General features: G+C 47.8%; 1 protein-coding gene across 1 annotated transcript; it reads right to left on the bottom strand.

Annotated features, from left to right (window-relative positions):
• Positions 1-27,642: 27,642 nt before the first annotated feature.
• Positions 27,643-40,494, bottom strand: EFNB1 (ephrin B1). The gene is made up of 5 exons (XM_043570212.1): positions 39,550-40,494; positions 30,779-31,056; positions 29,933-30,025; positions 29,608-29,736; positions 27,643-29,472 (listed from the first exon to the last, which is right to left on the bottom strand). The coding sequence occupies exons 1-5, from the start codon at positions 39,675-39,677 to the stop codon at positions 29,060-29,062; spliced, it is 1,041 nt and encodes a 346-aa protein (XP_043426147.1). The 5' UTR covers positions 39,678-40,494; the 3' UTR covers positions 27,643-29,059.
• Positions 40,495-71,794: the final 31,300 nt, after the last annotated feature.

Raw genomic sequence — 71,794 nt, 5'->3', positions numbered from 1 at the left:
AGAGTCCTTCCTTCCAGTTGACATCACCAGGTGCAGGTGAGGGTGAGGCAGAAGGAAAGGGAGATCATACGCCAGACATTCCTCACAGCAGCTGTGAGTGTTGGCACAGCCAGCCAGAGCCTTCCTGAGAAGGTGGATGGAGATTCAAAGTTGGAATCTCTGCATTCTACTGCCTCTCCTGTAATTCTCACCCTTTCTCTACCTACAAACCATCAGTCAGGGGCTAAGCTAAGGGAGTTGAGAGGAAGGGGTCCAGGTAGATGGTCTCACTGACTTCCCCACCCTCCATTCACACCACCCATAACTGCCATTCTGGAAGCCTAGGGCTGGTCTCTGGGCCCTAAGGGGCAACCTTCTTCCCATTGACCTTAGAGGTCATCACTGCCAGCTCCTGCTCACAGCCATCCATGTCTCTGGCATTTATGATTCCATCCAAAGCCATTCCTGTTTCCTGCCTGGACCACTTCTGTGCGTAATGAAAGCCATAAGCTCATTAAATTGGGGTGAGGAAGGACTTCCTTTTATTTGTCCTCAATTTACCTCCCTCAAGCTTCAAAGAAGCCTCCCACATCCAGAGCTAAAGCTCTAGTGGCCAAAGTAGAGACCCCTGTGTTCACAATGCTCACAGTTAGAATGCATAAGCTCAACTCATCTCTACAAAAGTTAGAGATCCAGGATTCTTGGGATGTCAGTGCTAGAAAGATGGTAACAGATCATCCAGTCCCCTCTCTACACTTTCCTCAACCCCCACCCACTATTCAGAAAAGAAGACTGAAGTTCAAAGAGGTTAGTAATCCTTTATATATGTATGCATTGATAGAGTGGACAGAGCTCTTTAGCACATGTTTCTTCATGGAACCCTCAGAATAATCCTGTAAGGGATACTTTTTATACCCAGCTGAGAGAAGAAGAGATTGGGGGTCATAACTGCCTAAGAATTTGTCCATGATCTCATAGCAAATATGTGGCAGAGGAGAGCTCTAGCCTAAGTCTTGTCTCAAAGGCACTTTCAGGCTTTGAAGCTAAAGACCTGGGATTAAATCCCCATTACACCACCTCCTAGTGGGTGGCCTAGAACTTTCAATGAGCCCCTTAAGCCCCCAGTTTCTTGCCCTGAAAGCTGGGGGTAACAATTACCACTCTCATGGTGTTGTCAGGATGAAGGAAGCTGATGCATTATAAAGTGCTTATTCATTCAGTCCACAAATATTTAGTGAGCATTTACTATGTGCCGGGTACTATTCTGGGCCACAAGAATACACCAACAAAGAAAAACATATTACAATGCTTGCCTTCATGAACTTACATTTCGATGTCATGTAGCAGCATGTAGATAAATAAATGAACAGGACTACTTCAGCGAGTGATGAGTGCTGGGAAGAAAATAAAATAGAGCATGCCTGGGGCAGGAGGTAGGAGGTAACTTGAGACCGAGGCACTGTTTGAGCTGAGACCTGAGGACAAGTGCTAGACAGAGGGGAGCATGTTCAAAGGCCCAAGGTAAAAACTCTGATCCCTTCCATGCCCTATCTCTTCCCCTGACCATTCCACTGGGCTCCAGACGACTTCCAACTTAACACTTCTACCTGTCTAATAAGATCTTGAAGTTAAGATAGCCAAGGTAAAATTTTTGAGTTTCCCCAAAAGCTTCCTTCCTCCCATGCTTCCCAGCTCCATACTTGGTATCACTATCTAGCCAGTTGCTCCAGCCCCAAACTCTTGAATCTTTTCTTTTAGTCACCTTCTATATCTGGTCCATGAACCAGTCTAGCCACCCTACCCCCAGAATATATCCTAATCCATCCACTATTCTGCACTACACCTTTCACAAGCCTGACTCAAGCCACCATCCCCACTCACCCCAATGGACCTCCTCTCACCTCCATGGTCTATTCTCAACATAGAAGCCAGAGTGAGTCTTTTAAAAATGCAAATTAGATAAAGCCACTCTCATGCTCACAACCCCCCATTGGCCTCTCAGATGGCTTAGAATAAATCCCCAAGTCCACCTCATGGTCTCCAGGGCCCTACCTTTTCTGGCCCTGCCTGGCCCTCCCACTCAGTCCTCACGATTTTTCTCCTTACTTGCTCACCTCCAATGCCACCAACCTCCTCCTCGCTGAGCCCTCCAATATGACAAAGCTCTTCAAATGTAGTGAGCATTCAGAAGATGTTAGGGGGTGGATAAAAAAGAAGACTAGAGGTGGACAGGGCAGGAAGGAAAGGGAGGGGGAGGAGGAACATTGGAAATTCAGATACAGTAGTTCCCTGAAGCCACAGCCTACAGCCTGGAGAAGCTCAGAGTCAGTCTCTTCTTCTGCACTCATCTCTCCTTACTGAGGCAGGAGTCTGGTGCATGACCTTCCTGGTCTGTCCTCACATGCCCTCTCTTCCTCTATCAGGGGAGACAATTGAGACCACAAGAATAGATGGGTTTCCCAAGGTAAGGTATTGGAAGAAGAAAAGGAATCCAAAGAAAAGGATGCAGAATCCTGAGGAGGACTATTAGAAAGAAAGGAGGATTTGGAGAGCACAATTCCCAAGAAACCCAGGAAGGGGCACTGCAAGGAGAGGCTGGACAATGGTGTCAAAACCAAATGGATGTTGTAAAGGCCAGGTGGAAGGAGGTGACTTTGAGCCGCACAGACACCACTGTCTTTTGCCTTAAGAGTAGAGTGGGAGGGAGGTCAAGCCAGGAGACAATGCATGTAGATGCTCAGCTGTGACCAGGTAGGTGAGCAGAAGGGTGGCAGCTCAAAGGGGTATATAGCATGGAGGAGAGGATTTTTTCGGATGGGAAAAACTGGAACGTATTTACAGGCTGAGGGCAGGGAACCAGCAGAGGGGAGAAAATGACTGAATCATGGTCCCCTAAGGGATGAGCTAGTTGGACTTCAGAGGAGAAGGGCCACTCTTTCCTTTGAGGAGGGTAGGGGTAAGGAACAGAAGAGGGCAGTTGAGAAGAAGACAAAGGGGAAAGAGGATTCAAGCCCATGACCGTCAGCCTCCTGCTATATCCCTTCATTTCCCTGTTCTGCAATGCTTCACCCACCAAGGACAATGCCAGCAGCTGTCCTTCAGCTCTTGCCTTCACATTTAAAAGATAACTGGGGGGGGGGGGCGGGCAGGAAAGAGCAATGAAATGGGGTATTGCAACCACTCCTTTGATCTGCACTGGGGCCTATGGGAGCCTCCCAACACTGGGCTCAGGTGAAGAGGACAAGTGGATCTTATACCTGGTATGGCCTCTCTCCCTGGCTCCCTTGCCAGATTTCCTCAAGACCCAGACCAGCACCCTCAACAACCAATTCCCAGGCCCACCACCTTAACTCACACTCCTGTTGCAATGTGCAGGGGGAGTTAAGGATGGCTCTGCGACTGGGAACACCATCAGGGATGCTACCACCAGTCCCAGATCAATGGCCTCATGCTGCTCTAGGCTCACAGGCTCTTTGTCAGAACTTCTGTATACATGATCACCCACAGCTAATGCCCCCAAAGACCTTATGAGGTAGATAGTTTTATTATGCCTTATTTAGAGTTGAGGAAACTAAGCTAATCAATTGCCTAAGACCAGCCAGAACCATTGGCCAAGGGAAAAATTCCCCAGGAATTGTCAGTGCTAGAACTTATAGCATATGTCTAAAGGCAAGAACAGTAACTGAAGCAGGAAAAGCCCTCTGAGCACATCATAGGGCATACAGTCCCATTACAAATGGGAAAACAAAGAACCTTTCAGGGTCAATGACAAGGTCACATGGTGAACGAAAGAGAGGTTCTGTGTCTTCTGGCTTCTTCTTGTCAAGCTACCAGAGTGAACTGCCAATACAATGGTTGGCAACCTGCCTGACAGAGCCACGGAAGTGACAAAATATGTAAAGTCATGGAGAAGAATAGCTAAGAACATACTAGGTTTGGTGGTCTTGGGGGGGCAGCAACATATCTGCCTGTTCAATGTCCCAATAAAATCCCTGGCACAAGAATCAAGGCTCAGCAAATATGAGTTGAGTACATGGATGGAATAATGACTAGGTGGACACATGTTTGGAGTAAACCCAGAGAAAGGTCCATGCAGGATACCCAACACTGGTCCCAAGTCCTCTCCCAGATCCAGGACTTCACTCCTTTACCCCACTACCCTGGGGACCTGACTCCTACTGGGACAGAGTAGAGTGGAGAGGAAGCTCTTCCAAAGTTGTCCTGGGTCTTTCATTGAAAGCTGGACCCCAAAATCCATAGAGGCACCATCAATAAGCCTCTCATTCTCCTCCCCAACCATCACTCCAGGAATGTCTCCTGAATCCCCTCTTAACCATGCTGATGAAGCAAAAGCCCCATTCTTGTACACACACACACACACACACACACACACTAGTGCCCGAGTAAGTTGGTAACTCTCATGAAGGTAACTCCTTCTCGGTTCCCAGGGCCCACTGGAAACAGTTTTGTGGCTAGCTTGGCACATCTGGCCTGCCTATCTTCCAGGCCCCAAAGCCTGCTCAGCTCTCTGGGACCTACCCTCCTTTCCATGCTTCCCATTTCCCTCTTACCCAGCTTAGCTGTCATACTTGCCCTCTGGGATGTACTCAGGGAAGGTCTTGTTTTTGTTCAGAAGCAGGGAGCAGTAGGAACAAGTACTCTCACACATGGGCACCATCCCACATCCTTGCTTACACACACACACACACACACACACACCTTAGTTACAGACATTCTTGCATATGCCATGCACACATACATGCTACTATACATTCACATGCCACTATACACACTGGCACATGTAGACACTCATGGACACACAGACACTTGTACCAGAGATAGACCCAATTGGACCTAAGTACATATCTATCCTGCCAGGGCCAGTCTGTGAGTTCTCTTCCTGGGCAGACCTGTCTTTATTGAGGTGGGACTGATAAGAAAAGGTGGAGGCTAAGTGGGACAGTGAATGTGATTGTGTCTCTTGTGTTTGGAAATGGTTCTAGGGTCCAAAGAACCCGAGCCAGGGTTTGGATCTAATTCCCCTAGGCCCCTCATGCCCCAACGTCTCTGTTGTACTTCTTCCCAAAACTTGGCCCTCTTCTGCCCAGTGACCAGCTTGGTGCTCTAGCCTGGCCCTGCCCTGCTCAGTCCTCTGGGTGCAAAATATGTGGCCAGGGCTCAAGTAACAGGTCTCCTCTTGCCCAAACTGGGAAGCTGCTCAGTTGTGGAAGAGGGCCCCCCACCCCCACCAGAGGTTATTTAGCGTGGCCACTACTCTGATGGAGTACAGCCCAGGTCCTCTGAAGCCTCCCCAAAAAGAAGGCAGGAGCCTCCCTCAAAAAGCAAGCCATATTTCCTAGTATTGACAGGCCTGGTGTGGATCCTGCTAAGAGGAAATGAGAAAAGAAGAGGACACTGGGGCCATCAGAGCTGTGGGTAAAGGGGAGGCAGCACTTCCTGGCCACTGCTCTGCTGAGCCCCATCAGGGATTCCCCAATCCCTTCACTGCCCACTGTCCCCACCTCCACTTGTCTGCACCATCCTTCTCCTGATTCTCTCATGAAAAATGGATAGAGCTTTTATTAAACTGTTTTCTCTTCAAAAGAGCTTTCAATTTTTAATGCTTGGCTGGAGTTGGAGAGACAGACTGGCCCAGACAGACTGTGAGGAGGGCACAAAAGAGGTCTTCCCTGGACTGGGGGAGGGGACATGGAGAAGGAGGGGGGACTCTAGGTCTGCCTGAGGGTTAAAGAAGAGGGAGGCAAGAGAAGAGATACCTGCCAAAAGAGGTCGTTAGTCTTCAGAGTGGAAATACTTTCCTGTCTTGAATGTTACTGTCCTATTCCAACCTAGTCTCAATTTACTATGTGTCCCCTTATACTAATCACTTCACTCCTCTGGTGACAGACACCTGAGTACCCCATCTCCTTTTTCGGCTCTCTTGGTAGATGAAGCTCCTGTGGAAAGAGGAGGTATGAGAAGATCCCAGTTATTAGCTGATAGAATAAGCCTCCATGAGGACACGACTGCACAGGACAGGAACCCACATCCCAATCCCAAAGTACCCATCACAGTGTTTGGTAAATGGTTTGGGTCTGCGTTTTGAATATGTGCTTTCAATTTCTTATTGTGGGATTTATGTTTGCTAATTACAAAAGTAATACTTGAATTTCCTAATTGTAGGAAATGTAGAAAACACAGGAAAACCCATAAAAAAAGGAAGAAATCTGCTTTGAATCTATAAAGGCTATGGGGTTGATTTGACCTCAATTTGTCCACATGCATCTCTTCTCTGAATTCTGAAGCCAGAGGATCTACTTCAAGATGGATATTGCCATGTAAGTGTATAGAAAAAGGAGGCATGAGGCCCAGCTAAATTAAATTCAAGCATGGACCCAGTGGTGTTCTAGGCACCTCCAAGGAGAACAAGATGAGGACCTTTGTTCCAGCCTATCTGGTCTGGATCCAAGTGAAATGATGGAAAAAGAAAGTTGGTTCTAAATGATAAACTAGAGAAAAATACATACTCCTAACTGATAGATTTTCCAGTTATTGGCCATTTTGACATATGTGAGATGTTTCCACAAATGTTTTTGACAATTTTAAGCATTTTTCGTGTATTGTTCATGTCGAAGGGAGGAACTTGTTTATTTGTGGGGTGTTATTTCTAATTCATTTAAACTATTCTTCCTGGTCAGCTGCATTGAAGGGTATTTGTTTCATTTTGGTGGAAGGATCAACACATGCAGGGCCAGTGGGGCAACCACTCTGAGCCTAGACTCCACAGTTCTGCTACCCAGGAAAGGGGCCCCAATCAGTTTTTCAGACAGAGCCGGTGTTGGAACCACCAATGCTGAGACAATGTGGACCACCACTGAGGCAGCAGCACATGGGCTGCAACGAACCATACACCCTGATCCTTTTCACTGGCTTCAGATGCTTCCCTCACCTCACACCCCACCTGGTGTGCTGTGTGTGTGAACAATACGCCTGCTGGCATTTTCCTTGCCAATACTTTCAAGCACCATTACACCAACAAAGCTCAGCCTAAGTCTGTCCCTGTCCCAGAAACCATACAGCACTTCAATCCCGACAGCAAGCAGCATTCCTAGTGGGAGCAAACGATTACCATGGCACAGTTGAAAAGATGCTAAGGAAAAGTTGCTTACGTTGAAAAGGGGTGTATGTTGAAACTGGTGGGAGCATAGGTTAAACATAAAGAACATGAGCATCACTGTCAAGGAAAAAATTAATTCGAAAAACTTAAAGGCAAATCACTTGAAAAGCAGATTGCATCCTGGCTTGCACGGATTTATGGAAACTGGAAGTAGCAGATGGAAACATTTCAGTTTCAACTTACTTGCTTTTGGGGCAGTTTATTTAGAACCAGAGGTAAGATTTCAAAGTTTTTGAAAATATTGTTGAACAACCAGAGCAGAAAGAGTGAGTTGAAAATTAATCTGCAAATTATTCTCCCCCAAAAATAAAAAAAAATTGGAAAATCCAGAAAACAGGCAAACATGTTCAAAGTGCCTGAACATTATGATTACGTGCAAAACCATTGCTTGGAAATATTTATTTTCAACCAATTTATAATTAAAAAAAAATATTTTTAATGTTTGTTTATTTTTGAGAGGGAGAGAGACAAAGAGACAGAGCATGAGCTGGGGAGGGGCAGAGAGAGAGGGAGATGCAGAATCAGGAGCAGGATCCAGGCTCTGAGTTGTCAGCACAGAGCCCAATGCTGGGCTCTAACCCACGCACCGTGAGATCATGACCTGTGTTGAAGTCAGAGGCTTAACCAACTGAGCCATCCAGGCACCCCATCAGTATAATTTAACTAGTTTGCTGTTGCCACTGACTTTTCAAGTTTGTTTCCTTTTTTCTTAATGTTTATTTATTTTTGAGAGCAGGGAAGGGCAGAGAGCGAGGGAGACAGAATCCAAAGCAGGCTCCAGGCTCTGAGCTGTCAGCACAGAGCCCGATGCAGGGCTCGAACCCAAGAACCTCAAGATCATGACCTGAGCTGAAGTCGGATGCTTAACTGACTGAGCCACCCAGGTGCCCCTCACAAGTTTGTTTCTGATATGCTACCAGATCCTCAAAAATCTCACTGTCTCCAGTCTTCAATGGGGCAGTATAGGGCTAATGAGCAGACACTACATCAGGAAGCAGACAGCACACTTCCTAGCTTCATATCCTGTGGTCGAACTGCTCCCCCTCTCTGAGCCACAGGTTCCTCTTCTGTGAAATAGGGAGAAATAACCCATCTGGGCCCATTTCCAGGGCTATTACAAGGGCCGCATGACCTAAGGAAATGTTAAGGAAAATGGGCACAGGAATCAGTCTGCTTGGCTCTGCCACCTAGAAGGAGTTTACTTAACCTTCCTGGGTCTTGTTTTCCCCATCTACAAAGTAGGGCCACACCTCCTTCAATGACATCTTGACATCCTACGTGTACAGTACGTGGCATATAGTAAATGTTCAATAAATGTCTGTTAGCTATATGTATGACAAAGTTCACTTTGAACGCTTATGAGGCATTGCCACTACTTTTACATCTGCCTCCCCAGACAGTGCAGGAGCAGGGGGTCAGCAGAGGCTAGACTTTGCCCATCCATGTGTGTCTTGCAGAATGGAGACAGAGTAGTCACCATGGCATGAAATTGTGTGTCCTTCTTCCCCATTTACCCTCTGGCTGACTGGATCTCTTAAAGAGATCCAAATGACTCCATGCAGTCCCATGAACAGAAAGAGAACTAGAAAAATCCTAATGAAAACATCTGAGCCACACTCTTCTGTCACCCTGCCTGCCCCTGCCCTGGCCTGAACCATGACCCCTGCAAGTGTGACAGATAGAGCTCTGGGTCAGACTGTGGGAGTCCAGTCCTCCAGTATCAGCCCTGCTTCTGACTTCCTGGAAGACTTCAAGCAATTGCTTGGCCCTCTCTAAGTCTCAGTGTCCTCAACTGAAACATGAAGGGGCTGAACCAAATCAGTGCTTCTCAACCTTTGGGTGGAGTCCACAGATCTTCCCTTTACAGGACAAAAATTCCAGCAGAACCAGCCCCTAAAATGATATGTTTGAACAATTACGGCTCTCAACCCGAGATCTGCACGTCCTTCATTTGAGAAATGTCTTCAGAATTGAACATAGGCTATGAAAATGTCTTCCAGTGTGAATTATAGCTGTTGTTATAAATGTAAGAAAAATCATGTTTAGATTACCATCAAAATAAGAACATAAAAGTTCAATTCTCAAAGAACTCGTGACCCCTGAGAATAGACCCCTCCCTACCCCCAAATCACACAAACCCCAGGCTGAGAATCACTGGGCCAGATGTTTGCCAACATGCCCTGGACCTACGCCTACTTTTATGGTCTCTTGGCTATGTATATACCTTAATTCCATGGACCCAGACATGCCCCTTCTCCCTGTCTCTTCTTGTTACCCCCAGCCCCTCTGGCAGACTAGATAGGCTTCTCACTTTCCTGCCAGCGCCCCCAGAGCAGCTGTGTGGTCATAATGGGAGATGGGCCTGGGCAGAAATCAGCTTGAGGCCCCACCTTTCACCCTCCACTGGGGCTGGGCCAACCCCAGTAAAGCTTCCGTATCCAGGGGAGGAAATGGAGAAGGAACTCTGAATCCAAACTTTATGCTGCCCCCAGATCCACTTTTAGGTATCTCCTAGAAAATAGCCACTGGGCCCCTGGAGCCCCTTTTACTTCTGTGGACACTGCTCTCCTTCTTTGCCAGGTGAACTAACCTGGGGAAGAGGGAACTTGTTCTACAGGTGCTGCTGAAAGGAGGGTGGTGGTGGTAGGTGGTCAGAAAGCCAAGACCGGCCATCTCTCTACTCTCTTTCCTTTGGAAAGCTTCTGTAGGCAGGAAGAGCCCTGGACCAATACAGGTGGCAAGGGTGGGAGGATCCAAGACAGGCACTGGGTGAATGGAGAAGACCGCCATGTTTAGCATCTGTCAAGGACTAGCCGCTCGCTGTATGACCTCACCTCCCTGGCAGTCAGTTTACTCATCTGGAAAGTGGGCAGGATCCCCATTGTTGAGAGGGTCAAAGGAGGCTATAAGTAAGAAGACCCTTTGGAAACTGTAAAGTGCTGTGCCCTAAGTGTGTGTGTACATGTACATAGATGCATGCATCCCAGCATGCTTTGGGATGCTCCCAGCGATATCTAATGCTTACCACTTGTGCTGCATCAGAATCACCTGGAGGGCTTGTTAAAATACAGATTTCTGGGTCCCACCCTGAGTCTCTGATTCAGTAGGACTGGGGTAGGGCCTAGGAATTTGCGTTTCTGGCAAGTTCCCAGGTGATGCTGATGCTGCTGGTCCTGGGACCACACACAGTTTGGAGAACCACATGCAAAGGGTTACACATCCACCATGGTATCTGTGCATGTTCTTGCTAAAGTGTGCTGCTCTTCTTAGAGGGATAAGGGTATCTGGACATGAAGTCACAGCTATTTTGAACCTCTGGTACCCAAACCCCGGTCTTAGATAGCTTGCTCTGGGCCCCAGACAGCCCCTGTGCAGAGCATGAAAGAGCAATTGGGAATTAGCCAAGAACCCCTCCCAGCTCACAACTGACCATACACAACCATCATGTGTGCACACATACAAGCACACACACACACACACACACACACACAGAAAATCATCATGCACACACATTCATCTCACATCTGTATAACCTAGTGGCTAAATACAAAGACTCATCAACAAAACTGCCAAAGTTGGCCAACTCCCTCACTTCCTAATGTGTTAGCTTAGACAAGTCACTTAACTGCTCTGAGCTCTAGCTTCCCCATCAATAAAAATAGGGTTAGTAATACTTCAAAAGGTGAGATCAGTGAAATCAAAAGATCAGTGAGATCATGACTGGAAATCTCTTGGAAGAATGCTAAATGTTAGCTATTATTATAATTTTTAGCAGTGGGCTCCAGGCCCCCAAAGGAAGCCTCAGTGGGGGGCGGGGGGAATAAAGCTAGGGCAGGCTATAACTATTAACAAATTCACTCAGGTCAAAGCAGCCTCCCAGCTCAACCATGACCCACTTGGGAGGCAGGACACCTAGACCCCAGTTCCAGGTGGGTCATTCCCTTGCCACCCCTGGACTCAGCATCTCCATCTATCCTATATGGGCTGAGCTGGATTATTTGTCAGGGCTTTCTTCCAGCTCTGCCACATGGTGGGTTCATGGCCAGTGGTGCATGGCAGAGGCAACAGCCATAATGCCACAGGCCCAGCCCATGGCCCAGTTTCATCCTTACTGGAGCTGGGGGAAACTGATCACCCTCTCTTGAATAAAAGGCTGTCAGCAACTCTCCCACTGCCATCTCTTCTACTGGCTCCTCAGGCGCAAAGAGCCTTGGGGCTGCCAGAGACCTGGAAAGGGATGCCAGAGAGAAGATTCGTAATAACCCCTTTACCTCTGTGCCCTGCCTGTCAGATTAGAAGGCACCATCGTGTCCATCATCTCACCACAGCCTCAGGAGGCAGGGTGCACAGCAGAAATGGAGGCTCAAAGAGGCAGTTTCCTGCCCAAGGAACTAGGACTTGAATCCAAGACTGTCAGATCCCAAGTATACTGGCCTGGGCTGTGAAAATCTGTAAGAATCAGACATGAGAAGAGTCTTTAATATTATTTCTGCTTGCTTCACATTTTTGGATTAAATGTCATCTTCCCAAAAAGGTTGTAAACCAGGGGCGCCTGGGTGGCTCAGTTAGTTAAACGTCTCACTTCGTCTCAGGTCATGGTCTCATGGTTCCTGAGTTCAAGCCCCGCATCGGGCTCTGTGCTGACAGCTCAGAGCCTGGAGCCTGCTTTAGATTCTGTGTCTCCCTCTCCATCTGCTTCTCCCCTGCTCATGCTCTGTCTCCTTCTGTCTCAAAAATAAAAAAAATAATAAAATAAGCATTAAAAAAAACTTTGTAAGCCAGCCCCACCCTCATAATTTCAAGCCTCCTTATTGTGCTGTTTTCTCTTTTTCTATATAGCTCTTATCACCTTCTAACCTAATATGTAAATTACTTATTTATTATGCCTATTGTTTATTGTGTGTGTCCGTGGGCAAGGAGCTTTGTCCATGCTGTTTATTGGCACATCTCCAATGCCTACGACAGTGCCTGGTGCTTAATAGACACTCAATAGGTATTTGTTGAAGCAGTGACATATATGGTAGCAGCTCAGAACTGGGTGGTGAAAACTGCCTCTTAATTGGTTCCTTGTCTCCACACTCCACACTGCTCTATGTGGATGAATTTCCAAAATGCCAAGCTGATCAGGTCCCTGACCTGGCTTCAACATTTCCAGAACTCTCCATCTGTTGCATGATGAACTCCAAATGCCTTGGTCCTTCATGATTTGGCCTCCTTACCTTTCCAGCTTCATCTCTTAGGCCACCCAACACATCCCCTGCCTTTCAACCAGAGCAGATTATTTAAAGCTTCCCAACGTGCCCTGGTCTCCCCTGTCTTTGTGCTTTCATCCATGTGATTCTACCTGTCCTCTGGCACCTCTGCAACCTAGCAAACTGTTAATCATCCTCTATTCTTTGCTCAATCTCCCTCTTGGAAATATTTCCCAATGAGATGATAATTTAAAGCATTTCCTGATTCTCATTGACCTCCTGCTCCCAACCTCTGGCTGCCTCTGTGCTTCCCAGACACCCTGAAAAGGCCTGGGTTCTACCATCTGCATTGTGAGCTCTAGTCTTTTTTTAATTTTTTAAATGTCTATTTATTTTTGAGAGAGAGAGAGAGAGAGAGAGAGAGAGAGAGAGAGAGAAAGCATGAGTGGGGGAGGGGCAGAGAGAGAGGGAGACAGAGAATCTGAAGCAGGCTCCAGGCTCTGAGCTGTCAGTACAGAGCCCGACATGGGGTTCGAACTCACGGACCGCAAGATCATGACATGAGTCGAAGTCAGATGCTCAACCGACTGAGCCACCCAGGTGCCCCTGTGATCTCTAGTCTTCATGCATGTCTCACTCAGTGAATCAGGAGCCCCTTGAGAATGGGGACACACCATGTCTTAGTTATCTCTGTGTCCCTAGTGCCCAGCCACGTAGTAATTGCATGATGGATGAATGTATGAATGAATAGGGGTCCACAGGGGCATTAATGAACATCCACAACTATCTCAATTCCAAAAGCCCTAAGGGAGAGTGAACATTTCTTTATCATAGGATTGTTCAAGCTAATACATCAAGTTCTTTTGCCTTGGGCTAGAATTGTATCACCTCGATGAGGCAACTCTGGTTATCTTATGGAAAAACCAATCATATCTTTCATCTCACTGTTTGCCATGTATGCCTATCATGTCTGCCTATATCTATGTACCTAACCTGTCATCTGTATACATGCATTCCCTAGATACCTACCTGAGTAACTACCTTTCATTTATCAGAACGAGGATACAGCTCTGGACTCGGATGGCACAAGTTCCTACCCAGATTTACCAAGCCATATGACCTGGCATGAGTCATTTAGCTTTTCTGAGGCTCAGTTCTCTCATGTCTAAAAGTTGAATAATAATAATGGCCCCTTTCTCATATGGTTGTTGTGTGATTAAATAAGCTAATTCTTTGTGAGTACTGGTGACAATGCACATTCACTAAATGATGGTGGCTCTTACAACAGTCATTTATATCACAAGTTATTCATCAAAGGATTTGGGACAACTGAACAAATGCTATAAAATATAAAATGATAAAATATGTACTGGAGAGAAATCGAGATAAAATAAGGTTAGGAAAATAATAAATCCAGAAGTAAGATTCACACACACACACACACACACACACACACAATGCCTTCTCTGAAATTCTATGCAGATATTGGAGCCTGCATTTAGCTCTCAGCTCCTCTAGTAGTCTCATAAAAGAGGGAAACATCATCAATTATAAGCTTCATGGCATCTGTAACGTAAAAATAAACCAAGTATTCTAGAGAAGCATGGCTTTCCCTAGTCAGAAAAGAAATCACATCTTTTCCTTGGTCCTTCACAAAGAGGACCCTGGAAAAATAACCACACAATGTCTTTCAACATCCCTGCAGCCAGTGAGCTCCAAGCTGACTTTCTGACAGTGTGCCCTCTAGCCACCTAACTATGAGGACCCAAAGCAATTTTCTAAGAATAACAATAAATAATAACAGCCGCCATTTACTATGTGTCAGGCATTGGAGTCCCTTGAATAAACTCAGGAGGTGAACAATGTTATTATTCCCATTTTACAGATGAGGAAACTGAAAGGTGAAATCACTTGCTTGAGGACACACAGGCAGGAAGTGGTAGGGCTACATGCAAACCCAGATCGGTCTGTAACCAGAACCCAGATTCATAATCACTATACTCTCCTGCCTCTGAGAAGGCCACAGTGCTGTGCTCCAAATACCCAGCCCTCTGATGAGCTACCTTAAGCTCAGGATAAGACCCCAGGACAGAGGCTGTACATTCTGCTCTGCAGACTGTCCACCATAAATATTAGCTCTCTCAATGGAGCTGTTGATAAGGCTGGGGCATCAGGGGCTTCAAAGCTGGGTTATCTGGAGGAAGATCCTGGAGTGTCACAATTGTGAGTCGCTGATGCAGGGCAGAGCCGTACGCTTGGCTGGAGAGCTAGGCAGAGGGGAGGGCTTATGTGGATCAAAAGGGCCTAGGAGCGATTCTCACAGAGAGGCCTGGAGGGGTACCCATGTGCAAGGGCAGTGTTCTCCTGAAAACAGTTCTGAATCCCCTCCAATGTGCAAAGTTCTCTGCCATTGAGCCAGGCTTGCAGCCATTTCTGTCTGGAATGCTTTCAAAGCAGGCGTTACCAATTGCCACTGTGGCCATTTAAAAACTCAATAAAACACCCCTAGAACATCTAATTTAGGCAATATAGCTTCCTGGTGAACCCTCCAAGATGAATTAGTTGCAAATTGCACCCCCAGGTAACTAAATGATTTGACCTGCTGTATTAAATTGTTGGAGAGAAACCAACTGAATGCTGGGGGCTGTCTGCCAATGCTGATGATCTGGGTTTTCGGGTAGTTGATCTTAAGGTCTGCTTTCTGATAATAATTGGGCAGTAGAATCAATTGTCTGCTGCAGACAATCCTACAGCATGGCAATAAAGCTGTATCAACAGCAGAGAAAAAAATACTGATCTTTCTATTCTCATTTGCAGGGGGCCCAGCCAGGCCTCTGCTTTGCCCAGAAGTCACATGGAGTCATTCAAACTCAAGCTCAGAAGTGGGGTGTGTGGAAAAGGCAAAATCCATACACCTCTCAAATGTGGTATCTGATTTCCAGGAGACCTGCCTTCCCTGCTAACCCTGCATTATATGTTTTAAATGCAGAGTGTTTGCTAGACAAGATCTTTCAAAGCTTTAGTATTGAGGGCAGGGAGAAGAGAGGAATGAAGAGGAATAATTCCAAAAGATGATCCTAGGTGGTGAAACGGTTAAGAGCTACTGGCACTGAGTACCTTATATAGCTTCATGAAGGTGGTCACACGTGAAGTGTCCCTCTAAGTCTCTCCTGCCGACCACTCCCCCTCATCACACAAACCCTGCCTCTCCAGGTGCTTGCTTTGGAGATGGGTTCAGAATAAATACCTGAAAAGGCAGGGTTTGTGTTCATATATGCAGGATTCTTTTTTGATGGGGGTGGGGAAAGGGTCATTCCAAGTTGAAGAAACTAAGCCAGGGCTGGGGAGCAGGTAAGTGTCCTTGAAATTCTGAAAGCAGTCACTCAGTTCACAAGGTGATTTGTGGTGTGAGGAGAAGGACAGGTAAGAAAGCCTTGAGTGGCAGCTTAAAGAATTTAGACTTTATCCTATAGGTACTAGGGAGTCATAGACTGTTTTAGGGGCACAAAACAGCTGAGTGGTTAAGAGGCCAAACTCTGGAATCAAACAATGTGGATTCAAATGCTTGATCAGCAGGTTACTAGCAATGTGAACTTTGGGAAGTTGCATAATATTGCTGTGCCTCAGTGTATTCATCTGTGAAATGATAATGATAGCAGTGATCCCATGTAAAACTGTTGCAGAAACTTGATACACCATGACATGTGAAGTACTTAGAACAGTGCCTGGCACATAGTCACCACTCACTTGGTGTCAGTCTGTTTCATTATTAGCAGATGAGATGATAATATTGAGTGCTTCCTCTACTCCAGGCATGGATGTAAATGCTTTTACATCATGCTCTTGGTTCATTTCCACAGCCCCATGAGATAGGACTGGTTTTTATCCCCACCTCACAGAGGAGGAAGCTGAAGCATAGAGAAGGTAAGCAAATAACCTGGGTCTGGAGTTTAAGAAGGTCATCCTGGCCTCAGGGTGTAAATCATGAATTACAGGGGCAACTGGGCAGTAAAGTGGGACTGGGGAGGATGCAGAGGCAGGGGTTCAAGTGAGAGGCTGTGGGGCCAAGGCCATAAGAGCAGCAACAGAAAGAAAACATAGGGATGAGAGAGACCTGGGCCTCTGCTTCCAAGGCATAGATAAAGATCCCACAAGACCTGTGTGGACCTCTATAAATCTTGAGGTGATTGTGTCCCAGAGGCCTCATGGTTCCCTACAAAGCACAGTGGGTCTCAGACATCACCAAGGGGTAGGACACTAGGACTGAGCAGCCCCATGTTTTAGCCCTTTGGCCAGGATCATCCCAGACAAGAAATGGAGTCAGAAGTGCCATTGGAGCCAGGGGTCACTGACTGAGTCAAGTGTTAGCCATTCTCCTCATCTGGAGCCCTCAGTTTACCAGGCTATTAATTAGGTAGGTGATTCCAAGGTGTTTCTGAATAGTGTTGAGCGAAGGAGCACACAGAGGAGGTAAGATCAAGGTGAGAGGCAGAGGAAAGTGCCAGGTGGGAGAGTGAGGGATGGGAGGCACACTCCACTGCCTTTCCCTTCCTTAGCAAAGTCAAACCACTATCTGGCCATTAGGTACTGATAAAGTCTGTGTGTGCCCCACCACTGAGGGGGAAGGGACAACAGGGGAAAATTGTGCCCCTGACCCACAATGGCTTGTTTCTTCTCCTGGCTATTGAGAATCATGGTGGGAAAGGAGGGAGCAGTTGCCAAATGGATACACACCCTAAGGGAGAGCTGGATGAAAGCAAATTCTTTCTGACCTTCAGTGGTGACCACAACCCCTTGCCCTGTGTTCCTATCTCACTCCAAGGAAAGACTGCTGTCTTCCCAGGCTCCTTGGTGAAGTCTAACAAACACAAGCAGCTATACCTTGTCTGGGTGTCTGTCGGTCGGGTCAGAGGATGGTGGCATCTGTCAGTGTCTCACATGTAGCTGTGATGGTAAAGCTCTCTCTTTCTCTCGGAGCCATCCGCAGGATGGCAAATGGCAAATGGTTTTCACCTGTGTGTTGGAAGACCTGGGGCCAAGTCCCATATTTACCACCACCTTCCCACATGAATGAAGGTGAGTCTTTTCTCCTGTCTGGCCTGTGGAATTCAACTAAAAGGTCTCAGCTCATTCTTTCCTAACAATCCAACTATAATCCAATGGAAGCCTGGAGATCTGGTGTCATGGGCACTGACTCTGTGTCATATCAGTGGGTCCCATCTTAATCTAAGCATCCAGAGACTGAAATCATCCTTAGCAGATCAGGGTGGGGTGCAGGAAGAAAAGAAGCCTTGGAAGCAGAAAGCTCTGAGTTTAAAATCTCCGTTCTATCATGTAAAGCCTCTGTGATGTGGGCAAGTCCAGAAGCTTCTCAGATGTGCTATGTCCCTGTCAATAAACAGGGATAATATGACCCCCCTTTGTAGGAGATGGTAATGAGAATTTGATGAAATGATATATCCAGAGCACCCACAACCACTCAGAAATCACCCTCCCTGCTCAGCCCACCACACACCAGCATAAGATGCTCCCTGGACAAAGAGCCTAGCAAAGCAGAGGTAGATAATGACCAGGGGACTGACCAAGACTGGGAAGGTGACTTCTACCTCCACAGAGGGCAGAGGGCAAGGAAGGGAACTTGGGTGGAGGTGGAGAGGGGCAGAAAATGGCTGAGGAAGGGGAGGTGAAAGAAATGGGGAGGCTCTGAATGGGAAGGAAGGGAAAGGGGGACAGGATAAAGGAAGTTTATTATTCTTCCTGCAGACCAATCATGGGGCTCCTGGAGTGTTGAATTCCAGCTCCTGCAGCCAGATGTGACCTGTTCCTGTTATCATGGAATATTAATCAGAGGGGCCCTTGGGTAATTGGGGAGTTTTGATTAGAGAAATAGCCTTTACAATAATAAGCAGGCAGGAGCCTGGGGAAATCTACCCCCACTCCTGGTTACCCACCCTTAAGCTCCATACTTCTGAGGCTCAGGAACCTGGACTGAAGGGTTTGAGGAGTGTGGAGAGGGGGATGGTATCAAAGCTGGCATGAGGATCAGAGTTGGACCTGGGGGGCTGCTGCAAGGACAGATGGCTACAAATGGGACTAGAGACTGGGAGTTCCAATGGCCTGGTGCTGGCCTGGCTTCACTCACCTCCCCATCAATCATCACATTAGCTGTTCCAAGGCCTTCCCCCTTGCTGGGCCCCTCCCAGCCAGCCCTCTGCCTGCACCACTGCCTCAGGCTCTGGCCCTGCTGGGACCCCAGCTCTGTTGCAGGCTGCACATGGCCCCTGGGCTCTGTATATTTAGATGGTTAATGAATCTTCCTGTTTGGCTGGGGCCAGGCTAGAGCTTGAGATGGAGAGAATGAGGGCAAGAATGAGGAGAGTCAGCACAACTGCCCCAGCCTTGGAGACCCTCTGATCACAGGATACCAGACCCAAAGCATGGAAAGAGCCCAGGCAGTTCAGCTCAAGGAATCCAGAAGATCCCCAGCCCCCAGCCTCACCCCCAATTCCCCATGGCACCATAATTTAAGTACACAAGACCCAGGATGTAGGCCTAACCCTTGACTTGCCCCTTCCTTGGGCCTCAGCTGCATCTTCTCCATGTTGAGGGCATTGGACTAAATTTCTTTCATCAAACTCACTCAGCACCTACTGTGTGCCAAGCCCTGTACTGGGCCCTATAGATTCAGAGAGAAAAAATATATAGCATAACTTTCACCCTTGAAGACATCATGGTGTAATGACAGAAGCAGTCATGTAACTATCTCTCATTGAGATAGTAATCATCATAATAAAATGAATTGAGTGATTATGACATGCCAGGCCCTGTGCTGAGGGCCTTAAATGGCATCTCTTTAACAGCCCAACACTATTGATAGTATCAGAAGTCCCATTTTCCAGATGAGAAAACTGAATTATTGACAGGGGAAGAACTCAGTAACTGTGATCTAATGTGTCAGGGACACCCATAGAGCTCAGAAAAAGAACTGAGAAGGTTTCTTTTTGTAAAAACATTTATTTATTTATTTTGACAGAGAAAGGAGAGAAAGAATCTCAAGCAGACTTCATGCTTAGCACAGAGCCTGACGTGGGGCTCAATCTCATGATTGCGAGATCGTGACCTGAGCCGATGTGAAGAGTCAGATGCTTAACTCACTAAGCCACCCAGGCACCCCAAGAACTGAGAAGGTTTCTGAATGGAGAAGACAATTAATATATGCTACCTCAAAACATGTTCATTGTTACTGGAGGTGTGTGTGTGTGTGTGTGTGTGTGTGTGTGAGTGGATGGTGAAAACTTACCAGAGAAGGTGGCTTTTGAGGTTTCTCCCATTTTTCATTATTAGAAAAACACTAAAAATATGTACAAATGTGATGAAAATCCTTTACACAGGCCCTTAACCCACATTGGAATTGCTAAGTGAGAGGGTCTGCACCTCTTTTAGGCTTTTAATATGTATATTATTATCTAAGTGGCCTCAAGAAAGGCTGCAATGACTTAGACTTCACCAGCCTAATAAGTGTAGAAAGAAGCCGTTTAGTGTAGCTTCTTTCTTTTCAATGGTACCTGGAAGCCCCAGTGACACTGCTGAGGATCTCAACAAAATAGGCTCTGGATCTCAGGTTTTAGTTACCGGGCTTCTCCTCAACAGGCTAAAACATGCTTCTTGATTTCCCAGAAGCACTGAAGACAACTACCAGAGTGTTCCTGCTTCAGAACTGGACCTCTGGCTGCTGGAGCCTGGCTGGGGATGGGCACAGATGCTGGGTGGGATAGACACTTGCTTAGGCATTCATTCATCAGGTCTTTGCTCAGCACCAGGTTCACTGCCCCAAAGGAACACACATTCTGATGAGAGTTGGTGGCTCCTTACAACAAAGTTCAGTTGGTGCTTTTACCAAGCAGTTTTGCTCACATGGTTCCATTCCCAACAGATGAAGAAGAAACCCAAACCCCAAGAAATAAATTATTCAAGTGTTAGTGGCAGAGTCAGGCCCTGAATGCAGGCCTCCCGACCCTGAGTCCAAGCTCCTGTGGGGGCACAACAGACTAGGTGTTCCTACCTCTGGGCCTTTGGGAGCCAAGGCCAGGCCAGCCAAGCCCTCAGGCTGGGGCCTGGAGAGCTTGCAGCCTACCACCGCTGGACTCGTACTGGAATCATAGTGACCCAGGCTGAGGCTGAGGCCAGGGCTGGTGAGTCCCTGATTCATGTGGCCACACAGAGACCAGCCTAGAGCAGACATGGATGCCTACAGCTGGGTGAGAAGAACCAAAGGCTGCCTCAGGACTCAAAGGTTAGTAAGTAGCACTTATTGAGTAATTACCAGGGCACTGTTCTCAGGGCTTGTTATGTGTGTGTTCACTTAATCCTCACTGCAATCTCATGAATACGGTTGCTATGCTCAGCCCTATCTTATGGAGGAGAAAACAAAAGCACAGAGGGGTTTAAGTAACTTGCTAGAGAATTCATAGCTAGAGAGGGGTAGAGCTGGGGTGTAAACCCTGACAGCCTGACTCCAGGGCCTGGGCTCTTAATTACCACAGCAACCAGCCTCTGAAGCCACATGGCTGACATCGAGAGCACAGGCTACAGGGCCCAACTTCACTCTCTCCCCTTGCTGGCACTACCACCTCACCTCACTAGTGTGGCAAAGTACCTAAGCATTTAGGCTCTGGATTTGGGCTACTTAAGTTCAAATCCTTGCTCTACAACTGTGCTCATGGACAAGGTACTTTCCCTTTCTGAGTCTCTGTTTCTGTATTGGTAGAACAGGGCTAATCATAGTCCTGCCTCAGATAAGGCTCTCCTTGAGACCTCATTGAGACATGAGGTGTCAATGGAGTAATGCATGTGCAGTGTTGAGCAGTGTCTGACCCATAATAAGTACCCAATAAATGGTCACTGTTATTGTAGGGTAATGTAATAAGTCATTGACTCTCCAGATTGGCTGGACAGTAATGTAAGCAGGCAGGGTCAGGGACAGAGCCCTGGGATGACTGTCCTAGTCCATCCAAGCCCATTCAATTTGACAAACAGTTCAAGTTTATTGATATTGCCTCTGTGCTAAACTCGGTACTGGGCCTCACTCCAGGTGAGTTACAGAGATGAATTAAACAGTTTCTGCCCTCTGGAAGCTCACAATCTAGTGGAGGAAACAGGCCACATAGTGTGAGCAGAAGTACTGTGAGAACTGAGAAGGGAACTCTACCCTTGCCTGGATCTGTGGATCAGAAGTGTCCATGAAGGATTAATAGGAGTTTGCCAGGCCAAGGGCAAGGGGATGGGCATTTCTGGCTGATGGAAGGAAGTGCATCCAGAAAGGCTTAACGGTGCCTCTTGTGGTCAGGGACCAATGGGGAGGCTTGTGTTGTTGGGATGTAAGGTGAGCATGGTGTGGAGGGATGAGAGGTTCAAAGCTTAAAATATGGGTAGGGACCAGACCACCCAGGGCCCTGATAGCCATGCTAAGGAGCTGATGGATGATTGACAAATTTGAAAGGTAAACAGACTGACAGTATCAGGAGTGAGTTTGGGAAGGATCATTTTGGCTGCTGTTCTGCAAGAGATGGGGACAGGATGGAAGCCGGGAGACCAGTTAGGAGGCTATTGCCATAGTCCAGGCAGGAGATAAAGGCAGCTTGAATCAGAGTTGTGGCATTAGGGGTGGTTAGAAATGGTCAGAGTCAAGAGCTGTTTCAGGGGCAGAACTAAAGGATAACCCTGAAGTTTCTAGCTTAGACCCATCTGTGGCAAGACCGAGGCTGAGCTGGGAGCAGACACCTGTGCTCTGTAAACTAGTCTCTTTTTCCCCTTTGCTGTTTAGTTTTGTTTCCTTGTAAAGTTCATTTCAGAAAATTCTGATCTTGTTTCAGCTGAACTGAAAGGAAGGGAGATTTTTCCATACCCAACCTGGGGCCTGGGTTCCTGGGCTTCCCAGGGCCGAGGTTTTACCGGTGACAACTCCAGCAGAGTGATGATACACAAAGCTAGGAAGATCTGGTGAGGTTTGGCATGGCTTGGCAGGCCTGCTGGGCCGGGGGGGTGGGGGGGAATGGTGAGAGCAGTTCAGCCTAGATCGGGGGTCGGGGGGGTGGGGGTGACGGTTGTTGCACAGAGAGAGAAGTGAGCAAATCCTGCCTATCACTTGTTTCAAAGGAGAATGGCTCCCTTCCCTGGGCAATGCCTCTAAGTCATAGACACCTTTGGCCTTTTCTTCTGTGGATTCAACACTCCCAGGCCCCACTGAGAGCTGCCTCAGCTGAGTGTGCTAGAGGGAGGGATCCCAGAGTCCACAATAAACAACCCGTGGTGGGGGTGGGGCAGGGGGATTGGGAGCTGTGTGGTGGTTTGAAGCAGCAATGGGCTGGAAGTCAGAAGACCTGGGTGAAGGCCAGTCCTGGTGAACTTTCTATGTGACTGTGGGCAGTTCCTTCTTCCCCCTCTCTGGACCTCAGTTTTCCCATCCATCCAACAAGGAGGCTGGACTAGAAGGTCTCTAAAGGCCCTAACAACTTGAAAGATTCCATTCTCTTCTCTGAATCTGCCCAGGGGGAGGCCTTGGGGGCTGGGGCACCAACAGGGGCTGAGAATTCCATAGCAATTTGCATGTGAAAGCATGTTACTGCCATGGCTATTAGTGTGTGTAGGGGGGCTGAAGACAGGGCAAGGACAGCTAACTGTCAGGCTGTCCTGAAAGGCCCAGGCTGGCTGCCTGGGTGGGGGAGGGAGGGAGGAAGGTCCTGGAGGTGTGCACAGGAGGCTGTATGGCCTCACTAGGCTTCCAGGGAAGGGTGAACTGCATGACTTTTAAGCCTCCGCCCAATTGAGATGCCCAATTCTGGGTCCAGGCCATGAACTACACAAACTAGTAGGCCTGGACTCTACAGTTGTCCCTAAACTATTGTACTGAGTGACTTCAGAGCTGTGTGAGGTGCCACAGGAGAGGGGGGCCCTAGGGAATGGGGTGAACCATCAGTGCATTTTCGAGGTCTGCTCTGACTAGGCCTAAACTTCCCAGGGCCATGTTTTCCTCAGGGTTATAATGTGTCATTTTGGTAATTGCCTTGTGTCAACTTACATAGTTTGTCAATATAAATACTGTGTATATATAGATTTGTTCGGTTCACTCACATACACAAACGCCTGGGGATTCTGGGGGAACAAAGCAACAGTGTGCAAGAAAGAAGAGCACACAACCATGACCTGTGAGGTAAAGGAAATGGTTGTGATGCTTGGCTCTGCCAGCAAGCACTCCCTGTATGCCCTTGAGTAAGTCCCTTCTGGTGTCTGGGCCTCAGTTTCCCCATAAGTGGCTTGTTCTGGAAAGGAGCTCTCAGGACACTCCTAGCGTTACCATTTCCTGGCCTCTAACCTCTCAGATTCTACTGAACAGGCATGAGGGCAGCCAGGGAAACCACCAGCTAGTACCCCTTGAGAACAAACACTCTGCCCAGCAGAATTCAGCCAGTGTGAAGTCCCTGTGATGTCAGATGGATTCCAGGATCTCCTTGGCTTCTGGTAACCTGGAAGCAAAGAAGCCATCTGGAGCCTCTCTCTAGGGCCCTGGCCAGAGAAAACGGGAAGATTCTCTCTCGGAAGCCAGTGCCTCGTGTACTGCCTCTAGGAAGGATGGGAGAGACGAACCCATGGAGCCATAGGAGTAGGCAAGGACTAAGGACACACATCTCTTCTACTTTGGTTTTGGAAGTGTTTATCATGGATATATTTTGCCCAGCCCCCAGCCAGGGACCCAGGATTGGGGCTAGGGAAGGTAACTGGGGATTGGCGCCTCAGGAAAACTTCTGATGAGGATGTTCAGTAACTTTGCAAAAGGCCAGCTTTGGTCAGTGATGATGAGAAAGGCCGGGGCTTGAGGTCCCCAGGAAGCCCAGCTGAACTGCCCATTCCATGCCTCAGGAGGAAAACAACAGGTATTTGGTGCTTAAAATGTGCCAGGCCTTCAACATTTTATGGGGAAAAACTGGATGAATGAATGCATGAAAGGCTAACTTCAGAACCCAAGGTTTTAATCTGTGTATCTTCTATTCTGCCTCTCACATTCCCATGACCCATCATCACAGAAGCACAGTTAAGAGCTAAACAGGCACTTAAAGGCCTTTATAGAATGTGAGGTCCCTGGAAATAGGGACCTTATCTATTCTGTTCACCACTGCATCTCAGTGCCCAGACCACTAGCTGGCATATATTGGCTGCTCAGTAAATATTTTCTGAATGAATGAAGATATCTAGTTCTACTCCTCATTACCCTGACAGGGAAATTGAGGTCCAAAGAAGCAGGGACCTGCCTGCCTCTGGTCAAAAAGTTATGTTGGAGTTGGGACAGGCCCTTAGTCTCTAGCCTCTCAGCCTGGGGCTCTTTCCCCTGTATCAAAGGGCCCTGCAGCAAACTCCTCACACCCTTCCATATCCCTTCACACATTCCTTATTCCCCCCACTCCCCAGCTTTTCCTCTTTCCTTTCTCTTTGCCAGCTGGGTAATTAACTATTGGAAACAGAACATATAATTACTGTCTCCCCCATGCCCTTAAATTGCTTTCAGTTTGGGATCTGTGACCCCTGTCCTGGGTGGAGGTTGGTCTCCTCAGCAGCCTCCCAAAGGGGGAGCCAAGCTAACAAGCACCAGCTGGGGCCCCAGCCCCCCAGATCTAATGGCCAGCTGTACAGGAGACCGGCAGCAGATGGGCAAGGAGGGTCCCCAGGCCAGCTGGGGCTGACTCTGCTGGGGTGTCAGTGGGACTGTGACGTGCCTGGGCAGGACAGGCAGCTAGGCAGGCAAGGTGGATTTCTGAGACTGACTGATGCCAGGTGGCCAAAGCACCACCTAGGATGATCCCAGTGGGGCCTGGGTCTCTCCTTGGGTTCTTCACCTCCCTCCCCGACCCCCCCGACCCCCGCCAAGTCCCTGTCTCGAGTGTGCCAGGCCATCCGCATCCTCAGGGAGGCCTCCTATGAGCATCAAATGGACTGGTGCAATAAATCGTAAGAGCCCCAGGTCCCCAGCTCCACATGGCCTGTCCCTTTAGGGAAACTGAGGCCTGGCTAGCAGCTGCCCAGCCTGTCTCATTGGTGATCTGGGCTCAGCCTGCAGAGGAAGCCAGGCAGCCCCACCCTCACCTGGAAAGCATCCTCTATCCCTGACTCACCAGGAGCTTGGCCCAGCTGGGACAGGAATTAGAGCTGAGGGTGGGGCTGGTCTGGGGCCCTACCACAGGAGGCTCACACCTCCTGCCTCCACCTAGCTATGCTTGGTCTCTCTCTGACCCACACAGATGGGAAGGTAAGGGGGCAGGGAATGTCTCCTGTTCTTCAAGATCCCTAAGGAAGCATGCTTGCTCAGTCTCACCAGGGACAGCACAAGGAACAGGGGTGTGGGGAAAAGGAGAATCACCATCAAGAAACTTTTATTTGCTTGTGGTATAGAAAAAGGCCTGGGCTCCAATCCTAGTGCTCTGGATAACTTGATGTGTGTTCTTGGGTAAGTTACTGCCCCTCACAGGGTCTCAGTTTCCTCATCTCAAATATGAGGCCAAAATTCCTCACTGTCCACCCTCACAGGAAGTTTACGAGACTCAATGACATAGTGTGTGTAAGATAAGTGTTTGAAAAAAGTGGCAGGCACTGGCCAGGTAAAGGACACTCTGCCACAAGGAGCTACTGAGCACCACTGTGTGGCCAGCATGGCTTGGATACTGAGCTCACACCAGCACCAGTCACAGCACCCAGGCCAGGGCAAGTAAGAATAGGCAGTCACAAACCTGGGCTGTTGGAGACTGCCCCATACTTTCCTCTGCTCTCCCCCACAGATTTTTACTTCATACTCCCACAGCTACTCCCAAGGGGCTCCCAGGAACTCAACCCCCCACCGACAGGGTGAGGGTAGCTGATATCTTGGGCGGGGTGGAGGACCACCCAAGGACACTCAGTTATAGGAGTAAGGGACAGCTCACCCAACCCTGGTCAGGCTCCACCTCAGAGATATCAACCTGGCCTGAACCAGTCCTGGTTAAAGACCACCAAGCCAGGCTGAGGGCCCCACTCTGGGCAGTCACTCAAGTAGCAGAGGCCCCATCTGATCCAGGCACTTCCTTTGGTTAATGAGAAACCAAATAAACAGCCTCTGCCCCAGCTGGCTCCAGGAGCACCCCAGCCGGGCCCAGCCTCCCTTCCCTTCGCCCTACAGGTCCCGTGGCTCTCCTCCCCCTTGCTTCTCCATGTGCTTCCCAATTCCCTCATAGCCCTGCCTGCTCCTTGGCTGCTTCTCTGAGGCTTCTTGTTCTGGATCACTAACCAACCCCCCCGCCCCGCCTTCCTTCCTCTTTCTCCTTTCCTCTAGTGCCTTGTTACACATTTCTAGCTAGTGGGATCTCACATGGCCTCCACTTCTGACATCTGCCTTAGCCATCTCAACAGGGAATCCCCTCAGACTGGAGTGGGAAGGCCCCAGGCCCTGCCAGTATGCATCTCTGTTGCGGGACTGAGGCCAAACCCTCTTCAGGGCCCTTGCCACACTCCTGGACCACGAGCCTTCAGGGGAACTGAGTGCTCAGGGGTGCTCTAGCTCGAGGGCTTCAACTGCTAGCCAGAAGCTCCTAAGTATGCCATGGTGAGGGTTCTGGTGTGGCCCAGCTCTGGAGACAAGAGAGGAAGAATCTTCTGGCTACGAAGTGAACTGGGCAGCCTGAAACCTCAGTACCCAATGGGCCACAAGTGAGGGCCAGCTCTTAGGAAGTTATTTCTATCCACCTTTAGGTGTCTTGAGGCAGGGCAGGGCTGGGCCTGACAGCAGGTTCCAGATGTAGCTCCAGCCAGGTGGTGGCAGTACTTGCAGACACACCCAGGTCCCCATGGGAACACCTCCTCCCCCATCAATTCTCTCTAGCTGAGCCTAATGACAGACTGGGCAGATGCTCACGGCCTATGCCACAGAGGTGACAGGATAGACAGGGAGAAATTGTTACAGGCTCCAGCAGAACAAGAGGGCAGAGGATCCTGCGGGCAGAAGAGGAAAGGCACAGGACAATTGAAACATCTTGTTCCACTAGGAAAGCCACCCTCTTCTTATACCTGCCCAGATCTTCAGTGGTTTGGGCACAGGGAATCTCTCTGTCTCTCTCTGTCTCACACACACAGACAAACACACACACACTCACACACACACTCACATACTCACTCACACTTCATTCCACAACATCATGACACAATTTTACACCCAGTTCTCCATGTGGTTAATTTTTTTTTTAGTTCTCATTTTTTCTAAGAAAAAAGCAACAAGAAAATAATTCAGAGTTTATACAAAACATCTTTACATTATTTTTTCCAAAAAGACTAGTATTTACACAAATGGCAACAGAAACAAAAACAAAAAACCCTTCCAACTGCCACCTGGAAGGGGATGGCTGTTCCGCTCCCTCTCCCACCTGGCACTAGGGTGGGCAGCTGGCCAGGAGGCAGTGTGGAGGTGGATGGTGTAAGGCCCAGCTCCTTCCATGGCCACTCTGGGAGCACCTGCAAGGCGCACTCAAGTGGCAGTCTGTTAGCAGCCGTGCTGGCAAGGAGCCGGGGTCAAAGTGCACGGCATGCTGGCCCAGCCCTGGGCAGCCTCTTCCTCTTTCCAGGCCCCAGCCCAAGATTGGAGGGGCCAGTGGAAGCTGGGTTGAGGGGGGCACCCACTTGTGCTAGAGCCCAGAAAAGGAGCAGACCACCTGGCCTTATACCCGCTTAGGTCTCTGCCCTGGGCCTCTGTTTCCCCACCGGGCCAAAGGATGCCAAAGGTGAGGAGAGAACAGGGCGGGGAGGGGGAGGGGGAACTCCCAGATCTGCAGGGCAAATAGCCACCTGGGCACCTTACCTCCCTCCACCCCCATGAGGTCATCTGCCTGCAGCAGCTCTCCTGTTCCCCAGGCAACAGCCAATTAAGACGTTAATTACCGTGAGAGTGAGGGAGGCAGGAGATGCCCAAGAATCCCACAAGGAAGAGATTTTTTTTTTTTTTGGTGGAAGGGTGGCAGCCACTACCCCATTCCCAAGATCAGCTTTGTAGAAGGAGGGTCAGGAGGACAGAGTGAAACACTTGGCCCATTGGCACTCTCATCTTCCCTCATGGGCAAGAAGAGCTCTGGCCTGCCACCCCTCCCCAAAATACCAAGGAGTTTTTAAAAGAAATGCCATCCTATGCTTCCTGGCTGGCCACATCTTGCCCCAGTTCCCTTAAACTGAGCTGGGCCTGGCTCAGAAAGCCTAAGGAGGGACTGCATTTTCCATTTTTCCATTTTCTTTAAAAAACAGATGCAAATGAGTTGACAGCTAAAAAATGAACACAAAAAACATTAAAAACAGTGATGATAGCAGACAAACAGTCCTGGGAAGGGGGAAAGGGGGTGGGGGGCAGGGCCAGGGGGGCATCTTCCTGCCTGCTGTCCATCAGCATCCAACCCTGCCCTCCAAGAAGGGGTGCCCCTGCAGAGCCCAGAGGCCTGGCCAGAGGGGGAAGGCACAAGAGCATGGTGGCTGGGGGCAAAAGCACCCCCCTCCGAAGCCCAGGGGGCAGGGCAAAAGGGGGATTATAAAAGCCAAGAAACTACAAAACTAAATACAAAGGTGGGCACAGCTGGTAAGGGGAGGGAGTGTGGGGGAGAAAGGAGAGGTGCAGTCCTGGCTGACTGTCCCTCAGGCCCGAGGCTGCACTGGGCTCTCAGACCTTGTAGTAGATGTTCGCTGGGCTCTGGGGTGGCATCTCCTGGACGATGTAGACGGGGTGCCCGTAGTCCCCACTCACCTTCTCATAGTGGGGGCAGTAGTTGTTTTCTGTAGTCCGTAAGGGGATGATGATGTCGCTGGGCTCGGTGCCCGCCGTGCCACTGCCCCCCTTGGGACTGGCCAGGGTACTGAGTGAGAGGGCGGGTGCCCGCTGTTGGGTGTGCTTGCGATGCCGCTTGCGCAGCTTTAGTAGCAGAACTGTCAGGAAGATGATGATGAGCAGGAAGATGACGCAACCAGCACCAACAGCCGCAAACAATGCCACCTTGGAGTTGAAGAAGCTGTCAGGGTCTCCACTGCCACCTCCACTCGCACCTGGGCCACTCTTCTCTTCCTGGTTCACAGTCTCTGAGGAAGGAGAAGGGAGGGGAGAAATGGTCAGCCAGGGGTCCCAGGGCCCTGTTCTGCCTCGCTTCAGAGACAGGGCCTGAAAAGGTAGCTAAGCAATGGGTTCTGCCCTTTGGGAGACACCTATACACTCACCATGCTTGCCATCAGAGTCACCCAGGGAGCCCCGACCACTGGGGGCCTGTGTGGCCATCTTGATAGTGTTATCTGCCTCCTTGCTTGGCCGGCTGGTGGTCAGCTGCTCAGGTGTCACAGCATTGGGGTCTGGGAGTGTGGAGAGCACAGGTTGATGGGGGACCCCACTAGCATACATGCCTCCATCATCTAGCATGGGCTCATTTAGCATGGGCCAACAATGGCCTGTATATCAGACCTCAGATACTCTAACCCCATTGCCCCTCCCCTACTCCCAAACACATCCATACCCAGACAGAGACATCTGTTATGACTGGGCACTCACCTTGCCCAACCTTCATGACGATCTTCATGGTGCGTGTACGGCACACACCTCCCTCCCGGTTTTCCAGTCCCTCCAAACTCCCATTGGATGTAGCTGTAGCAAGAGGCCAGAGAAGTCAGGGGGAAAGGAAGGTCTACCCTCATTACCTAGAAATCCTAGTGCTATCTTAGCCCATGAGAACAGAACTGGGAATTGGGGAGTGGCAAGCAGTGAACCTTTCTACTTATCTCCCTCTCACTGGGAACAGAGTAGCTGGCCCAGCTCAGGCCACATCAGAAACTAGGCCTTCCCCCAAGGGTGCTGCTCCTTTAATATCACCAGGGCTTAGCCCTTCTTTCTCAGTATCTTCTCATTGTGTGATCTCACTCAGAGGCAAAACAGTCAGAACTGGAATCATGAGGGAGGGTTCTATACAGACTAGAAGGAATCCAGTCAGGTGAACTGGGTTAGAGTCCCAATCCTGCCCCTAACTCCATGAGTGATATCAGGGCAGGAAGCTCCTTCACTTCTTGGGGCCAGTTTCCCATGAAGAGAAAGTCGGGACAGCCAGCTGATCCCAAAGGGTTCTTCCAACTCTGTCACTCCCAAGATTATATCTTAGGTAGGCCAAAGAAATAAGAGAGAGCACCACAAAGTGGAGTCCTCTCCCAGCCAACTCCTAGAGCCAAGGTGAGCTGGCAGCCATCCTCTTGGTGAATGTTAGGGCCAGAATTCCAAGGCCAGGCTGGAAGGAGAGCATGCCAGTCTTCAGAGGGAACCCAGATCAAGGTGGCCTGTGTGCTATCTCACTGTACTACTTAGAAAGCTCCTAGATAAGAGAGAACCATATGACGGGAAGAGACTCACAGGTAATGTAGTAATCATGGTGCTTCTTAAACTCCAGGCCCATGTAGTTGGGGCTGAACTCCTGGAACTTAATGGTGAAGCGGATTTCCTGCTCTGGCCTATTGCAGGTGACCAGCACGTTGGGGTCAAGCACAGTGCTGCAAGCAGCTGCCTGCTCAGGCCGCACCAGGTACAGCTTGTAGTACTCATAGGGCCGCCCTGCTTCTGCTCGGGGGCAGATGATGTCCAGCTTGTCTCCAATCTTTGGGTAGATCACCAGGCCCTTCCCACTCAGGAATCTGCCCAGAAGGGAAGAGATGGTCAGCCTCAGGGTCAGGGGTCCCGGACCATCTCCAGAATCAAGGGCACAAACAATGAGGGGCCAGGCTGAGCCTACTGGGTGGAGATGGCAAGAATAGGCATTCTGTCCTCCCTCCATCCTTAGGCTGAGGGTGCAGAGAGAGAATCACACTGCCAGCAGGGTGTGGAAGGGGTGGCCCATGGGCAAGGCTGCCAGGCTTTGACTGCTTGGTAGGGTGGGGCACTGCGTAGCTGGGGGAGCCCTTTGTCCTAATGTGGCATTTCCACAGGGGGCTGATGTGGCCAATGGTGTGAGGCTTGGGCTGCCTGGAGGTGGCAGCCCTGTCCTCTTCCCGCCCCCATCACACACATTCCTTCAGAGCCACTGCTACCATCTCCCTACCACACATGCATGTGTGTGCACACAAACATGTTGTGCACATGCACGCGTACACATACACATACACACACACACATACACACAAACAAGCCCACACATGCCTTAGCCACCACCCCTGCAGCTCCCAGAAAACAACTGGGGGAGCTCAACCTATCTGGGACCCATACCTTCTCTGCCATCCTTGCTAATCTTGGGCATGAGGAGGAGATATGAATAGGCATCACCTGGAACCAAGGGTGATGGGCATAGTCTCTGGCCAGGAGCAATTCCACATAGCTCTCCCCACCTCCCACTCCTACAGCCCAGTGTCTTATAGGGGACTGATTCAACTCCTGTAATGCAAGAATGTGAGTCCCCAAACTTGACCAGTCTCAGTCCTAAAAGAACAGAGGGAGGGGAGACGGGGCCCAAGCAGGGACAACAGATTATATAAGATAGGGCCCCAGGAACTTCACACATCTGTGTTCTAATCTACCCATCTCACACTGCCTCTGTTCCAGATCCTGAGGGAGATGGACAAATGCCTTCTGAGCCAGGTTCCTCTTCTAATCCTGAAGGCCAGGCACAGGGAATAGCAGGGAGAGAGCAACTGCCCAGGGCCATCTATTCATATCAGTGTCCTTGCCTAAGCACACAGCAAAATGGTGGTGCTATCTTGGCCATTTCTGAGCCTGGGCAGGCTGGAGCTGGAAACAAGGCAATAGTATGTAGCAAGGAAGAAGCAGACAGACTTTGGAATCAGACAGACATGCCCCTTCCGAGCTCTGCAACCTTGGATGAGCTACCTGATCTCCCTGAGTTTCCATTTCCTCACTTATAAACTGGCAGAGGTAAGAACCCTACCCTCCTGGGATTGTGGAGGGGATGCAATGGTGCATGCAGAGTGCCTAGCACACAGTAGGCACTCAACGTGTTTGACTCCTGCTTAGAAACAGTCTAGTTTGCCAAGAGGCAGGAGGCCAGATTAACAGCAAGTACCTATGAGGCCAGTCTTGCGGTTTTTTCAGCAGGTGAGGGGAAATAGGAAGAGGAGTTATGGCTCCATCCTCAAGGATTTTACTGTCTGCTGTAGGTCAGAAAAGTAAAAATGGTCCATGCTTTGGCAATAGACGAGACAAGGCTATCTGCAGGTTATGTGGGAGGAGGGTGGTTCAAATGGCAAGAGCTGGAGGCAGGGAGAGGAAGGAGACAGTTCATCTGACAGGATGGTCTAAGATGGTTCCTCAGAAGGAGCAGAATGAAAGTGGGTCCTGGGTAAGGAATTAGAAGTTAACACAGAGAAAGAATGGACAAGAGTGGCTGGGACACAAACCCCAGGCCAGTGATTGGCCCCACAACTGGTAGAGAGAAGCAGAAGAGGAGGCCGATAAGCTCAGCTGGAACCAGGGTGAAAGGCCTTGAGGGTCACAACAAACAGTGTGGGGTTCCTCCCACTGGAGACAGACTTTCTAGTAAGGACAATGAAGGGTTGAAAGCAGTGCTTCAAGAGAACAAAGCTCACAGTGGAAAAGCATGGCTCCACTTCCTGGAGGCCCATACCACAGTGGGGAGCACAAGGTATGAGTGCCTAGTGGTTGCACAGTGCCCTCACTCAAGGGAGGGAAATGATACCCCAGGAGGTGAGTCTAGACCAAGTAGATGAAGAAAGACAGCCCTCCCTCGATGTTAAAGGAGGATTCAACAAGCTGGGACATGCCATTTTGCTGTACAGGTCGGCAAAAACCACAATGAGAAGGTCTTTCCCTTAGTATCTAGCTTTACTGCACTCCAGAGGGCCAGAAAGGAGGTGGGGATGGGATGAAGGCCCATACAAACATTTGAGAGGACACATCCTCACCCCATTAACCACAAAAGGCTGAGAAGTTTCACCAGACCCCCTATGACTCCCAAGGCATTTTTCATTTTCCAATCCTCACACTGGTTCCATCCAGACAGCAGGATTAGACAACTTCTAACTTCTTAGCACCAGAAGAACCTTTAAGACCCACAGAGTCCAGGCTCCTCATGGGAGGGAGGGAGTGATCAATTGAACATTCCTATTGAAGAGAAGTTCTCAAAGGCAACCAGAGGAGGCTAACCTCACCCAGGATGTTGACCCCTAGGGGGTCTAAGAAGACCTGAAACATTGGCTGAATCCCTGTACAGCTGCACCTCAACAAGACCCTACATGGAGGTGACAGCAGGTACACAGAGGACATGCAAATGGGGGGTACGGGCCAGCTCACCTTCCTAACCACTTGGACCTAACCACTTGGACCACTTGGGCCTCCTCACCAGGGAGTCTTATGTGTTCTGAGCACATCTGTGGCCACTCAGGCTCTGGAGCTCCAGAAGCGAAACACAGGGCTTCCAGCTACTTGGGGTTATCCCTTGAATCCAGACACATTGAGGTAGCAGATGTCTATATAGTGGATGGGGGAAGGGGAAGAAAAGAGGACTATTGCCCCTAACACCCCTCAGACTCCTCAACCTCAGAGAAGACTTCATAAATATTCATTAGTTAATTTGCCTGGCAGCTGCAGAGGGGAAACTCACCTTCTCCTAAAGTGAAGAAGGGAGAAGACCCTGAGGAGACCTGCCTTCCCTGACCCTGATCCCCCATAATGGTGCCTTTTCAGCATCTTCTGTACCACCAGGAAAACTGCTTCTTGGCCTTTGAGAAGCCCAGGAAAGTGGCAAGGGGACCTTGCCAAGGTGGGCATGTAGCCAGTGAGAGTGAAACCTGAAGTCAGCTTACAACACTAGCCATACTGTATAGGAAGGACCCTGCTCATCTTTCCTCATACATATCAGGTTAGGAATAGGGGCAAGAGAGTTGGAGGAAGAGATTGTCCCCAAGTTAAACTCTTTATCCCCCACTTTTCAAAAACTACTACTCCCCCATTATCAAGCCAAGCTTTCTTGCCTGGGGCCACCCCTAGACAAAGCCCTTTTCTGGAAAATAAGGGGATTGACAAGGCCCAGCAGGAAGCCTAAAGCAGGTCGCCATGGTAACCCCTGAGGCCTTCCCTCTTTAGCTTCTGATAGCCCCAGGACCCCAGTGAGCCACCCCAGGGAGTAAAGGGACTTGAAGGAGGCCATTCCAGCTCCTGTCTTATAGCCTACTTCTTCCTTCTACCCTAGCCCGTTTGTCTCTCAGCCTTTCTACTGAGCTGAGAAGGGCCACCATGACTGCTAATCAGAATCCTGCCGTTCGAGAAGCCTGAAGAGTCTGGGGCAGTAGCCTGGTCAGAGGCCAACTGTCCTCCTGTTTCTTTTGTCCAGCTGAGCCCCTCTCCACCCAAACACATACAGTCTACGGTGGGGCTAGCTTGCAGATGTGGGTGTCATGCCCAGAAAGGTGCCCATGTTCCACCACATCTACATTTTCTTCTCTCTCACCCTTCCCACAGGCTCTAGGAACCTGTGGTCAGAGATTGGGAGAGCGTGGTCCCTGGCCATGCTAGCGCAAGTCTGGTTAAGACTCTAGACACAGCTTTGATTTGGTGACCCCAGCACCACTATGCCTGCACCCACAGAGTGGCAGGACGAGCAGAGGACAGACCCCAAGCCAGAGCTCAAGTCTGCTCTCATCCCAGCAAGGGTGGGGAGCCCCCAAATTAAAGGCTCCTCTTTCATTCCCCCAGCTCCACCCAGCCCCCAAGGCAGCAGGAGCAGGCCTGGCATGTCCCAGCAGTGCCCGCCCAGGCGTGGGTGGGCAGGAACAGCAGCTGGGTCCTGGCACACACGCAGCACTGTCGGAGGTAGGGAGGCCAGGAGAGTCCCAGAGGGTCACCCTCCCCACCTACATGGGACTACGCTCTCCCCTCTGCCCCACCAGGCTAACACTAGGGCCCATTGGGGGCTTAACATGCCCTTCCCTGTCTGCTTTCTAGGGGATCCCTGAGAGGAAGTGAGATTCCCGGCCCAGAGAGGAACCAAAGGTGAGATTCAGCACTCAGGAGGGAGAGTGCCAGGCAGTGAGTTGGCTGCCTCTAGTTCAGGTCACCCAAGCAAGGCTGCTGGTAGACCTAGCAAAATCAAATGAGGAAGCCAGAGCACTGCTCATCTGATGCAGGCAGGGCCTGAGTCATGAGGACAGATGCACGCACATCTGTGAAGTAAGAGGGGCAGGGAGATGGCACCTCTTTCCAAACCCCACCTTGAATTCCTATCTCTCCTAGATTCCAAGGTATAGCAGGATGGCATGGAAAGAATGGCATACAGCAAGCTCTACCCACTATAAGCAGACTGAGTTCAGACAATTCATTTCCCTGTTCCAGGCATATGCCTTCTCATCTGGAAATGGGGACAATTCCTACTTCCCAGGGCGGTTGGGAACAACCAATAATATTTACATATGAGGATGCTTTGTAAATAGCAAGGTGCTGCCTGTTAGTTAGCATTGCCAAGCACAGTACCATTTACGGCTTATGTTCCTGGCTGCTAGCACCCCCACCACAAATGACCACTATGAAAACACACCCAGGAGGAGTGGGTTATGGTACACAAGGCAAGGAACCCAGAATGTGGCTGGTAAGCATCCCACCACAGCTCCCCTGATAATCATGGAGTGTACCCTCCCCCAAACCTGGTGTTCTCATGGCAATAAGCTGCCTCCTGGCTGGCCCACCTCCTCCACAGTCCAAACCCCAGAAAAGAGTACTATCCACGGCCTGGCCGTCCCCATTCACCTGAGCTGATGAGGCAACAAAGAACCTGAGGGGATACAGGGAACCCTCAATTTAGCCTGAATCCCAGCCTCACAGGCCCTTCTTGCCCTGGCCTGGCTGCCTGGGGTGGGGGTGGGGAGGAAGGGGAACAGGAAACTTTAGGAGCTGCTGGGTTCCCATCACTCTCAGGCCCCCACCTGTGGCCAATCAGCCACAGAGTAGGAGAGGTCAGCCACCCTGGAAAGGGGCCCCCTGAGCTGGCCTCCCCAGGACTGTGAGCTGGAACAGCTGTGAGGGGGCTGGGACCAACACTTTGGCTTGTGGCAGGCAAGCCTGGGTTAGGGTCTGCAGCTGCCCCCACCCATGTTGGATAGAGTCAAGGGTCCTGGACACCAAGCTGAACCCCCCACCCCCACCCCCTTATAGGGAAGGTGTAATGTGATCTCAGGCACATTCCCACTCCCTGGAGGTGGGGCAACCTGAGTGGGGGGCAGGAAGGGGTCAGAATGGGACTGAGAGACTGAACTGCAGCAGCTGGACTTGGCTGAGGACTCAAGTGTGAGGCCTACCGGCTGCCCCAAGCTCTCAGGGGAAGAAGTTGGGGGAGGGGGCTGTTCTGGGACCTTCCATCACAGCCCCCAACCCACCCAAGCACATGCATTCATTCTGGTTTCTCCCAACCTCTAGTGGGACTAAACCTGCTTCCCCAACCTCTGTTCATCAGGGTAATCTGACAGGAGGGGCCGAAGAGGCAGAAGCTAATGCTACCCATTCAAAGACCCCAGCACGGATTTGGGAAAGAAGCTGGAAGTCTTAAGCCGGCCCTTCCAGCTCCCCTCTTCCAGTCAGGACTGGGCTGCACGCACCCTGGAACCTGGAAACATACCCCCAGCCCCATCACTTCTTTATTTTGATTTTTTTCCCAAGAAGGAAGCAATTAAGCAAGGTTTATAGGCACTGGGAGATTTGAGGGGTGGGGTGGGGGTGCCAGCTCCTGACAAGGCTGAGTAAAGAGACCAAAAGCAGGGAGGAAGAGGGGAGGGAAGAGAGAAAATGAGCCTGTGAGGGAGAGCACGGGCATGTGCGAGAAACAAAAGGACTTGAGAAAAAGAGGCAGAGAGTGACTAAGAGTGAGAGGGAGTGTGAGAAAGAGGGAGAGCAGGCGAACCTAGCTGGAGAGGGGAGGTGAGCACAGCTCACAGAGGGTGTGAGAGGGCAAACCAGACACAGACCTGAGAGGGAGAACTCGGGCAGGAGGCAAAGAGGGAGAGACAGAGAAAGACTGTTTAGTTGAAAGGCTGTGGCAGCCTGGAGGGTTGGGCGCGGTGGGAGAGGCAGCCCCCAGAGCTTGAGTGGAGCTGAGGGCAGTGCCTCCCTCCTGTCCTCCTGCCCATCCCCCATGTGCCAACACACACAGACCCTTGGGCATAGATGGAACTGGGAGTGTGTGTGTGTGTGCAGGGGTGCCAAGATCAGTCCCCCACCATTCTCAGGATCTGTTCAATTATGGGATAGAATTTGTGCAGGTCCTACTGAGTCCTCAGCCACCCCCCCACCTTACCACCCCCTCAAGGATGCCTGCCCTCAGCTTGAAGTGGATGGTGGCGTGGGCAGAACTCAAAAACCTATAAACTGGTCCAGAGAACTAAAGGCTCAGAACACAAAAACGGAGAAGCTCAGAGAGATCTTGTTTCTCCCAGCTCCCCCCCCCCCAACTCTGCAGGAGGGCTCCTTTCCAGCTGTGGAGCTGCATGCTATCTCTGGTTAGAGACCGGAGAGAGCAATTAGGTCACTCCCATGAGCCCCTATAATGGGCTACCCCAGGCGGATTTCAGCTATCCTGGTTCAAGAGAGAGCATTTCCAGCCTCCACCCTTACATGATGGAACTGGGCTCTTCAGAACCTTTCCCCTATTTAGCTCAGGGGTCCCCAGACTATCTTGAATCCCTGCTGTTAGGAGAGCTCTGCACCCAGGTTGGCTTCTAGGTGGGGGAGAAATTCTTGTCAATCCCTTTCCTTGTACCTTGTTCTCTTTCCCAAACCCTCACACTGACCTTGTTTTAACCATCCCACAAACCAGTAAATAGGACTCTACCTTAACCCAAGGAAAATAGAACTAGAGAAGCTGATTTCTTCCACTCCAGGGCTAAGAGACGCACTGTCCCTGGAACCTAAGAGGCCAAGGGAGGCAGGAGCCCGGGGAAGTTAGCGGGGAGCCCATGAGAGTGGACAGGGATTCCGGATACAAACATCAGAGAGCATAGAGGGCAGGCCAAAGCCCCCCATTTTCCCACTAAGTAGGGGTGTCTGCACATTGCTGGGACCTCCACAAAACAGGAAGAGCAATCTTGACCCTGGATTTCAACCCCAGTCCTGAATGCCAGAAGAGTAAAAGGTCCAGAGGTCATCACACAGCCCCAGCGACTCTTCACTAACAGCCTAGAAACCACTGAACCACCGCCCTAAAAGGTGTGTGTGTTGTTTGGGGTAGGGGGAATTGTGAAGGGGGAAGGAGGAGGAAGAAAAGAAAGGATCTTCTCTACATAGCTACCTCCCTAACCCCTTGGGAAAAGCTAAGCATAGCTTCCCAATCTGAGGGACATAGGGTGGGGGGGGGGGGGCAACGGGACCCGCTTGAGCAGGAATCCTTCGACCCCCACCCACCTCCCTCGCCAGCTCGGACGCCACTCTCTGCCTGGGCCGGCTCTCGAAGCTCTGCCACCGGCTCCATTAGACCCCCGACAGGCGCTGGATCGAAACCACCCCCTCCCAGATACCTCTCCCACTCCGCCCCTCTCCACCCGCCGCCTTTGTGAGCCTGGGAGCGACGCCCGCCCTTCCATGGCCCGGCAGGGAGAAAAGAGGGGCTAGAAGAGACGGCAAAGCGAAAAGCTAGAGAGGCAAACAGGGAAGAAAGAGAAATGAAAATGGGAGAAGCCCGAATGGGGATACAGGAGCTGCCACCCACCCCAAGCTCGGTGTCCCGCGCTGTGGTCCTTTCACAGCTAAACAAACGAGGAACCTGAGTTCTGGCCTCGCCCCCACCCAGGTCACGCTAGCCCTCGAGCGGCTCTCGGCGAAAACCGCCACGTTCCCAAGGGCCCCATAGGGGAATGCGTTCTCTCCCCCACCCAGCTCTCGGGTGCGCCCTCGAGCGCCGGGACTCCCAGCTCCGCCTGGCGCGACCATCCCGACTTGATCCGGGACGTGCGGAGGAGAAGGCGGGGAAGCCAAGGGGTCACAACCCAGCCGAGTGCCCCCACCCCACCCCGCCGCACCCTGCTCCGCCCGCCCGCAGGAAAACACACACGAAAACGACAGAGACAAAATGGGGTACAGCTCTTCCTCGGAACACCTCCCCACACGCACTCGGGGGCGCGTGGCCTCACCCTGCAGGAGTGCCTCCCACCCCCAGGGATCAGAGCCAATAAGTTACTCACTTGGGGTTGAGGGAGCTCCAGGACACGGGCTCCAGGTTCTTGGCCAACGGCGTGGCAAACCGGCACAGTGCCAACACGACCATCGCCACAAGCCACTTGCCGAGCCAACGCTGCCCAGGCCGGGCCATCTTCCCGGGTGCAGGCTGCACTTGGGATCCCCTGGGGCCTCCTCAGCAAACTGGCCTCGCCTTCCCGTGCTGCGCTGCGCTCTGAACCGCTCAGGCGCCCATCCTCCGCAGTCGCTGGCCTTGAAGTGCTCCCCTCCCGCCGGCTTCGGTGTCGCTCTTCTCCGCCCGGCGGGCCAGGAGGACTCACTGGGCAGCTGTCCCCAACCTGGGCATGGGCCGCGGCCTCCGATGGCTCGTTCCCTTGGTCTCTCCGCCGCACGAGGGGCGACGGGGGCTCTGCGCCCCCGGGTGATCCGGCCCGATTCCGCTTGGCTCCCGGAGACTGTTCGAGACTGCGCGCCCTCTCCCTGACTGGGTCTCCCCACTGAAGACTCGGTGGCCGCCCCGACGCCTCGACCGTCTCGGGATCGACGCCCCTCGGAAGAAATGGGAGTCTCCCCACAACACGAGCTCAATCCGGGGGCTCCCGGCTGGGTCGCCCTGGCACGGTCTCTGTTCCTCCAGGCCACACTGGGACTCTGGGCTTCGCGCCCCCCGACAGCTTCTACTTCAGTGGGGCCCCCGTTCAGTGTACTTAGAAGAGCGGGAAGACGCAGTCGAGCGAGCCAGTTCCATCAGTTTTCTATTCTGAAGCCTCCGCCGGGTAGCCCCGCAGCCCCTTCGCCGACTCCTAGCTCCCCAGCGATTGCGCCCGAAGGTCTGCGGCCAGTGCGAGCCTCACACAACTACCACTGCTGTCCAGCGCGCATAGACTCCCTTCGGCTGCCGCTGAGCTGTCTACTCCCCTGCTCAGGCGAACGCAAGGCCAACCCTACTCCTCTTAGCCAATAGTAAGCTCCGTCTCGGGGGTCCTCGTCCCGTACCACGCCCCCAGAACAGGAAGGGGGCGGGGCTTCTGGGAGCTCTTAAGGACGCCGTGCTAGCGATGGCACCAATCTCGGAGTGTGGCTCCTGCGGTTAGGGGTGGGTCCGGTATAGTCCCGTTCCCAGAGCGCGCAGCCCGTGGGAAGTTGGAGCTCCTCAAGGGCTGTTGGCCTGCCCTCCTCCCGCGCGCCTAGTCAACACTCTGGCCCACTGACCTGGGCCACACAGGCCCTGTCACAAGTATCCCGTGAAAGTACTTCCATTCTCTTTACGCAGGAGCCCTGAAGTCGTGCTCTGTGCCCCTCTCTGTGGCAAAAACAGCCTGTTTGCTCTTGGTCCCATCTCATGTAGAGTTCTGGTGGTCGTTTCTCCTGCCCTAGCAATGCAGTGTCTGCTTGCACTTGGACCTGGAGTCCTAAACATACGGATAGCGTTAGGTAATGGAGACTGAGAGAGGTCAATTACAAGTACGGGATGGAGGTGGGTGGGAGGTGAGTTCTTTGCCCCTGGGGACTGGGCCTTCGGAATCTCAGCTTTAGGGGAGAGCCTTGTGGGACCCAGGAACCCAAATTTGGCGTCGTGTCCTGTCCGAGGTCGCAGGCAAGGCCCCGGAATAGGCCAGCTGGGATGAGAGAGTGAGAGAGTACCTCGATAAAGAAAGACACCTGGAAGGCGAAGAGTCAAAGGCACGGGGTGGACGCTTTTTGAAAAAGCAAAAGCGGGCGTCCTGGCCCCAAAACACCAGACTCCAGCCCCTCCCGGCCTCGCCATCTGGGTCTTTGTCTCCCAGCCCTCGCCCATTCTTCCCGCCCCTCCTCGCTTCCTTGCTTATAACTTTGGCTCCATCCCATAGCTCAGACCCTCCCACTCCGACCCACTCTCGTGGTCGGACCCCAACAGGCGTACCTACGTGCTAATGTCTCCCCCTACTGGTCTTCTGTAGCACTGTGGGGACCTGGGACAAACTGGAAGCTCCAACCTGGGAGCTTGTCACAAACCTAGCACATGATTTGAACACAAGACTTGGGACAGGCTTAGTGGCCTTGGCAAGAACTGCGGCCCAGTATGTGGAGGAAGGGAAACCATTAGGAGGAAGATCTAGGTTTGGGTTGGCTTTGGGATTGCCAAGGATATACTGTCTTTGCTGATACTTTATAGAGATAATTAGGTGAGCAACATTCCCCAAATTCTCTACAATTTACACAGTTTTGTGTCATATCACTTAAGTAGGGGTTTCTCACTGGATCCTATGATGCTCCCTTTGGCTGTAGGGTGAAACTGTATTTGGAGGGAAATAAGGGAGAAGCTAGGCCACTTCTACTTTTAGGGACAGGGCCTGGAAGGTGAGAGGGATCTGGGTGGACAGGGTCGAGGAGGAACTATGTCAGGTCTCTCAACTGACAGCTGGACCCCTTATTGGGGTGTGAACAAGGAGAAATGAGAACAAGGTACAAGGGCACACCAATAGTCTGGCTTAGAGACTTGGATCCCTTGAAATGAGCATGCACCTGAGTATGGAAAGAAGCGTGTTGCTTCCTGAGTGCCTACTCTGTGCCAAGAATCATGTTAGATGGCTTTTCTCTCATAGTCTGATGAGATAAGTTTCACTCCCCCCATTTCAGATAAGAAGGAAGATAAGGCTCAGGGAAGAGAAGTAGCTCCACTGAGCTCATCGATGGCAGAAGCAGGATTTCCCCCAGGCTTATTTGTCTCCAAAGCCTATATTGACTTGACAAATTTTCAGCTGCTCCTTGCCTACTTGCTTACTTAATACATTCCTCGTTAAAAGCTGGTTCATACTTGGAAGGCAGCAGCCTTCAGGATGGCCAGGAGTCTACTCTTCATTCCCAGGTTGCTAGGCCTGGGAAAGTTCATCTGTGTTCCTGGCCACATCTCCAAGTTCCCACCTAAAATTGCCACCACCAACCCCAGAACCAGCCTCAGATTCTGCTGCTAATATGCCCAATGCCCCTTGGGAGGCAAACCCAAGATCAGGAGGGGAATAGGGGAGATGAGACTATGGTCCCAGACTTGGGAAACCTGGGAAGACAGAAGCAACTTCTGAGTGTGCCAACACCTAATTATGGCTGGAGAGGGCAGCAGAGAAAAGAGGAGAAGACCCTTTATGTCTAGGCCTGCTCTACATGCTGATCACCCCTGGTCACAGCACAACCTTTCTGCCTCAACCCATCCCCTCCAGTTATAGGGTCCTCAGTAGCCGGGCTGGACCTACTCTCTGCCACAGCCAGGGCCAGTGACTTCAAGCCCTCACATCCTGCCCCACCCTAGCAGGGCCTCAGATGTAATGATTCAGGCCCCTAAAGTCAGGAAAAATTACTCCCCAAGGGAGCCTGAGAAGAAGTTGGAATGTGTGGAGTATGTGGACCCTCTCTTATCCAAGCCCTCCCTACTCCAGTGGCAGTTGCACCCCTCCCCACGCCTCCCAGATCAGTGTCACCAAACATTCACACACACACACACACACACACACACACACACACACACACACACCCTTGGGATTCAAGTCCACCAGTGCTTCCTGAGCACTGACGTTGTGCTAGCTACCCTGGTGACCCAAAGAAGAGCCCCACCAGCCCTGTCTTCAAGGAGCTCCAAGCACACCAAAATCAGCACGTGGGGACCTCCCAGATCCAGGGATGATGAAGAACTTCTGAAAACTTCAGGAAACCTCAGACATCATGCAGTCCCCAGAAAGTTTCCATCAGTTCCTTCTGAGCCCAGCTTCCCACACCCACCGGAGGCATGAGGTATAAACTTCAGAGCCCCAGATTTCACTGCTTATCAGCTGTGTTTCCTTGGGCAAGTCAGTGAACTCATTTATAATTTGGAGATCATCCCTCCTTCACAGAAATGTGGTGAGGGGTGAATAAGATAATGTGTACATCAAGGGCTTAGCATCATGTCTGGCCCACCATGGTTCACTATATGGAAATTCATTCTTCCACAGAGATACCCTCATTCCTAGTCACACAAGTTCTCCCTTTTGTCTGTTCACACATTTCATGTACGCATGCACAGTTTGTAGCCCCTCTTGTATATTCACACACAGGTACATACATATTCATACAAGAATACTTGGTGTTTCTCACCTATCAATTCATGCAGTACCAGGTGACAGGATTGATTCCTGCTCCTGTGGAACCTAGATTCTCGCCCCCACATTTTCTCATGTCACTGTTGCATACACATGCATGAACACACACACACACACACACACATACACACAAACACACCCTCAATTTCTGTGGCCCTTGCCCTTGACCTCTCCTTGCCTGCTTGTACTCTGAGACGAGAAGTGAACTAACTCACCTAAGGCCACACCGCCAAGAAGTAGGAAAGTCAGGATTCTAACCTAGGCCATTTAGCTACACAACTTGTGTTGTAACTGATGACTCTCACGAATCTACACTGATATCCCAAGGCTCTGGAAAGGAGTGTGTGCCAAGGGGTGGGCCTTGCACACCAAAGGGTTAGAGAACAGGCCTAGGGCAATGTGAGCTGGGACAACCCAGTAAGCCTAGCAGCCCTCTCTTATATCTACAGTCATCCCCAGCTTGCCCTAGGTCTCCTGTCTGTCCCCTCAAAGATCCATAGCTTCTGCACATACCCTCTTCACAGACACACACAGCTATTCCCTACAGGGAGAGAGAGAGAGCTCCGTATCTTGAACACCCACTGTATGCTAGGCACTCTGGCTGGTTACTTTCCCCTTTGGTGCTATATTATACATCCCTGAAGTAGATATTTATGGGCCTATTCTAGAGATGAGAAAAACTGAGGTTCCAGGTTCCAACTGTCTACATCCTCTACCCCTGCCAACCTCAGCTTGCAAGGCCCTCTCTTGCCTGGCTAGCTCATTCCCACCATTCATTTCTCTCCTGTTCTTCCCTCTGCCATCATGGCTGCCCTAGCTGAGATTTGCTGGGGTCTGTGTTGGACCCAGCTGTCCTCCTTCCCCCACAAATACCTTGCTTTTCCCAAATCACTCTATCTCTGGGTTAGTCTCAGGGCAAACCCAGGGTGGGGCCTGAGCCCTCCCACTCTTCCTCCTCCCCTCCCCTGGATGCACCACACCCCAGGACTAGGTCAGATCAGGCCCCAGGTAGGTAAACCTTGCAAGTCTAGTTTCACTGCAGCCATGACAATTTTAAGTGGCTGGTGAAGGAGTGGGTGGTCCCCAAGGCCCAAGGTTCAACCAGACTCTCAACCCCTAGCCCCTCCCAAGTCCTGCCCCAACTTCATGCCTGGTTTATAGGTGTTTGCACTGAGATCACCTTGATCTTCTAGGTGTCAGCCTGGTCCCTGCTTAAGCTATCAGCACTATACTAGGGATAGGAGGAGCCCCTCTTCTTGAGATGGTCCTGCTCCCCTCCCTCTCACTCTCTTTATCCCTTCCTTATTCCACTTCACCCTACCCTGGACTTCTAGAAATCTGTCCCAGACCCTCAGGCCCCATACAGGCAAATGACCTATCCCCTGTCCCTGAAAAAAGCCTACAACAGGGCATCTGAGAGACAGAACATGGCTATGTGTGGCAGGGTAGGTAGCACAAGGCTCTGAATGCAGCTGGGACCCTGGGTTCCTTAGAAGCCTCCTCTTTGGACATCCCTGCCCTCCTGTGTCACTGATCTGGACTCAGCTTCCTCTAGCCATCCCTCCTGTTCTCAGCTCTCTAGCGCAGCAGGGGGCAGTCTAAGAGAGAAATCCCACAACACTCCAACCCAGCCCTCCTGTTGTTCTCTCACTCCTGGTAACCTATAGAGTGTGCAAAGCAAGGCTGGGCCATTCATCACTGTCAAGGTCTGAGGAATTTGGAGGAGGAGAAGCAGTAGCTGTCTCCACCTTGTCACTGACCCTAGCCTAGCTTCCCATCTCAGAAGCCCCGTAGGCCTGGGAGAGGATAATGCTGGCTGGAGAAATAGCATCTTTACCCAGTCCTGCTCCTGGATCCTTAGAGAACACATTGGACATGCCAGGCCTCTTAAACACAGGGAATAAAGTACCCTTGGAGGAACATCCCAAACAGAGCAAACATTTGAACAACCCAAGGAGCACAGGGAAGGGTAGCTGCTTCCTCATCTCTCCAGCCCTCCTAGCTCTAACCTCTCACCAGCCTGTGAGCTAACTTCCTATATCCCACCCTACCATGAAGGCTAAAGAATCAGGCCCTGGACTTTCTTGACTGATAAACACAGGCCTACTGGTGGAGAGTCCATGAGCCCCCGAGGGCATCCTGAGGATAGATAAGGGGCTGGACCCAGCTGCCCAGATAATGACTGGCAGATATATGGCACCCAGGCCCACCAGCCTCAAGCTGCCCCTTAGCTAACACAGCTAGTATTTCTGACATTGAAACCTCCCCTCCCCACTCACAACTTAGCCCAAACTTGGCTTAGAGACCTTCCTTCCTATCTACAGTTAGGAGGGCCCCAGTGCCTGGGCTCAGTGTACCTCCCAGTGAGGGCCCAGTTTCCTTCTAAGCCGTTAGTCTGCACCTAGCCTCCCCCATCCTGCCCCCACCATGCCTCCACCTCCCCAGAGGGCTGCCTAACTTGGGGTTGGGGTAAGACCTCAATTACAGAACCACCTGGCATCTTCCTTACAGGAAGCCACCTTCTCAAGGGAACATGAATTTCCTTGGCCTGGCTTGTTTTTCTTTTACAGACCCTCTCTAGGACACAAAGTAGAGCCTATAGCAGCACCTAATCTCAAGAGGAATTTTCTTCCTTGGGCTGATGTCCTAGGAAGAGGTGGGAAGTCAGGAAGCTGAGGGCTTCTGAACTAAGAGTGCCACAGGGGATTAGGGCTCTGAAGACATAGGAGGGAGAAGATAGGATTTCAGATTTGGGGAAATGAGGCTGTTGAATCACAGGGATAGAGTCCTTAAGGAAATACTTCCCTCTCCCTGGTAGCCTCCCTATTCCTCAATCTCTGTCGACCTCCAGTGGCCAGCCCAGTATTTGCATTCCAAATGCTGACCTAGCACTAAACCTGGCCACTTACAGCCCAACAGGAAGTAGGGGACACTGCCAGCTTTGGGTGCTGGCCTGGGCTGAGCTAAGCCAAGAACATCCTTTCTTATCCTCCCCATCTTCCCTTTCAGTACTGTAAATCCAATCTCTCCAGGCCTATATCAGCACCCAGCTCCTCTGGGCAGCTTTCCTGGAAGGTTCTAGAAAACAAGTCTGTTTCTTCCTTTGAACTCCATATCATGACTGTACTTCCTATGATTGGCACTTGAATTGCCATTATTTGTATACCTCCTAGCTCTCCCACTACATACTAACCTAGGGCAGAAATCACTGACTGCTTCTCCTTTATCTTCTACGTGAAGCCAAACATAAGGATGGGCATAGAGGAGGTGTACAGTGTTAATGGTGATGATGTTGATGATGATGGTGGTGGTAGTGGTGATGTGGTGATATTGGTGACAGCTGCCATCTACTGAGTACCTAATACATTCCACACACTTTGTATTCATTTTCTCATTCAAAAGTCATTTTATATACAGACCAGGAAACTGGCGTTATGAGAAGCCAATTGACTTAAATAATGCCTTACATCTAGTAAGACTGGCAGACTCCAAGGCTTGATGTGGGTCTCTCTGGCTCCAAACTATAGGTATCCCCATCTCCTACATGCCATACACTGTCTTTATCCCTGGAAGGGACATGGGGATGACTATGATTTAGTCCCTGACAACATGGCATGATATGGGCCACAGCAAAGGTGATATGCTCCACAGAGCATGGAGGAACTAGCTCTACATCTTTCCAATTTTTCTCTAGTTTGCTCATTTGACAGAACAGATTGCCAAGCCCAGATGGGAACTCTCCCAGGTCCCATCACACAAGGAGACTGGGGCCACCTAGGAGACTTCTAACGACAGTGAGGGCTTGACAAAGTCAAGAATCTAGCAGCACAGAGGAAGAGTCCATCAGAGATTGCTGTCAGTAGAATAAATACCCAGACCCTCCCATGAACAACATGGGTCTGTTAAATTCACAAGCACTGCTGGGACTTCTATGGGAGCCTGGCAGGTGCTGGCATCTGAGGTTTAAAGAGATGAGAGAGACATGTGACTTACTTCCCCTCTCTCCATGCTGAGCCCAGTTAGTTAACAGTGCCAGGCCAACAAGCACTATTGAGTAGAGCACCCATTGATCTGAACCTGAGCCATTTGCCTTTCTCCAGCCTGGTGACCTTAGAGGAAACCCACTCTCGCCCTCTCTCTTTCCCTAAGTAAACTCTTCATCTGAGACTCTTTCAGTCACTCTATTTTTAGTAGTCCTTGGTGCAAAGAGTACCTGTTTGAGTTGGAAAGGAAAAAAGCCCATTTTGGGTGGGTCAGAGGTGGTTCAAACTACCCTTCCCTTGCCTGCCCCACTACTAGGGTTCTAACGAGGCCGTGGGTTAGAGTTGACAGCCTTGGAAAGTAGGATGCTTAGTTTCCCAGGCACATTCTACAAGGGGCAGAACTTGCAGGTTTCATGCTGGACTTTCCATGGACAGTTTATTAAGGGGTTTCTATGGCCAAAGTGGCTGAATGGTAACACCTGCTTTTAAAAATGCCCAGTCTGAAATGACCAGAGCCAAGAAATAAAGCACAGGCCTTGCCTCTGAAATCTATTTTTCCCCCCTCACATTTGTGCAAAACACAAGTGCTTCCTGTAAGAAATCTCAGCCCTGCTAGCAGGGCCTCCCAGGGCCACTGCTGGGCAGAAGCACTGTGATCATCCTCTAGAAGCGTATGTGCCCTCACCAGGCAACCCACCTTCCATCAGCAGCAAACAACCTCATTCCCAGCCTTAGCTGATTGCTAAGACTTATGGGTGTGCATGTACCCCACCACACAGGATGTTTGCACTCCAGGAGCTCATTAGGGAAGTTGGACTCACACACTGCCACCTAGCACATAGCAAAACTTATACTTCCGGAAATAATGACTCCAGGAGCCTTGACTGAAGGCATGCAGCCTAGCAATCTATCCTGGCACCCTAAATGATCCTAGGGATGAAATCAAACCCCAGGTCAGTGGTGCTAAAATGGGAATTGTGGGGACACACATCATCACACACAAATCAACAGACCACCATGGATGGGGCAATGGTGTCACACAGTATTGGGTGGCCTAATGGCGTTCACCATGAGGGAATGGGAGCCCAAATCATAGAGCTGTTGTGAGGGTTAAATGGATGATATATGTGAAATATTTATACAGCATGCACCATAGATGTGTTAGCCCTTATGAATTGTCTTTTTGCCCTCTTCAAATATTTATTAGCCAATTTGTATTTCTTCTCAGCTTTACATATTCCTCTCCTTTGCCTTTGTGGTTTTCTTCTTATTAACTTGTAAGAATAATTTTTCTGTTAAGAATACTAAGTATTTGGGGTGCCTGGGTGGTGCAGTTGGTTGAGCATCCGACTCTTGATCTTGGCTCAGGTCATGATCTCACAGTTCATGAGTTTGAGCCCCACGTCGGGATGTGTGCTGATGGTGCCTGCTTAAGATTCTGTCTTTCCTTCTTTCTGCCCCTCCCCCCACCTCTCAAAATAAATAAATAAACTTAAAAAAAAGAATATCAATTATTTGTTGAAACTCTCTTGGACTTGGACCCCAAATTATTTTTATTATGTTTTTGATTTTCAGATTATTCCTTATTACAGCTTTGTTGAGAAATAATTTAGAAACCATAAAATTCACTCCTTTAAAATGTACAAATCAGTACATTTTAGTATATTTGTATAGTTGTGAAAACATCATTATTATCTAATTTCACAACACTTAATCATGCCCCAAGTACCATATCCATTAGCACCCATTCCCCACTCCCCATTCCTTTCTCCCCCCAGCCCCTGGCAACTAATAATCTATTTTCTGTCATGGTGGATTTGCCTATTCTAAACATTTCATATAAATGGAATCATACAATATGCCATATTTCGTGACTGGCTTCTTTCATGTAGCCAGTTTTTGAGGTTTGTCAATGTTGTAGTACATTGCCACATAATATTTCATTGCATGGATATACCACACAATTTTTTGGCATTCATCAGTTGAACATTTGGGTTGTTTCTACTCTTTAGATACTATGAATAGTGCTGCTATGAACATTCATGCACAAAATTTTGTGTGGACATATATTTACATTTTTCTTGCTTACATATACCTGGAAGTGGAATTGCTGAGTCATGTGGTAATTCTATAACTGTTTTAGGAACTGCCATATTGTTTTCTGAAGTAACTGTACCATTTTACATTCTCACCAACAATATATAAAGGTTTCAATTTCTCCACATCCTCCCCAACATTTATTTCCTTTCTTTGTGATTACAGTTATCTTAGTGGGTGTGAAGTGGCATCTCACTGTGGTTTTGATTTCTCTGATAACTGGCGATGTTGAGAACATTTTCATGTGCTTAAAGCACATTTTTGTTATTTTGATGAAGTACAATTTATCATGTTTTTCTTTTGTTGCTTATGTTTTTGGCATCACATCAAGAAACCACTGTATGACCCAAGGTCTCAAAGATTTACTCCAAAATTACTTCTAAGAGTTTTATAGTTTTACGTCTTACATTTAGATTGATCCATTTTGAGTTCATTTTAGTGTTTGGTATGTATTAGGGTTCCAACCTCATTTTTTTTTTCTGGATATTCAGGTATCCTAGCACTTTTGTTGAAAATACTTTTATTTATTTATTTTTATTTAGATTCAGTTTGGTTACTATATAGTGTAGTATTTGTTTTGGGAGTAGAATTTAGTGGTTCATTGTTTGCATACAACACCCAGTGCTCATCCCAACAAGTGCGCTCTTCAATGCCCATCACTCATTAAGCCATCCCAGCTACCTCCCCTCCATCAACCTTCAGTTTGTTTTCTGTATTTCTGTATTTCTGTCTCTTATGGTTTGCCTCCCTCTCTGTTTTTATTTTATTTTTCCTCACCTTCCCCATGTTCATCTGTTTTGTTTCTTAAATTCCACATTAGAGTGAAATAATATATTTGCCTTTCTCTGATTTATTTCACTTAGCGTAATACACTCTAACCATGTTGTTGTGTTATGCCCAGAATCCGTGATCCCCAAAAGACCACTAGGGAGCCGAGTCCAATGCAAAAGCAAAAGAGCCTTTATTCGAGCTAGCTTGAGCTCAGTCCCTTACCTGCAACGACGCAGCGGTGAGATACCAGGGAGAGAGAGCAAGTTTCAAAAGCACAAAGGTTTTATAGGGGTCTAGGGGCAGTTGGTGAGGTAATGGCTGTGGCCTCAGCCGATTGGCTGGGGAAGGGTCGGAGTCCTGTTACACAGGTCGCTGGGCGTGTTTTGATCAGGAAGTTTGAACGGGTGAGCAGGAGGTTACTCAAGGGGAGGAGGCGCGGTCTGAGGTTTCTGCGATTTTCCCAGAAAAGGGGTCATGTTGGGGACATAGTCACTCAAGGTGGAGAACACAGAACAAGATGGAGTCGGCCGGCGTAGGCCTGCCCTTTCATTCCCCCCTTGTCATGTAGCTTACGGACCCAATCATGGGACCGGCTGCATTTATGGTGACAAGGGGAACAGAGTTTGGAGGTTTATGCAAAGTTCTGGGAAGCAAGTGTCCCTGGGGTGGCTCTGGGAGGTCTGATTAAGTATTGTCTCCGAGCTGGTGTCTATGATCTGCCAGGTGATGTTTTGGGGGGCGTGGGGACTCCCGGCAGCATGAGCAATGACAAGCAGAGTTAACAGAGTTACCAATATTAGGTGGATCGAATGCGCTGTAGCTTGAGCTTGAGAGGGTTGTGTTGGTCCCGACTGATGGCCCATCGTGTGACGAAGTCCTTCTGGATCGAGGGGGGGTCCGCTGGCCGAACGTGGGTGTGATGGACCCAGGTCGTGATGCCGTCTACTTTGAGAGCGGTGGGGGTTGTCAGCACCACGATGTAGGGTCCCTTCCAGCGCGGCTCGAGGGTCTCTCGGTGGTGCCTCTTGACATAGACCCAGTCTCCCGGCCTGTACTGATGAGGTGTCAGGGTCGGGCCAGCCTCGTAGATGGCACGGAGGCGCGGCCAAATGTCCTCGTGTGCCCTCTGGAGCCCTCTCAAGGAAAGAAAAAGTTCTTGATCTTTAAACTCAGCAATAAGTTCAGCTCGAAGGCTGGGAATAACAGGGGGTGGCCTGCCAAACATGATCTCGTAGGGAGTAAAACCCAGAGTGTAAGGAGTGTTTCTAACCCGGTAAAGGGCGTACGGTAGGAGAGTCACCCAGTCCCCGCCAGTCTCCATGGTTAATTTGGTAAGGGTCTCTTTTAGGGTTCTATTCATTCCTTCTACCTGTCTTGCACTCTGGGGCCTATAAGCACAATGTAATTTCCAGTTTGCCCCCACCGCCTTGGCTACTGCCTGTGTTACCTGCGAGATAAAAGCTGGTCCATTGTCTGATCCTACCATGGCAGGAAAACCATACCTGGGTAAGATGTCTTCTAGTAGCTTCTTAGCCACCGTCTGAGCTGTTTCATGCTGGTTGGGTATGCCTCCACCCAGCCAGAGAAGGTGTCTGTAAATACTAAAAGATATTTATAACCATACTTTCCTGGTTTGACTTCAGTGAAGTCGACTTCCCATTGGGCTCCCGGTCTGGTGCCTCTGAGCCTGGTTCCTTTTTTATTTGATGTGTCTCTTGCGTTGGTGAGTTGGCAGGTCTTGCAGGCAGATACAACTTGCTCTATTTTGGTGTCCTGTTGGTAAATCTTGATTCCGGCATGTCGGATTAAGTCTTTTAATTTTCGGGCCCCCATGTGAGTAGACCGATGCATGTGCTCTAATATTGAGACTCCGAGCTGGTCTGGCAGCACGAGCTCCTTGTTAGGTGTATACCACCATCCCTTTATCTCCTGGGCCATGGGGAGTTTCTTGATCCTCTGTAACTCCTCCTGGGAGTATTTGGGCTGGTCTGGTAAAACTGGGTCTCCCGGGTCTGGTAGTTGTATGGTCATGGTGGGGACTGGAGTAAGGGCTACTGCCTTGGCTGCCTGGTCAGCCTTTCGATTACCTCTAGCTACTGGGTTATCAGCTTTTTGGTGCCCTTGGCAGTGGATAATGGTTAGCTTGGCAGGAAACCATAAGGCCGTAAGCAGGTTAAGTATCTCCTGCTTATTTTTTATAGTCCGTCCTTCTGCCGTCAGTAACCCCCTCTCCTGATAAATTGCCCCATGAATATGAGCTGTGGCAAATGCATAACGGCTGTCTGTGTAGATGTTAAGCCGTTTTCCAGCTCCCAGCATCAGCACCTTGGTGAGGGCTATGAGCTCTGCTCACTGGGCTGACGTTCTGGAGGGTAGAGCCTCCGCCCATACAGTGTCCGTTTCGGTGACCACCACTGCACCCGCATACCTGTGTCCGTCTCGCACAAAGCTGCTGCCATCAGTGAACCAAGTAGCCTCGGCATCAGGGAGGGGCCGGTCGGTCAGGTCCGTCTGGAATCCATGTACTTGTTCCAGGATTCCCGCACAGTCATGTAATGGAGAACCTAGGTCAGGGTCGGGCAGCAGGGTTGCAGGATTGAGGCTGCACTGGGGTGGAACCGCACTCGTGGAGGGTTGAGTAGGAGGCTCTGGTAATGAGTCACACGTGTGTTGCTCATCCGTCTATCAGGAGGCTGTTTCAGGACCCCTTCAATGGCGTGTGGGGTCGTGATCCAGATCTCCTGTCCTAGGGTCAGTTTGTCTGCGTCCTTGACTAGGAGTGCTGTCACCGCAATAATTCTTAGGCATGGCGGCCAGCCGGCAGCCACTGGGTCTAGTTTCTTAGACAGGTAAGCCACTGGGAGGTTCCAGGGGCCTAAGGCTTGAGTTAGAACCCCTTTTGCTATTCCCTTATGTTTGTCTACAAAGAGGTGGAAGGGCTTTGTAATGTCTGGTAGGCCCAGGGCTGGGGCATTTAGGAGGGCCTTTTTTAACTGACTAAAGGCAATTTATTCTTTTTCAGTCCATTTAAATGTTTTCCCCTCTTTGGTAGCTTCATATAGAGGCCTGGCAATCTCAGCAAAACCTGGAACCCAGAGGCGGCAGTAGCCGGCTGATCCTAGGAATTCCCTCACTTCTCTTCAGGAGGTGGGAGTAGGGATCTTTAGGACAGTTTCTTTTCTGGCATCTGATAACCACCACTGTCCGCCCTCCAGGATATATCCCAGGTAACTTACCCTCTCCCTGCATATCTGAGCCTTCTTCGCGGATGCCCGGTACCCTAAGGCCCCCAGGGTAGCCAGCAGGTCCTGGGTCCCTCGCTCACAGTCTTTGGCCGTGTCGGCAGCAATCAGGATGTCATCTACGTACTGTAGAAGGGTGAGGCCAGGGTGCTCCCTTCTGTACTCACCCAGGTCCTCGTGTAGTGCCTCGTCGAAGATGGTGGGTGAATTTTTGAATCCCTGAGGTAGCCGTGTCCAGGTGAGTTGCCCACTGTAGCCCTCCTCCGGATCATGCCACTCGAAAGTGAACAAAGGTTGGCTCTGGGGTGCCAGCAGCAGACTGAAGAAGGCATCCTTTAAATCTAGTACAGTATATCAGACCCTGGAGGGCGCCAAGGAGCTCAAGAGAGTATATGGGTTGGGAACAGTTGGGTGTATGTCCGCGACCCTCTTATTTACTTCCCAGAGGTCTTGTACTGGTCGGTAGTCATTTGTGTGAGGCTTTTTGACCGGCAGTAGGGGGGTGTTCCAGGCAGACTGGCAAGGAACTAGTACCCCTAGGCTTCGTAGTCTCCAGATGTGTGGCTGGATCCCCTTCCGGGCCTCCTGAGACATGGGGTATTGTTTGATCCTTAGTGGACTCTCTCCTGGCTTGAGCTCTACCAGGACTGGGGGCCTGTGAGTGGCTAGTCCTATCCCCCCCGTCTCTGCCCAAACCGAGGGGAATTCTTGTAGCCATCTGTCTATATTATCCTCTCTCGGGAGCGCCTCCTGGTGGAGGCGGTATTCATCCTCCAGTTTCATGGTCAGTACCTGGATGGGGTGGCCCTTGCCATCGGTGACCTGAGGCCCCCCTTGTCTGAAAGTTATCTGAGCTCCAATCTTGGTCAGTAAGTCCCGTCCTAACAGCGGGTAGGGGCATTCTGGTATTACCATAAAGGAGTGGGATACCCGGCCCGTTCCCAAATCTACTGTTCTTCGGGTAGTCCATGAATACTGGCTCATACCAGTTGCCCCTTGCACCCAGGACTTCTTGCTGGCTAGTTTTCCTTGTGGGGTGCGGAGGACCGAATGTTGTGCTCCGGTGTCGACAAGGAAGTCAACAGGGGTCTCCTCCACTTTAAGAGTTACCCTGGGTTCGGGGAGAGGGTCCGAACCCTGACTCCCCTAATCACTTAGTTCATCTAACTCTAAGACTTTTACTCGATCAGTCTTGCTTCCCTTCCCGTCGGCCCTTTTTGGACAATCTCGGGCCCAATGCCCTATCTCCTTGCAGTATGCGCACTGATCCTTCTGCAGCCTCTGCTTCCCCCCCTTGGTGGTTCCTTTACCTTTTCTTGCGTCGTCTGCCAGCTGCCGGAGACGGCGGTCTCGTTCCTCGGGGAGTCAGCAGTGGTAGCTAGTAGTATTCTGGCCAGGTCTTGAGTCTGCTTACTGCTGGCAGCCACCATGGCGCCAGCCTGCTTGTCCCCAGGAGGCTCCCAGTTGTTATATACCTTTTCAGCTACCACCAGTAAGTCCTGCAGACTTTTTTCTCCTAGTCTATTTTCTGTAATTTTCTCCTAATGTCTATGGCCGATTGGTTTACAAAGGCCATGATAACAGCTGCCTTGCTTTCTGGAGCCTCTGGATCCATGGGGGTATAGGTATGGAATGCCTCCACGATCCGTTCTAAAAAGGCAGCCGGAGATTCATCTTCCCTGTTGTACATTTCCTACCTTGGCCAAATTGGTTGGCTTTCTAGCAGCCATTTGGAGACCCCCCATTAGAGTCTGGGGGTAGACCCGGAGCCTCTCCTTACCTTCTGCTGTGTTGAAATCCCACTGGGGCCGAGTTAAGGGGAAGGAGGCATCTATCTGAGCCTGGTTGGTGGTGGGATTCCCGTCTGTGCCCGGAACTAGTTTTCGGGCCTCATTGAGGATTCTTTCTCTTTCTTCAGTCGTGAACAGGACCTGCAAAAGCTGCTGGCAATCGTCCCACGTGGGCTGATGGGTAAAAAGAACAGATACTACTAAATCAATAAGCCCTGCTGGTTTCTCGGAAAACTTAGGATTCTGAGCTTTCCAATTGTAGAGGTCACTAGTGGCGAAAGGCCAATAGTGATGGGGCTGATTCCCCTCCACGTCTGGGGGTCCAGTGGCTCGCAGGGGCAGAATAGTGGAGTCGGCGGCGGAGGTGGATTGCTCCCTCTGAGCCCTTTGTCTGGTAAAGGGCGGGCTTCCCACTGGAGCGTTTCCGCTTCCCACTCTCGGAACAGAGTCTGCCTCCCCCGGAGGGGGAGGATGGTGTTCTTCCAGCATCCTAGAGGGGTTATACGGGGGAGGAAAAATTAATTCTTCTTCAGTACCCCCCTGTAAGACAGGGTAGAGGGGTGCTGAAGGCTGGATAAGACTTTTCTTCTTCTTTGTCCCCTGCAAAGCAAGAATAGGCTTTGGTTCCGGAGGGAGCAGGGCTAGGAAGGGCTTAAGCCAAGAGGGTGGGTAGAGGCGTAGTCTGAGTCTGTCCCATAATGTCCGTCCAGTAAGTCCACAGAGAAAAACAGAGAAACACAAAAACAGACAAACAGAGGGCCCCTAGAAAGTCTTCCAACTCCATGGAAGCAAAACTGAAAGCTAGCTTAGACCTTTGAGGGGATTCCACGTCCCTCCAAAGACGACGGCCTCATGCCGACCAGTGGGAGCGACCCGCCTCATCTCAGACCTTTGAGGGGATTCCACGTCCCTCCAAAACAGATGAGGGGATTACACGTCCCTCCAGAAGGGAGAATCGGAACATCTTCCGAAACTCCCGGCCCGTGGTCCTCCAGTGCGTCCACTTAGACTGCGTCGGGCACTACCTTAATTCCAGAAATGAGCTCACACAGAAAAGACAGAACAAACAGACAGACACTAACTGTGGCCAGTCAGGCTCTCCGGGTCGGGGGTCCCTCGGGGGTCTTGGGGATCCCGGACGAGCCCCCAAATGTTATGCCCAGAATTTGTGATCCCCAAAGACCACTAGGGAGCCGAGTCCAATGCAAAAGCAAAAGAGCCTTTATTCGAGCTAGCTCGAGCTCAATCCCCTACCTGCACCGACGCAGCGGTGAGATACCAGGGAGAGAGAGCAAGTTTCAAAAGCACAAAGGTTTTATAGGGGTCTAGGGGCAGTTGGTGAGGTAATGGCTGTGGCCTCAGCCGATTGGCTGGGGAAGGGTCATGGCCTCGGCCGACTGGCTGGGGAAGGGTCGGAATCTTGTTACGCAGGTCGCTGGGCGTGTTTTGACCAGGAAGTTTGAACGGGTGAGCGGGAGGTTACTCAAGGGGAGGAGGCGCGGTCTGAGGTTTCTGCGATTTTCCCGGAAAAGGGGTCATGTTGGGGACATAGTCACTCAAGGTGGAGAACACAGAACAAGATGGAGTCGACCAGCGTAGGCCCGCCCTTTCAGTTGCAAATGGCAAGATTTCATTCTTTGTGATCCTTTAGTAATAGTCATGTACATATGAATATATGTATTGTATGTATGTATATATTTATATGTATGTATATTCACCACTTTATCTTTATCCATTCATCAGCCGATGGACATTTGGCAAACATTCCATAGTTTGGCTATTGTTGATAGCACTGCTATAAACATTGGGGTGCATGTGCCCCTTCAATTCAACATTTTTGTATACTTTGGATAAGTACCTAGTAGTGCAATTGCTGGGTCATAGGGTAGTTCTATTCTATTTTTAACTTTTTTAGGAGCCTCAATACTGTTTTCCAGAGTGGATGCATCAGTTTACATTCCCACCAACAGTGCAAAAGAGTTCCCCTTTCTCCACATCCTTGCCAACATCTGTTGTTTCCTGAGTTGTTAATTTTAGCCATCTGACAAGTGTGAGGTGGTATCTCATTGTAGTTTTGATTTGTAGTTCTCTGATGACAAGTGATGTTGAGCATCTTGAAAAGACTTTTCTTTTGCCATTCAGTTGTCCTGGCACCCTTGCTGAAAATCAATTGACCATAATGTGAATATTTATTTTATCATATCCCATTTATCTGTATGTTTATTCTTGTGCCCATATGATACTGTCTTGATTACTATAGCTTTGTAGTAAGTTTTGAAGTTGGAAAGCATGAATCGTCTAACTTTGTTTCTCTCTTTCAATATTGTTTTGCTTATTCAGGGTCCATAGCATTTCATATAGATTTTAGGATCTGCTTGTCAAATCTGCAAAACAAAGCCAGCTGGGATTTTCATAGGGATTCCACTGAAACTGTACATCAATTTAAGAATTAAATTTACAATATTAAGTTTTCCATTAAGTTATAAACAGAGTATGACTTTCCACCTATTTAGGTCTTCTTTAATTTCTGACAATAACACTTTGTGGTTTTCAGACTATAAGTCTTTCACTTCTTTTGTTAACTTTACTAGTATTTTATTCTTTTGATGTTATCATAAATGAGATTATTTTTTAAATTTTATTTCAGATTTCTCATTGATGGTATATAGAAATACACATTTTTGTACATCGATCTTGTATCCTGCAACTTTGTTTAATTCAATGTTACTTTTATAGGGTTTCAGTAGATTTGTTATGCTTTTTTATACATAAGATTATGTACTCTGTAAATAGAGATAAATATTTACTTTTTCTTTTGTTATCTAGATATCTTTTATTTATTTTTCTTTCCATATTTCCTTGGCTAGAGCTTCCAGTAAAATGTTGAAAAGAAGTGGCAAAAGCAGACATCCTTGTCTTTTTTCTGAACTTCGGGAAGAATTCAATCTTTCACCATTAAATAGGATGTTAATTGTGAGTTTTTTTGGTAGATGCCCTTTATCTGGTTGAAAATAGTTCCCTTCTCATCCTAGTTTATTGAGTTCTGTGTATTTTATTTATTATGAAAGGATAATAAATTTTATCAAGCACTTCTTGTGTATCTATGGAGAAGATCATGTAGTTTTTGTCCTTAATTAATATGGGTGTTAAATAAACCTTTTATTCCAGGAGGAAATTCCACTGGTTTATAGTGCTTAATCATTTTTATTTATATGTTACTGGATATGGTTTGGTCCATTGTTTTCTTATGATGTCTTTGTCTAGTTCTAATATCAGTAACATTTATTTCATTGGGTGAGTTGAAAAGTATTCCCTTCTTGTATTAGGATTCTACAAAGAAATAGAACCAATATTGTATATTTACTAATTGACTTATTCACTTATGCAGTCACGAAGGCTGGCATGCCCAAAATCTGCAGAGCTGGTGTCCCAATTCAAAAGCCTTCAAGAAGGAAGAGATGATGTTCTAGTTTGAAGGCTGGCAGGTAGGAAAATTCTTTTATTGGGGATAAAATCAAGTAATATTGGGGAGATAAGCCCTTTATTCTATTTAGGCCTTCAAGTGATTAGATGAGGTCCACCCACATTATGGAAGGCAATCTGCTTTACTCAGTCTAATGATTTAAATGTTAATCTCATCCAGAAACACCTTCACAGACATTCCCAGAATAATGTTTGACCAAATATCTAGGCACTCCATGACCCAATAAAGCTGGCACATAAAACTATCTGTCACAAGCCTACCCTTTATCAGTTTGGCACCCATATTCATCTTCTTAAACCATATTTAAACTCCAAATAAAGACAACAATGAGGTTATTGACAATTCCACCAGCACAATAAAATTATTCTGCTACAACCAAAAGCACACTAACACCTTTCCCAGATGAAGGGGTGAAGTCCTTGAGTGATATTTACTCTCACCATGATATCCTCATAATTTAAATAATATGATGTAAATTTATAATACTGATACTCAAATCTTCCTCTACCTTTCTCTTGTCATTGAATTTAGAATGCACCCAGATAATCCAACATGCTCTCTTCATCTCAAGCTCATTAACTTACTCACACTTGCAGAGATAGATTCTTTTTCCAAATAAGGTAACATTTGTAGTTTACATAGTCTTAGGGCATGGACATATATTTTTGGTGGCTACCATTCAGGCCAGTACAGTGGATAAAGGGATGGAGGGAATGGGGTGAAGAGCAAGGTTCAGAGAAGGTATAAGGAGGGACTGTCCTGTTGTGTTTGACTCAGGGAACTTCATCACCATCACAAACATTTATTGTGTGATTACATGTACCAAGCTCCATGCTAAGTCCTTTATGTACATTATATCATTAAAGTGGTCCAACCCTCTGAGTTGTTACTTTTACTATCCCCATTTGCCAAGGAGGAAGCTGTGGTACAAACAAGTTAAGCAACTTGACCATGCTCACATAGCCAGGAAATGGTGAGCCTGCTTACTAGCCGTCTGGCTTCAAATCCAGTATCCCTAATCACAATGCTGAGCTTCCCCCTCAGCCAGGCCTGGTAATTAGGATTCAAGGCACTTGCCATGGTTTTATAAGCATCCTCATATGATTTTTGGGAGCCTGGGCTCTGAGATTGAGTAGGCTTGAGTTTCCATTCTTTCTCTGTCCCTTATTACTTATGTGATCTCCCTGAGCTTCTGTTGGCCCTATGATAAACTGGGGAGAAATCGTTTACTCATGCCCACAATGTGCCAAGAAAATACACAATTTACACATTGCCCACAATGTGCCAAGGAAATAACACTTACCTATCAGGAAGCTGTGCAGATCAAAGAGTTCATGTGTATAAATATTCTGGCACATACTATAGGTTTAGCAAATAGTGGCTATTATTATTGTTGTATAGTTACAGTTTTTTGAGAAAGAGAGAAAGACATAGGGGGAAATGACCAAGAGGTCTTACATTTGGAGTGAGACCAGATGGAGTTCCCAAGACCTAGGCTGATTCAAATGCCAAGAAGGCAATAGTACAGTCAGGCAGAGAAAAGCTAGGATCCTTGGCTGGGCTCTGGAGACTGACAGGAGGGCTACAGAATGTCATATCAGCTTGAATTTACATTAGGTGAACACATGAGGGCGTGTGCTCCTCACAACAGGCGGGCTCAGAGACTCCCAGAGAAGCCCCAGGCTCTGGCTCCCTTGTTTCCATCTCTAGGGCAACAAGCCCAGGCCCTGTGACTGAGAAGGAGGCTGATGGAGGGAGAGTGGAGGCATAGGAGTTTAACAGGGTCTTCTCTGGTGCACAAAAGACACCTTATATTGACCCACTGAAAGGAATAAAAAGGAAAGTAGAACTGGTTCAGCATGTTTGGGGGTTGAGTGGAGAGGGAAGAGGTCACAATACAGAGGGTTGAAATTACCTCTTAGCCTCCAGGCTAGGCAGGTAAACAACATCAGTCTATTACACACACACACACACACACACACACGCACATACACACACGTATGCACACACACAGAAATTATGAGGGAGTCCCAGATTTAGGGAGGGGAGCATGAGTGAGGCATGAGAATGACCAGCCAGGAGCGTTTTGAGTTACACTAGATCTCAGTCTTCATGTTATAATTTTGAAAAATAAAGACAGTAAAGCTTCATGTCTCTATAAGGTTAGCATGTGGACAAAGCTAAGCTGATAGTTGTAGTGAGAAAGATCTGATGAAATTAAGCCTGTTCTGAGGTTAGGAATCTCAAAGAAGTTCTAGCCTGAATAATATGGTTTAAACTTCAGAATTAGGGAAGCAAGGAATGGTAGCAATATGCACCAGCTTTAGAGTTAGGCACATTCACTGCACACTTGCTAGCACTGTGGCCTTGGGCAAGTTTATAAACTCTTTAATTTGTTCCATCTTTCAAATAGGCATAATAATAATAGTACTACTAGATAAGAGTTAAGTAAGATACTGGGTATAGAAGTATCTGGCACACAGCACATGCCTAGAAAATGCTGGTTCAGCAGCTATCCATAAGGGGTCTTGAAAAATAACTTCAATATGAAGTTTTGGGGACCTTGAGGCAGGTTGTTCTACTTGGGATCAGTAACCTACTGTTCGAAGATAAAACCCATGTAGGATGGACCTTGTCTAGATAACTTTAGGAACCTTCCACCCCTGAGCAAGGCATTGTGGGAGGTACAAAAAGATCTAGATCTCATCAGTCAAGTTCCAGCTCAATTGCCACCTCCTTGGAGAAATTTCTCTAACCATCCAGACTAAATTAGTGCCACTCCCCCAACCCTAGTCATTGCCTAGGCCTCTGTCTTGTTTTATTTTCTTTATAACAGTTATCACAGTATGAAATTACCATTTTCCTTATGTGCTTACTTTCTGGCACGCACACACACAAAAACTCAGTAAAATTTGTTGCTGTGATGTATAAGAAATGGACCCTAGCATCAAAGACCTTATGATACAGCTGTAAGAGTAACTGAGGGCTCGTGTGCCAAGGTCAGGAGCTTACTTCCCCCCAAGAGGTATGAGTTCTAGGAATTGTTGGGTCTTGAGTGAGGCTTTGAAGGATGAATAACATTTGAAAAAGTGGAGATAAATAAGGAGAGAGGAGTTAATGAATGACAACAGCAACAGCAGTTCTCATTTTCTGAACACCACCATGTTAACATACCTGGTTCTCAGACCTGCAGCAGAGCAGTGAGTAAGCCAGAAGAGACTCTGGCTCTGAAATGGCACTCACATCACAGTGAGAGGAGACAGGATCTTTTCAGATAGTAAGCAATACTATGGAAAGGAAAATGGAGACAGAGGTGGGTGGGTTTCCTTTAGAGGTAGCCATCAGGGGGACTTTGAAAAGGCCATGTCTGAGCTAAGATCAGAATGGCTTAAAAAAATCAGGCACACAAATTCCAGTCCACTGTTCTATGCACAAGGCTCATTTCTCCTGCACTCACCTCTTCTCTTTCTCTGTCATCCTCTGATCTTTCCCAGAGCTTTTTTTTTTTTTTTTTTTTTTTGCTTCTTCTGGCCATTCTCTACTCCTTTTATTATAAATCAGTCCAGGCTTTCAAAGCCTCTTTCAATTTTCCTTTATTTAGTACCAATTAAACAACACAAAAAGCTCCAAATCAATCCAGAAAACTCAAGCCTCTTAGAAGGAGGAAGAGAATGGGGAAAGACAGTGAATCCTCATGCCTGATTTTTCCCTGTCACACTAGTGATATCAAAATAAAAATAGCAATCTCTCAGGGATGCTGCAGGGATTGTCTTACCTAGTACATAGTAGGTACTTAGAACACGTTAATTCTCTTCTCTTCCATCCTCCTTGATATTTTCAAGCACTAAGTGTCTATTTTGTTATATGTTCATCATAGGATAAGTGAAAGACCTTGTAAAGTAGAGGAAAAGGAAAGAATAGCAATCACTTTCACAAATTGCCCATAGCTCAAGGTTAACAACTATTTAAATTTTCGGTGTATTTTTTGTAGGATTTTTCCAGGTTTCCTTCTTTAAAAAAACAGATTTACTGAGATATACTTTGGCTACCATGAAGTCCACCTTTTTGAAGTGTGCAATATAATTTCTTAGCATATTCCCAAAGTTGTGTGATAATCATCACTAATTTTAGAACATTTCACCACCCCACAAAGAAACTTTGCACTCATTAGCAGTCACTTCCATTTACCCCAACCTCCTGGCCAGTCCTAACTAACCATTAATTTACTTTCTGTCTTTATAGACCTACCTATTCTGAAATTTTTATAAAAATGAAGTCTCTTGTGTCTGGCTTTACTTAGCATGATTTCAATGTTCATCCATGTTGTAGTATATATTGATAATTCATTCCTCTGTATGGCCCAATAATATTTTGTTGCATGGATCGCACATTTTGTTTATACATTCTGCAGTTGATAGACACTTGGGTTATTTCCATTTTTGACTGTTATGAATAATGCTACTGTTCAGTTTTTATGCAGGTACATATTTTCATTTTTCTTGAATATTGGATATACTTAGAATTGAACTTTCTGGGTCATGTGGTAACTGTTTAACATTTTGAGGAACTACCAGACTATCAGTGTTTCTTCATAGTTACGATAATGCTGTAACACAACCACGTGTACTAGCTTTCTGAGACGTTCTTATTCTTTTCCCCTAGTTTCTTAGTAAACTTTATTTTTTCAAGTGTCCTTTTAAAAAATGCATTTGAGAACCATATTATCCTCTCAAAAGATGCAGAGAAAGCATTTAACAAAATACAGCATTCTTTTTTTTTTATAAAAACCCTCAAGAAATAGGGATAGAAGGATCATACCTCAAGATCATAAAAGCCATATATGAATGACCCAACGCTACTATCATCCTCAATGGGGAAAAACTGAGACCTTTCCCCCTAAGGTCAGGAACAAAACAGGGATGTCCACTCTCGACACTGTTATTCAACATAGTATTGGAAGTCTTAGCCTCTGCAATCAGACAACACAAAGAAGTAAAAGGCATCCAAATCGGCCAGGAGGAGGTCAAACTTTCACTCTTCACAGATGACATGATACTCTATATGGAAAACCCAAAAGATTCCACCAAAAAACTGCTAGAACCGATCCATGAATTCAGCAAAGTTGCAGGATATAAAATCAACGCACAGAAATCGGTTGCATTCCTATACACCAACAGTGAAGCAACAGAAAGAGAAATCAAGGAATCGACCCCATTTACAGTTGCACAAAAAAACATAAAATACCTAGGAATAAATCTAACCAAAGACGTGAAAAATCTATACACTGAAAACTATAGAAAGCTTATGAAAGAGATTGAAGAAGATGCCAAAAAATGGAAAAAGATTCCATGCTCCTGGGTAGGAAGAACAAATATTGTTAAAATGTCGATACTACCCAAAGCAATCTACATATTCAATGCAATCCTTATCAAAGTAACACCAGCATTCTTCACAGAGCTAGAACAAATAATATTAAAATTTGTATGGAACCAGAAAATACCCCGAATAGCCAAAGCAATCTGAAAAAGAAAACCAGGGAGCCTGGGTGGCTCAGTCGGTTGAGTGTCCAACTTCAATTCAGGTCATGATCTCACAGTCTGTGATTTTGAGTCCCTCATCAGGCTCTGTGCTGACAGCTCTGAGCCTGGAGCCTGCTTTGGATTCTGTGTCTCCCTCTCTCTCTGCCCCTCCCCCACTCATGCTCTGTCTCTCTGTCTCTGTCAAAAATAAATAAACATTAAAAAATTTTTTAAAAAAGAAAAGAAAACCAAAGCAGGAGGCATCACAATCCCAGACTTCAAGCTATACTACAAAGCTGTAATCATCAAGACAGTATGGTACTGGCACAAGAGCAGACACTCAGATCAATGGAACAGAATAGAGAACCCAGAAATGGACCCACAAACGTATGGCCAACTAATCTTTGACAAAGCAGGAAAGAATATCCAATGAAATAAAGACAGTCTCTTTAGCAAGTGGTGCTGGGAAAACTGGACAGTGACATGCAGAAGAATGAACCTGGACCACTTTCTTACACCATACACAAAAATAAATTCAAAATGGATGAAAGACCTCAATGTAAGACAGGAAGCCATCAAAATCTTCAAGGAGAAAGCAGGCAAAAACCTCTTTGATCTTGGCCACAGAAACTTCTTACTCAACACGTCTCTGGAGGCAAGGGAAACAAAAGCAAAAATGAACTACTGGGACCTCATCAAAATAAAAAGCTTCTGCACAGCAAAGGAAACAATCAGCAAAACTAAAAGGCAACCGACAGAATGGGAGAAGATATTTGCAAAACGACATATCAGATAAAAGGTTAGTGTCCAAACTCTATACAGAACTTATCAAACTCAATGCCCAAAAAACAAATAATCCAGTGAAGAAATGGGCAAAAGACATGAATAGACACTTCTCCAAGGAAGACATCCAGATGGCCAACTGACACATGAAAAAATGCTCAACATCACTCATCATCAGGGAAATACAAATCAAAACCACAATGAGATACCACCTCACACCTGTCAGAATGGCTAACATTAACAACTCAGGCAACAACAGATGTTGGCAAGGATGCGGAGAAAGAGGATCTCTTTTGCATTGTTGGTGGGAGTGCAAGGTGGTGCAGCCACTCTGGAAAACAGTATGGAGGTTCCTCAAAAAACGAAAAATAGAACTACCCTATGACCCAGCAATTGCACTACTAGGTATTTATCCAAGGGATACAGGTGTACTGTTTTGAAGGGACACATGCACCCCCATGTTTATAGCAGCACTATCAACAATAGCCAAAATATGGAAAGACCCCAAATGTCCATCGATGGATGAATGGATAAAGAAAATGTGGTATATATATACAATGGAGTATTACTTAGCAATCAATAAGAATGAAATCTTGTCATTTGCAGCTACGTGGATGGAACTGGAGGGTATTATGTTAAGTGAAATTAGTCAGAGAAAGACAAAAATCATATGACTTCACTCATATGAGGACTTTAAGAGACAAAACAGATGAACATAAGGGAAAGGAAACAAAAATAATATAAAAACAGGGAGGGGGACAAAACAGAAGAGACTCATAAATATGGAGAACAAACTGAAGGTGGCTGGAGGGGTTTAGAGAGGGGGGATGGGCTATATGGGTAAAGGGCATTAAGGAATCTATTCCCGAAATCATTGTTTCACTATATGCTAACTAATTTGGACGTAAATTTTAAAAAATAAAATAATAAAATTTAAAAAATGCATTTGAGTCAATAAGGCCTGGGATAAGCCCTAGGAATACAAACATAAATAAAAGCTAGTCATTCCTGTCAATTAACCTACATTCCAGTGGGGAAAGCAAACACATCAAGTTCAATCCCATGTGGTCTGTACTATAGTAAAGAGAGATTTACAAACTATTGAAAGAGCTCAGAGTAAAGGGAGAAAAACTTCCTGTGGGGTGGTAGGGAAGTCTTCCTGGGGGAGGTGACATTTGCAGAGTCTGAAAAGATGAATATGGGTTCATCAGGTCGATGAGGCAGAAGGGGAGGAGGAGGAGAAGAATGCCAAGCAGAGGCAACAAAGTGTGAAAAAAGCATAAAAACATGAAAGGAAATGGCACCCAAGATGCTACAAATAGATTGGTGTGATCAGAATCCCAAGGCAGTTATGATGCTGATAATGTAGGTCAGGGCCAGATTTTGAAGGGCTTTGAATGACATGTAAAGAATGCATAATATAACCTGTATCATTGGAGAGACTCAGAAAAATTTAAGGCCAACAGTAGGCATGGTTAAAATTACAGAGTTTAAAAAATATTTTTAAATCAAAATATTACACATGTATATGGTTAAAAATCAAGGAGCAGAAGTGTTTATTATAACGACCAGCATTCCCTTGCTCCCTTTTTCCTATGTCAGACTCTCTCCTCTTTTGTTTCTCCTGGTAATTAGTTCCTTCATTTATTCCTAATGATAATATACATAAACTGCTATTTCTTGATCTATCAATTTTAGATACAACCTCCCTACTTTTGTTTTTGTGGTATACATGTTATTTTTGTATATTGTACTCCTATCTATGTACTCCCATCTTTCAATGGACACTGTGCCATTTTACATTTCTATCAGCAATGTTTAAGAGTTTCAATCACTCCTTTACTTTTCTGTGTAGCTTTAGACAATATACTTGTACCTGTATTTCTTGTTTATCAAGTCTAGATAGTATCTCTTGACTCTTCATTCTGTGAGATAAGGATATTAGTGGCCCTGCTTTTCCCTACTGCTTTTCTTTCTACAACCCATTTTCTATCACCTGTATTTTTAATTTTGCATTTTCAAGATTGATATTTGCATTCTGCTCTATAAGCATAATTAAATCTTCCATGATTTCTCTATACATTGATTCAAAATGTTGAAAATAAACAATGGTTGCCCTAATTATTGTGACTTCATATATTTTGTTCCTTTTGCAGCCAAGTAGTTTAGTATGCTCCCATTTCCCTTTCTTTTACAGCTTTTTGTATATTCTGCTGTAGTTCGATTGAGGATTCTGTATATGTCTGTTGGGTCTAATTGGTTTATAATATTAAGTTTTCTATCCCCTTATTTATCTTTTATCTGGTGGTTCTATCCATTATTGAAAGTGGGATATTAGAGTTTCCAAAAATTACTGTAGAAACATTTATTCCTCTCTTTAATTCTGTCCATTTTTGTTTCATATATTTGGGGATCTGAGTTCACTCACATATGCCATTCAGATGGTCTCAACACCACATCACTATCTCAAGGCTATGTCCTTGGGACACCTTATGGGGGCACTAAAGGCAAGCAGAATGCACATTCAAGGTCAGAGGAGTGGGTGAGGAGCCCTGGTTCAGCTCATGGTTCAACCGCTGGTCATGTCTTATCCATGACATCCCCTAACAATAACCTTAGATTTGGCAGTGGATCCTTGTGGAAGACACAAAAACACAAGAAAAACAATTAAAATAGATAAATTTGAAGTTATCAAAATGAAAATATTTTATGATATAAAAGACATCAAGAGAGTGAAAAAACAATCCCAGGATGGAGGAAATATTTGCAGATCACAGGGGACTTATATATAGTATATATAAACAACTCTTAAAACCTGATAATAAATAGGCAATTCAATTTTTAAAAATGGGCAAAATATCTGAGTAGACATTTCTCCAAAGAAGATATACAAATATCTAATAATTACATGAAAAGTTTCTCAAAATCATTAGTCAACAGTCCAAACCACAATGAGATACCACTTCACAACTACTAGGATGGCTATAATCAAAAAGTCAGATAATAACAAGTGTTGCTGAAGATGTGGAGAAATCAGAACCCTCATATATTGATTGATGGAATGTAAAATGGTGCAGCCACTTTGGAAAACAGTCTGGCAGTTCCTTGAATGGTTAAACATTGAGCTACCACATGACCCAGCAATTCCAATCCTAGGCATATACTCAAAAGAAATAAAAACACATATTCACACAAAAACTTGTTTATGAATGTTTATAGCAGCATTATTAATAATAGCCAAAACGTATAAACAACCCAAATATCTATCAACTGATGAATAGGTAAATTAAATATGCTATATCTATACAGTGAAAATTTATTTCACAATAAAAAGAAATAAAATTCAGACACATACAACAACACAGATTCACCTTGAAAACATTACATTAAATGAAAGAAACCAGTCATACAAGGCCATGTATTATAGGAGTCCAATTATATGCAACGTCTGTAGTAGGCAAAAATACAGATACTCCTGGTTTCCAGGAGTTGGAGAAAAGGAGGAAGGGGGAATGACTGGTAATACAGATGCAAGATTTCTTTTTGAGGTTGTGAAAATGTTTTATCACCACAGTCAATAGTTGCACATACACTAAAAACCATTGCATTGTATACTCACTAATGGATGAATTGTATAGTATATGAAGTATATCTCAATAAAGCTATTCATTTAAAAAAGCTCCACTTAGACAATTTTAAAAAGAAGCTGTGATCCACTCAGTCCAACTCAATTAGTGGAAGTTTCATGTATAGAGCAATAAGAAAATAAATATGGGACTTGAAGAGACAGAACCTTTGAATAATCTGGCCTCATGGAGGCTGGAACTGGATTCTAAGCTACTTCAGAGACCTCTGCAGCAGGAGTTTAAATTTTCACTCTTAGCTTCTCTTTTCATTCTTTCTGATCCAATTTTCAGTGTTGGGTGCTTGATGATTTTTCTCCAGTTCTCATATCAGAATTCCTTTTGCATAGAATTTTCTGCCAGACCACCTTTAAAGCAGCACCAAGTGGACTGCCCTCTGGTTAGATAGCTAACTTGATTCAACTAATCATGCTCACCTCTTCTCCACCTCACTAAATTCAATTACTTGCTCTTCTCTCCTTTGCTCTCACAGTACTCTGAGCCTCTCTCTATTATAGTCCTAAGCCTCTTGGATTCTGGCCAGTAAGTATGCATTTCTCTCTCAGGAACCTGGTCCAATTCTTCCCTGCTTCTCCCAGGGCATCTAGCACAATCAGGCACAATATGCACACTAAGTCAAAATGCATTCAACACTAATGATAATAGCATTTATCAAGTGTTTACAATATGGCAGGCATTGAGATATTTTCATACATCAACTCATTTAATTTTCACATCAACTTTATAGGGTAAATACTATTATTATCCCCATAATACTGTTGAGGAAATTGTGACTTTAGAGAAGTTAAGTATCTTACCCAAGATCACACATCTAGTAAGTGGTAGAGCTAAGAATTCTCAAGCCTAAGTCTTGAGAATTTTCAAATTACATGAAATCCAGAGGACTAATAGTGATGACAGTGAACCAAGCATCAGAGAGTTCTTTGCAGGCTGGAATAATGAGTTGAGATGGACAAGGTAAAAAATTATAGCACCAAATGTAACCTGCAACTAGCTCCACACCTCACCCCCTAATTCAACTACACAAGTCTAAGAAAGGGAAGATGGATCTTAGCAGCAGTGAATTTGGAAGCTTTTTGAATTTGCCCCCTTCCCTTTATTCCCTTTATTTTTTTTATATTTATTATTTTTTTATTTTTTTCAATATATGAAATTTATTGTCAAATTGGTTTCCATACAACACCCAGTGCTCATCCCAAAAGGTGCCCTCCTCAATACCCATCACCCACCCTCCCCTCCCTCCCACCCCCCATCAACCCTCAGTTTGTTCTCAGTTTTTAACAATCTCTTATGCTTTGGCTCTCTCCCACTCTAACCTCTTTTTTTTTTTTCCTTCCCCTCCCCCATGGGTTTCTGTTAAGTTTCTCAGGATCCACATAAGAGTGAAACCATATGGTATCTGTCTTTCTCTGTATGGCTTATTTCACTTAGCCCTTTATTCCCTTTAATCCACCATTTGCCAGGTAAGGCTGCAGTCACTTCCACATATGCCCTCCTCTCCATTCTCACTGACTGTCTTAGTCTGAGATACTAACATCCCTTCCTTAGCCCACAGCAAAAGTCTCTTAGATGACCTTGCCTCAAGCCACCACTTTCTCCACACCTAGGGTGAATCTAAAACCCTATCTGGAAGACTTCCCCTTCAAGACTCCCTATCTCTCCCTTTACTAAAATGTAAGCCCTTGAGGTAAAGGCCAGATCTTGTTTATCTTTTTGTTTCTCCCCACCATAACCAAAACATACACACAGGCACACACACACACACACACACACACACACACACGTGCACTGTGCTCAGTGCCGTGCCTGGTGTGATGAATACTTCTTAAATATCCTGGGTCTACCAAAGAGATATTTAAGTTTCTTCACTAAGGATGGTACACAAATGAGGAGAAAGGGCACCTCTTACTATCTGATGAGGCAATATCCTTTCCCTCCTTGCCACAGGTCATCAGCCGCGTTCTCTGGCACATGTAAACCCATCTGATAACCAATTACTGAAATCATCCAAAGGTTCATCCAAGGTCCAGGCATATGTGGATGGCTAGAGAAGTTTGGATGTTTCTACCTCTCAGCAAAAGAGTGAATGAAGATGGCATCCACCAAAGATTTTTATATTCCCCTTTAAGCTTTTCACATCATTTTCATCCTTAAGTATCCTGCAAAGTAAGTAGGGCAGGAGCTTCATATTTCAAATGGGGAAACTGAGGCACAGAGAAAGAACAGAAACTTCCCAGAGTCAGTGAGGCTGCACATGGAATCCCAACTCCAACACGCACACATAGTATCCAGAGCACATTTTCTATACATTAGTGGTGGTGTCTTACATTCATTCATGCCATCCTGATAAATTCAGGGACCTGAGATAGCAGATACAATCTGCACTGGTTAACCAGATTTGTTAGTCACACCCCCAATGATCACCAGTTTCAGCTGAAAGGAAGTAGCCACCAAGAAGCAGTTCTGGACTGTGAGGGTTGATGTGCTATTACAATGTGTATATGTGGTGAGGGCAGGGACCGGAGTGGGAAATGAGAATAGATGAGAATGCAGGCACCGTGAAATTTCAGGCTCACACCAATCTCCAGGGTGCCCACTTAGGTCCCTGGTACCTCACTGTGGCTTCCACTCACAGGCCCAGTGGGGAGCTCACCTCACCCTGGCCTTGCCCCTCCTCTGGGCTTCTTACCTTCTACAGGTCTGAAACATACACCCCCTCTAGCAACTTCTTAGTTCCCTTTGATCCTTACTTTTTATTCATAGATTTATAACCATTTAGCATTCTATAAATTTTATTTATTTTGTTTATTGTCTGTCTCTTGTCA

The sequence above is a fragment of the Prionailurus bengalensis genome, chromosome X, assembly GCF_016509475.1.
Source record: "Prionailurus bengalensis isolate Pbe53 chromosome X, Fcat_Pben_1.1_paternal_pri, whole genome shotgun sequence".
Lineage (NCBI taxonomy): Eukaryota > Metazoa > Chordata > Mammalia > Carnivora > Felidae > Prionailurus > Prionailurus bengalensis.
Note: the sequence above shows the minus strand (reverse complement) of the source record. Positions and strands in the feature narration are given on the sequence as shown.

Bases quoted from the DNA above. Each gene is read 5' to 3' on its own strand.
- EFNB1 (XM_043570212.1), bottom strand. From the start codon at position 39,677: ATGGCCCGGCCTGGGCAGCGTTGGCTCGGCAAGTGGCTTGTGGCGATG. The intron at 31,057-39,549 runs GTGAGTAACTTA...CCTTCTGGGCAG, and splicing joins TGGAGCTCCCTCAACCCCAA to ATTCCTGAGTGGGAAGGGCC. The intron at 29,473-29,607 runs GTGAGTGTATAG...CTCCTTCCTCAG, and splicing joins TGACTCTGATGGCAAGCATG to AGACTGTGAACCAGGAAGAG.